This window comes from Sardina pilchardus, chromosome 17 (assembly GCF_963854185.1).
Source record: "Sardina pilchardus chromosome 17, fSarPil1.1, whole genome shotgun sequence".
Lineage (NCBI taxonomy): Eukaryota > Metazoa > Chordata > Actinopteri > Clupeiformes > Clupeidae > Sardina > Sardina pilchardus.
Window position 1 is genome coordinate 25524373 of NC_085010.1, and position 72089 is coordinate 25596461.

The window sequence follows — 72089 nt, forward strand, 5'->3', positions numbered from 1 at the left end:
AACAATTTTGCAACAATAAACAAAAACCACAATAAGTGCATCAATGACTGTAGTGCTCGACTCAGCTAGTTGAGTTCAGTTGAGTTCAATTTAGTTCCATTCAATACAGTGGCATTTCATTTGATTCAATTCAGTCCAACTTCATTCCATTCCAATTCAAGTCTCCTCAGGGATGCGAGATTAAGTTACGTTGCATAACGCAATTGTGTTTAGGAGAGGACATTTCCTCCCTGAAGTAACAGCGCGCACGTAAAAAAGCAGTCTTCGACGTCAGAGTTGTTAACGTCACGCTCCGCCGGTCTAGCCTCATCCCTGAAGTGTGGTACGGTAGCAGCGTTATCAAAGCAGCCTCTGTAGTAGACGCTCTGAATGCAGCGCCATTGAACTTCCGTCCCACCAGACTCGTACTTGACAGACTACACAGCCACTGGATAATGGGATATGAAAATGATTGCGATGAACTCAATGTCTTTATCCTGAGTATCTTCTAAGCACGAGTGCACACGGCGCATCTGTGTTCCTCGTGGGCCTTGAGTCGTGCTGTGCATATGTATAAAGTCAATGTAAAGTCGCATACTGTAGCACAGTGCTTTGCTTTTTATCTGCCCATACTTAATGTGTGCATTGATAAGGCCATGCTTTTAAGTAGCATGATCAATTTCCCCTTTGATGAGTAAGTACTGCTTACGCACACGGGTCCTAAAGCTCTGTTGAAATCAAAGGGCAAAAGCCACAGCATATACAGTTCAACTAATGCAAAACATGAGAGAATTTCATACTTTATTTCCAACAGTTATTACGTGTTTATGAACTTTCACCCAGTCACTGGCCGATGTTCCTCCTTTTCAGTTGATATCTTAATTTGATCATTATTCTGCAAGCTTAGTTGGTGGAGCACGTAATGAATAATGTAAGTATTTAAATTTCTGGGAGAAAATATTTGCAGCCACTGTAATGTAAATGAGATGGGATAGAATAATCTCCTAAATGTAAACGATGGTGGAATCAGATAACTTTTATCCAGACGACCTATATTTGATAGAATCTCTTGTCGGGGCGCCTTATACCAGAGATGGCCTGATGTTTATTAAGAACTCCAGGGCCATGGCTGACTTTAACATCTACAAGGTTAAATTGCACTCCATGTAAATTTAAGTGATAGACGAACCATGACCCAGGCAGATAACAGCTCGCCCCGGACATCCTGCATATATTTTTGGAAATATCTGTTTACATCTAAACGGGCTCTCGCACCCAGCTTCCCAGGGGCGTCTTTATGAAGGCCCCCAGGGCTGGCTGGATCTGCCTTTAGCGGTCGGCAAGGTGAAATGCGCTCCCCGATAAGAGCTCCTGGATGACTCAGCGAAGCCCCTTTTTGATTTACTGCACATGTGTGGGAGACGCAGGAGAGGTGAGAGAGAGAGAGAGAGAGAGAGAGAGAGTGTGTGAGAGAGAGAGAGAGAGAGAGAGAGAGAGAGAGAGAGAGAGGGAGGGAGGCGTCTGACGCCACCGAGCCCAGGCAGTGCCTCATCGCTTTCGGAGATTCTATCTCGACGATCCACTAATCAAATGGCGGCCCGCTTCGCGACACCTCCCTGACCTGTCGTTTGACTCGGGAGATTCGTTCAGTTCGGTTGATGTATCGTCGTGTCAGCGGCGCGTCTACGAGCCATCGCAAGGCTCGTTTTCGTTTGTCCGTCTTGAGTTTGTTCGTCGGAGTTTTCTCGTTTCCTTTCTCTCGAAAGAGGCCCCGAAAAACTCGTGCCTGAACCCATTTGTTCACGGGCCTCTTTCGCGAAACGACAGCAAGAGCTGACGCTCGAAAACGAAGGACTTAGCAAAAGGCCTCCCTCTCCGCCTCTCCGGTCGGACCAGATTAGCGCTCGTGTTCAATTAAGGGGCCAGTCAAACGCAATTAAAGGGGATCAAATGGAATGAAAACCGTAGCTCTCGGAACGCCGGTGTCGGGGGGGACGCGGTCAATTAGGCCACTGTTGGTTTTAGCCGCTCGCTCCACGGCGCGCGCTGTGTGTCCACACATGTCCAGGCGAGCCAAGCTGTCCGTCATCGAAAAAAAAACGACTGTGCTATCCCAGCGACCCCTTTCCCTCCCTTTTCCGCGGAAGTGATATAATACACCTGGCAGTTTCAAGGCACGCCACAGGCAGGCAGAGCAGGCAGGCAGGCAGGCAGGCGGCCCATTGGCTGTTGGACTTGCGGAATTACTCGTGACAGGTGTGAAGGAGGTCTAATGTGATGTAATGGGGTCATATCTCTAATCAGGGTCCATTTCAGCTCCAGTCTCTCTCTCTCTCTCTCTGTCTCTCTCTCTCTCTCTCTCTCTCTCTCTCTCTCTCTCTCTCTCTGTCTCTTCTCTCTTGGGTCTAGACGCCACAGTGCTTCTGCTGCTGCTGCTGCTGCTGCTGCAGCAGCCCGACTGAGAGTACATGCAATGTCATCACCTCTCAGTAACTATCTCCTCATGAGTGCTAACAGTTACGGAAGTGTGCGTGTGTGCGTGCGTGTGTGTGTGTGTGTGTGTGCGCGTGTGTGTCTGTCAAGAGGAGCCTTCATTAGTATGTTGTGATACTGCTGTCTGAAATTGGGAAGAGTAAGAGGCCTGCTTCATGCCAAGTGCTAAGTCACTGGTAGCTGGCTGATGTGACACACACACACACACACACACACACACACACACACACACACACACACAAACTCACACAGACACACACAGACACACACATACACACACACACAAACTCACACAGACACACACATACAGAGAGACACACAGAGAGAGACACACACACACACACACACACACACACACACACACGGGCGCCTGCTGAGGGGCCGAGGCCCAATTAAGATGAGCTCAGGATTAATGCAATGCCCACGCAAGTGCATAATGAGAAGGCAATTAAAAAGCCAATTAAGATGGCAAGTCCTAAACGCAACGGGGAGAGCACAGGGTCAGATGACTGGAGCCCAATTCCATCAGATCCGTGGCCGTCCAACACTCCAACACACAGCCCTCTCAGCACCCACAATTACACGAGGCCTTTATCTGGGCATACAGAAAAGGGAGACTTATCTACCCACGGCGGCCAATAAAGAGACGGAGAGAGAGTGTTTTAGTGTGTGTGTGTGTGTGTGTGTGTGTGTGTGTGTGGTGATGGGATGGGGAAATAATTCAAATCTGTCATTATGAGCTAAAGGCTTTTGTCCTTGTACCGTGAGAGCAGTGCTGGCTGCGGTAAGTGTGAGAGGGTTTTTTTTTTGTTGTCTGTCATGTTTTGAAATTCTGAGTGTGACATTTCTTTTTTCTCTTTCTCCTCTCTTTTCACTCCATCATTCTCTTTGTCTCTCTCTCCTCTCTGCTTTTTTTCTTCTCTCACCCTGTACTTCTTCTCCTTCTCTACTTTCTCTCTCCTTTACCACTCACTCTATCATTCTGTTTGCTATACTCCCTCTCACTCTATTTCTTTCTCTCTCTGTCTGTTTCTCTCTTTCTTTCTCTCTCTCTGTCTGTTTCTTTCTCTCTCCGTGTTTCTCTCTCTGTCTGTTTCTCTCTCTTTCTTTCTCTCTGTCTGTTTCTCTCACTCTCTTTCTTTCTCTCTTTCTCTCTGTTTCTCTCTCTTTCTTTCTCTCTCTGTCTGTTTCTCTCTCTCCCCGTGTTTCTCTCTCTTTCTTTCTCTCTGTCTGTTTCTCTCTCTTTCTTTCTCTCTGTCTGTTTCTCTCTCTCTCCGTGTTTCTCTCTCTCTGTTTCTCTCTTTCTTTCTTTCTCTCTCTCTCTGTCAGGTACGTTCTGCATCATCTCCCTGTGCACCTGCGTGGCTGGCATCAACTTCGAGCTGTCCCGCTACCCGCGCTACCTGTACGGCCTGCCGGATGACATCAGCCACGGCTACGGCTGGTCCATGTTCTGCGCCTGGGGCGGCCTGGGCCTGTCGCTCATCGCCGGCTTCTTCTGCACGCTGGCGCCCTCCGTCCAGCCCATCCCCCGCTCCACCTGCCCCAAGTCCCGACAGGAGAACGGCACCGTGTGCTAGAGGAGACACACCACACACACACAACACATACACACACACACACACACACACACACACACACACACACACACTTACTCACTCACACACACACACTCTTACATTCAAACTAGATAGTCGAGTTACTAAAACATGCCATTCCTCCATCTGCAAACCACGTCTCCAACATGGCCGCCAACCACAAACAAAAAAAAAAGAAAGATTTTTTTTTTTGTTATTATTATTATGTGTAAGTATACAATGAGTGTCATGATCTTTGAACAAATGAAATGTACTGAAAAGAAAAAGAGAAAAAAAAACGACAGACCAATATTAATCAATGAACTACGGTGGCTGTTCCTGTGCACAGAAACACTGGACTAAACGCTCGAGTTAGGAGCAAGACCCTGCTTCCCTCTATGGGCCAGCGTGATAGTGAAACGGAGCAAAAACAACCAATGGAACGTGGAGGACTCACTGGAGTGAACCGGCCTCGGTAACTCTGCGCTCCGTTGTCGCCAGATTGGTGTAAGAACTGAGGAGTACACCACTGTGTCAATAATTGATAACAGACAACCATTGGAGGGAGTTCCCCCAGCTTTTTCCTCAAGACTCGAGTTCTGTCGATGGCGACTGATGCAAAAAAACGTAGTAAACGGATGCCAAATGCAATGGAATATGGGAAATTCTTGAACTTTACAGACAATGAGTACAGGATTTTTTTTTGAACGTCTTGGATTAAGAAAAAAAAAAACTGAAATAAACTCTTGACTAGTCAAGAGCTGGATGAGCAACAAGAACTCTTGGGTGTAAGACCTCTGTAGCAGGTTGTGTTCTTGCACAGATATCTCCACCACTGTACAAACTTGTAAAGAATAGCCTAGGGGCAACATACATTTGAGGGGAATACATTTTTATTTGTTTGTTTGGTTCGTTGTATTCCCAGAAGACATTCCCATTCTTCCAGGATGTATATGATTCAGATAATGTTGTTTGTCCCCTTTTCACTTCATACATCTTTTACTTTTATTCCCTTTTATTTTGCTACATATCAAAAGCATCACCAACAGGGACAAATATGTTGAGTGTCAGATTTGCGTGTTTGTGAATTTCTTATGTTTTCTTTTTTACTCTTCTCATAGCTGTTTGTGCGTGTGTGTGAGAGTGTGCGTGTGTGTGTGTGTGTGTGTGTGTATGTATGTGTGTTTGTGTGTGGGAGGTTCGCATCTCCGTGGAAAACAGAAGACATACCATAAAAAGAAAAAAATCATCTGAAAACGTAACAGAAACTGGTGTCAGGACCTACCTTGGAGGGGAACGGCAAAGCAAAGTGTGATGTGTTTCACAGCTATGTGGTGGGAGAGAAGGAAGAACGAAGGGAAGAAAGAGGAGAAGAAAGAGAATAAGGAAGTGGGAAGGGGGAAGGGTGGTAAAGGATGAAAGGAAGAAGCAAAGGGAAAGAAAGAAAGCTGAAAGAAAAGCGAAGAGAGTAGATAGATAGATAAATAAATAAAGGGAATAAGAAAGACACGAAGATGAAATAAAGAACCAGAAAGACAAAGAGAACAGTTTGACAGAGAAAATAAAAAAACAGGCCTCACTCACAGACAACTCTTGTTCCATCAGTAGGGAGATCCCATCAGCTTATGAAAGAGCTCCGGTTCCGTTCAGAGACCCCCCTCATCTCATCTCTCTTTCTGACATGTGCAGGCTGCTCTTTTTCCTTTACCAGACGTGAGTCAATCTTACACAGTGGTGGGCTTTATTATTAGACATAAGACTGATGATTTTCATTCACACACACACAGAGAGAGAGACAGACAGACACACACACACACACACGTAAGCACCACACTGATCTTCCTTCTGCCTTTCTCTCCACTTCAGTGATTTAATTCTCCTTTGCTCCTGTGAATTTATATTGTGAAAATGGGGACAAAAGCTCTCACGGCGAGCCATTCAGTGAAGCACAAGCTTAATACAATCCTCTCACAGTCCTGCTTTCTGGCCACAACCCCACGCGTCACATCCTTTTATCAGAAATCTGCTCGTAACGTTCATCATCATGACCCAGAGTATTAAGCCCCTGAACCTTACACAGCGCAGCACAAAAGAAAAAAAAAAACGCGTCAGATGCTTTTATCAAAATGTGCCCCTCATCTGACAAAACGAAGCAAATCAGTGATTCGTGGCATTCGAGGATGAGATGGTTGTGTAACATCGCGGGCATTTCATCCAATCCTACGTCAGCGGAGGTGAAACGGAGAGGAAGTGTCATCGCTGCTTTGAGCAGTGGCCCCCCTCCCCCCAGGTGCCAACTACAGAGAGAATCACTTGGTGGATCACCAGAGCTTCTCTAACCCCCCCCCCCTCCCCCACCACCACCACCACCACCAAGTACAGCATATTTGTACCCCCCCTCCTCCCTAAAGTACTATGCACCATATTTTTTTGTGATATTCTGACGATAAACACAGCCCATATTTGATTTATTTCAGCATGCACTGTCATGCCATGTCTCTCTCTCTCTCTCCATTCACTGCTAGAGAAGAGGAGGAGGAGGAGGAGGAGGAAGGACTCTCTGCATGTGGGCTCTACTCTCAACATGCTCAGTGTGTGTCAGAGTAGCCTGGCAACAGCCGCTGACGACACACGGTCACAGGGAAAAAGCATTTCCAATGCAGATTTAAAAGGGTTTTTTAGAGTCGCTAATTTATGGGAATGTGACAACGCTACATTACAAATGTGGTGTGACTGCTAATGTGAAGGGATCCAGTGGGTGTGCTTCACCAAAGGCACTTGGACAGACTAATATGGATCCGTGAGAAGTTATTGGTAGCTCTTAATTTGCACTGTTGTGGTCCAGTTATTTGAAAGGAGAGTGGTGGGGTTACCCGGGAACGCAAGCTGATAATGCAATTGACCGTGAAATTACATTAACTTCACCAGACACACTTGAGGAGCTTCTAGTTATAGTTCTCTTCTGTTCCACACAATCTGTTCAGCAGGAACCCCAGTAGATAAGCAGACTTCTTTTTTTACACTCCTGCATAAGGCTCTAGAAGCTAAATCAATGCCAGGGGTGCTCTCCATTAAAAACATCCAACTGCCAGAATATGCCTCATCTTGATGTATTTTTGAACAAGTGTGAAGACTGTTAGCTCTTGGATGTATTCTGCCTTGGAGCACATGGGACCTTATGTAACGCGTGTCTTCCTTGACACACTTAATGGCACAGTACTGTATGTATGCCCATCCAAGGCCATTACACAATGCAGCTTGTGCGTAAAGGGGGTCAGTCACTGTTCACACCCTCACACACACACACACACACACACAAACAGACGTACGCACACACTGTTCGCTTTCATCCCTTCCAGGTATGAACCAAAACAGGGCCTACGTTTCACTGGGATTCAGTTGTGGGTGTGTGGGTGGCGTGTACCGGAGGTGCAATTGTGAGTAATAGAGGCGAACAATTCTGACTAATTCTGTTCCCCTCCGTTCCTTTACCCATTTCACGAGGCAGAGAATAATGTCTTTCGAGAAAGCACAGCCGTTAATGACTCAATCAAAGCACGAGAGTGATGGAGCGGGATGCACATATAGCATGGTGGTCTCGGAGCTACGCCGTGTGATTATTACAGATTGACTTGAGTGCGTGTGTGAGATAACGAGACAGAGATTCTGAGTATTACGCCACCTGACTCGCTCCTGAGTCGATTCCAATCAACGACAGACAGGCAGACGAAATGTTACGTGATGAAAGAGTCTGCGGTAGGATGATGGGACAGCTCTAGGGGGGGTCTGATGCTCCAGTGACCAGTGATCTTGTTGTTGCTGAAGTGTGAACATGGACCTTTGAATGATGGTTGACTGTTTCATCGCTTTGTCCCATTCTCATGGTGTAAATAGTATCCAAGGCAGACACACTACAGTGTTTTTAAGAGATGTTCAAAAAAAATGAAAGATGAGGAACTATCAAAGTCTTTTTCATCAGTAATGTGTATGTTGAGTAAACTTAAAAAAAAAAAAAGATTAAAAATTAAACATGACAAATGATGTTTTAAAAAAAATCTGGAAATGTTAAAAAACTGTGGAATGTAAAAAAGACAACATTATGAAATAAAATTCATTGGTGTGTTTACTTGTAGAGCCTGAGCTCTGGTCTGCATTTTCATGTTATCCACTCAGATGTTATCAATGCAAAAAATGAAATCCCAATTAATATAAATCGTCGATCTCAGAGAGCAAACAAACCAATGTTTTGTTGTCTGCAGTGATGCACTTTGAATGGTCATACTGTGAACTTTCTATCATGAGTCATATTTTCTTACCTTACATGACATGTTTTACTTCAGGTAAGGAGGGTAGGTTAACTGAGGCTGCCCTTCTGTTTGAAATTAAATAAATGTTCCAGGGTCCCTCGATCGGCCCTCAAAGTGGCCTACCCTTTCAGATATTAAACTTCACTCTCCAAACAGAACGTGGATGGAGTGCTGTGCGTGGGATTGTCACAGCCTGGACTGGCTGACACTGACAAACACACACACACACACACATTCACTTGTAGAAGGTAACTTCACACCGGTGACATTCAAGGTGAGTAAACAGGGCCCCTGTCTGCTGTTGCCATGGAAACGTACAAAAAAAAATCAATTGATATTCAATCGGCTGCCCAGCTGACTAAAACCAGGCTTGCAGTAGCCGGAAAACACACATACACACACACTCACATATGAAGAACGCATCAAAACCAACAGGATATTAATGTTTCTGATCCTGTCATGGAAAGATGAGAGGGTTTGGAGAGAGAGATATGGAGAGGAGAGGGAAGGTACTTCGGTTCCACACGATGGTCATAAGTGTGCAGTTGAAGAGAACAAAGAGCTTAATGGGCTTGTTTGAGGAGATAAAAAGCCTTCGTTCACTACTTAATGAATACTTAATGAAAGCGTTTAAGGGGGGGTGACAGAGCACTCCAGCGAGCACAGGCAGTGTTATTCCTGGACCCTCTCATTCAAGGCCTAGAGGAGGTCTGGAACACCTTGCGTTTACCCTCCCTCTGTTCACCTGCGACACATGGCGCGGAGACATTTAGCGACCTGCACCTGTGATGGTGCAGGTCGTCAACTCCACACAGCAAAGTTTGCTGAGGAGAGCCAGGACCAGCTGCTGTTTTTTTTTCTTTTCATCTCAGTTGCTTGAGACTAATGGGGAAAGTGTGGGCTGAATCACAAGCCCGGTGTGTGAGCACTAGCTGTGAAACACTAGGCAGTTAGCACTTTTGTCCTCAACAACAACAGAAAAAGGTTTTCGAATCCAGCAGGGCTGGCAGTGTTAAAAACCAAAAAAACACTTTCAGTCACAGTCGAGGCTGCCGTGGGAACAAGAACAAGGATGGAAACACTAGGGGGGAATGAATGAAGGGATGACCATGAATAGAGTTGAGTGATTTTGAAACATCAAAATCTGGTCAGCACAACCACTGACCCCCCGAGTGTGCACCATCTTTGCTCAACTCACCTCAAGAGGGAGGACTTGAGGTTAAACTCTGCAATTGGTTCCCGGGGGATCTTGCCAAGGGTGCAATTGCCTGTTCCAAAACATAGAATATTTTAAAGGATAAAATGGCTTAATAGAATAGAATAGAATAGAATATATACTTTTTTGATCCCGTGAGGGAAATTCGTTTCTCTGCATTTAACCCAATTTAACCGAATTAGTGAACACAGCACACACACAGTGAGGTGAATCACACACTAACCCAGAGCAGTGAGCTGCCTGCCCAACCAGCGGCGCTCGGGGAGCAGTGAGGGGTTAGGTGCCTTGCTCAAGGGCACTTCAGCCATGGTGGACTGGTCAGGTCGAACCGGCAACCCTCCGGTCACAAGCCCGAAGCCCTAACCAGTACACCACCATTTTTTATAGAATAGAAGAGATTGCCGAAGGTTCCACCGAGATAATAACCTTTGATACTGTAAGCTTTCAACAACCACATCGTTGACAGGTTGAAGACAGTTGTTACAAGCTGCTGCATCTACAAGCTACTTTAACATCAAACCCTGGATTTGGTGGAGGATTTAATTAAAGTTCCAAACCACAGACTGCCCTCAAAAGGGTCTATTAAGCAGAGCTCCACAGGATACACTCAATTCTCCTCCAACCGATGTTACTGAATCAATTAAAAAAAAAAAAAAAAAAAAAAAAGCAATAATGAATGGGTCATTTGATGTTTGGAGCTTGCTGGCCAATTAAGGCTGCAGAGTAGTAATTTATGCCAATGAGGGTATAGGCTCGTCCCTGCTGGGCACGTGTTGGGGCGACTTACGGAGGCGCAGTGCGAACGCATAAATCGTTCTCGACATTATCAGTGAGCTGTTGCCTTCTCTTCCCCGAGATAAACTTAATTGGCCCACACGGAACACATTTGAAGTCGACGCTTTTCAAGCGCTTTATCTGGCGGATGGGAGGAGGATGTGCCTGGGCGACGGGGGCTCACTGCTGAGATGTGAAGTCCCCGGTCGCAGACGCGGCAAGCGAGCGCTTGTTCGCGACTCGCTCGGTCCTCCTCCTCCTCTGCTGCTGCTTTTCGTGGTCGCAGCGGGCCTAACTGAGGGAGGGTGGAGGGCAGGACAGCCGGTTCTCAGACGATTGATTGCTTAAACGTAAATGAGGAGATGCCAGAGTTGTGGAGACTGATAGAGAACGAGATAATGACGGACACCCATTGGACACCAAAGTGTCCCTCACACGAATACAATTAGCACCAGATTGGAATCTGTTGATTTCTATGAAATGGACATTGCCATTATCTATCAGCTGTCAACATCCGCCGGGAAGTGAACTATGAATCAGGGAAGAAGAAATGTTAAGAAATAAACACTCAAATGCTTAAATGATGTTTTTCTCTTTTATTTAAGATTTAGTTTTTCTCTTTTTCTTTTCCTTCAAGACCTGTTGCGAGGCACAACTCCTTTAGCTCGTCGTCTCAATCTTTCATATTGTTTAGAATTTGTGTAAATCCATAGTTAACGGCACTGGATTCTGTTTGAAAAAAAATAACTGACTTATTCCTCTTGAATACTGTGGAATACTGAACAGTTGGCAAGAACCTACACAGAGAGAAAGGATCTAAGATCATTAAAAAGAAAAACTGAAGGTGGAACAGAAAGAGAGATATAGAGAAGGAGGGAGAGGAAAGAGAGTGAGGGAGGGAGGAAAGAGGGGAGAGAATAGGGTGAGGAGATAGCACCCGCCCTCCTCTGTCGGGATGCCCAGGGTTTCGCTTTTTTTTTTCTTGTTGTCTGCCATTTCAGCAGACACTGCCTCCAAGACTCCAAACCTGCCCAGGCTAATGAGACCACTGGAGTATACCAGCGCACACACACACACACACACCACAGAGAACGAGAGCATGATTGTGTTTAACCCAGTCCTAATCTTTCACCCGCTCTTCAAGAAAAATAAAATAAAGTTATTCATCATTGCAGTGCCCATGTGGCAAACACTTGTTTTGCGTTCAGTTTCATTGCCCCTCCCTCCCCTATTCTTATAAAACTATTTCCTCGGATACGCTAAATGGTCCACCTACCATTATTTATTTTTTGTTTGTTTATTTTTTTTGCCATCTTTGACTACATTCACCTTGCATTTCTCTTGGTTTCTGCTGCTATTCCAGGCTGGTCTCTATGTGGCCCAACCGAGTGGAAGGGGGCGCAGGGCTGAGGCCTGGCCAGAGCGGATTAGTGCTGTGTCCTTGTGCTTTGCCCATGCCAACCCCCTTTAGCCACCAAGGGGCCAGTTCTGATGGGCACCACACAGTGGTACCCCCTCATTCTACGTCTGTCCCCTGCCTTTTTTCATATAAAGGAGTGACACACCCCTGTATGCCAAGGTCCTTTTCTAAATTAAGGCAACCCCTGCTACACCCACCCACTCCTCCTGGGCTTTGCAAGACACTACCCTCTGATACAGAGGTCCATAGTGGTGTCACAATCAGGCGGAGGGGCGTGTTAACACAAAACACTCTCTCATCCAATCGTATCGCATCAGTGGGAGGGTCTTGGGGCTAAGGACATGCATCCATAGGCTACGCTTCCACACAGACCACGTGCGGGGCTTGACACAGGAGTTCAACCTCTTCAAAAGGCCAGACTAGCGTTCACGTCCATGCCCGTCTCATACAAGACGACAACATTCAGGACTCCTCTCCTGTTAGCAGTACATACATGTGTATAAGAGCCTAAACCCTCAAAGAAAGTGCTTTTGCTTTTTTTTTCTCAATCCTCTGCATAATTCCTTTTTGCGTCTTGATTTTTCTTTTTTTTTCTTTTTCTAATTTTTCTTCTCCGTTTTTCGTTACGACATAAAGACAATTAAAACTGATCATAATAAAACAAACAAGTGCTCATTCCATCACAAAACCAAAGATTGTGATTGCTGCAGAACTCAACTTGATTAAGGCATAAGAAGCTGGGCATTGAGCCCACGGGAGGTACCTATTGCTCTGGCCAGACAATAGACAAGTACTCTCTTTTGGCTTTTTTCAAGGCAGGCTCATCTTTCTTTTATCTGTTTAAACACTTACAAATCAGCTCTGAAAACATTATTTCCAGCCATCCTTAATTGCTTCTTTAATTTAAAAAAAAAAATCGTTTCCAGTTCTATCCTTATCAGTTTGAATCATACTCAAGGCGGTGTCTACATTCTGGTTAACAGCACAGTTGTTTAGCCGTGTTAAGCAGGTTAAAAATACGAACGCCGATTCCCTAAGGGGCTGTCGGTACGGAGAGCTAGGCCAGTTAGCTGTGTGCGATCAGATGTTGGTCAGACTGACTCGGGAGGGCTCACTGGAAGGCAGGTCGTAAGGCCGACAGGCCAACCCCGACAACAACAACAACAAACGAAAAAAGACAGAAGGGAGGCGGAGAGGAAGAAAAGAATAAAAAAAAGAAAGAAGAGATCGAGACACCAGAAGGAGGAAGAAAAGAAATATGAATATATAATCTTGTTATGATTACTTTTGTTAATAGTTGTCTGTACTGATTCGGTTTTTTCTGTGTGTGTATGTGTGTTGTTTTGTGTTCTCTGTAGGGCTAGAGTGGATGTGTAGGGTGGGGGGTTGGGGAGTTTCACTGTCCCTAGTGTCGGTCCATGCCAGCGCTCTGTAGCAGATCTGTGGCGGTTTGAGCTGTGGATCTGAAGGGGCTCTGGAAACCGGGGGGTGGCGAGTGGAACTGGCTGGGGGCGTTGGCTGAGGACGGGACCGCGTACGGCGCCCAGCCGGCTCTGTGGAGGGGCAGGGAGGCCCCGAAGGGCCCGTTGGTGTGGGGGGGCTGGAGGGGGCCAGCGGTGGTCGAGATGCCGCTGGAGGAGGAGGGAGCATCCATCTCGGTGAGCGCCTGCAGTGACTTGAGCCAGTGCGGCGGGTTATCGTCCTGGAGCGAGTCCATACTGTTGCCCGAAGATGCCGGGATTCCTGGATTAGAATGGAAAGCAGGGTGAGGGGGGGGGGGGGGGGGGGGAAGAGAGAGAGAGAGAGAGAGAGAGAGAGAGAGAGAGAGAGAGAAAAGACAGGAAGAGCAGTGAGTGATGGACAGAATGAGATGATGTAAAGAGGAAGAGTTGAGTTTGAGAGTTTGGGGACAGGGTGTGGGATGGGAGCAAAAGAGGGCAGAAAACACACAAAAAGAGAAAAACAGAGTTAGGCGACGCTCATTTAAAAACTCCAAATGACCCAATAAATGACCCACACTGTTTATGACTGGACACGATTCCCACTGATTTCCCAGAATGCCACACACAGACAGCAGCTGCCTCCAAACTTCTTGGGAGGAGGTGCCCTGAAGTCGGCCTTTGGGCTCAGGCACATTTAAACCATCCCGTGGGTCATGGTGGACTGGCGCTCATTATCGCCCAGGTGCACAGGTATAAATCACCACAGGAGAGGGGGCTAAGATGGAGGGGACTGTGTGTGTGTCTGTGTGTGTCTGTGTGTGTGTGTGTCGGGTGGAGTGTGTGCCGACTCTGCTGCCACACTTCGGAAAAGCTTAGTGTTCCGGGGCCCCGGAGCTCTCGCTGTGGGCCATTAATTCCGCCAACCCCTGATGGATGACTGATGTGGACGGGAGGCGTTGGGAGAAGCCAGACGAGGCGAGCGTGACTCCACTGCTGATCAGCAACGACGCCTCTACTCCCGAGTCTCCGCTCTCGCCCCAGTCTCTCCTCCTCGACTCCACATTCCCAAATAACACCGCAACTTGGGAATGTCTATTTATAATGCAACACCCATCTGTCTCCATGTTTGTCTGTCGGTCGGTCTGTCTGTCTATTTTGTTTGTTTGTCTGCCTCGTCCTTTGCATATCTCTGGACCCGCTTGTCTGACCCCACGGGTTCTTGAATTGAACACACGCCCAATTATTAAAAAGTTCTTAGTGTTGCGTCCATTTCGATTCATTAAAAAAACATTTGTGAGTTCGGCGGAGAGAGAAAGAAAACAGAGAGAGCGAGAGAGAGAGAGAGAGAGAAAGAGAGAGAGAGAGAGAGAGAGAGAGAGAGAGAGAGAGAGAGAGAGAGAGAGAGAGAGAATGCTTCATTACCAAACCCACCCCCACCCCCTTATTCACACCAATCATTTCTGAACTCCCAAATCCCAAATAACAGCCCAACCCAAATCTCCTCTCTACAGGCTTCAGGAACATCACACTACGGCATGGCAGCTGGTGCAGCAGGAATGTGACGGGCACTCAATTATACGGTCAATTATCCTCTCCAGCAGCGGGCCCTGGTGTCAACTGGACCCACTAGTGTTGAGCCGCTGAATATTTTCACCTGACCTGAACACATGTCCTCGCTCTCTGCCCTTTCAAAACGTTGCCTTTTTTTAAAAACCAGTGACATTAAGTGAAAAGGGCACTTAAAAGGAGGGGGGGGGGGGGGGGGGGGGGGGGGAGAAGGCATTTGGTGGAAGTGAGTAGTTGGAATGGCTGGCTGGATTTGACTTTTCTTCTTTATCTTTTTTAATTGCCATGTGATCAGTTCTGATGGAAAGTGTCCTAAACTAAATTACCGGAGAGAAGGATTGTGCTCCTAATGAGACTTTTTTAGAGCACTTGAAATATTCCATTTTAGTTTCCTTCCACACTGATTTTTAACCAGTGGTTTGGTCGACTTGTTTTATGTGCCAGTCCTTGGCCCTTAGTAAATTACAATGAAATGAACCACAAACACACCAAAACAACACTGCAACGTTAATCATGTCTAGCCAAACTCAGAAGGGCTGGCGGCACAACTGCTGTGACCTAGATATAGCTCATGCCACACACACACACACACACACACACACACACGCAAGCACACACACCATTTACCCATTAAAAAGTCAACCACTAGCCGAGCTGCTGGGATCTGCATGACAGGGGTTTGGGCCTTTTACCATGCACTGGACTTGAACCCCCCACACACACACACACACACAAACACACACACACAAATATGTTTGGCCACACACATTGATTGGCTCGGCTTGCTTAATTGGCCATCCTGGTGGTAAACTCCCAAAATCGAGCAGCCCCTGCGGCCACAGCCCGGCCCCTGCCTTCTCCGAGTCCCTCCCTCCGTCCGTCCGCCTGGCGTCCAGCATCAGTAGCCGCCACACGGCGCTCGCTGCCACATTAATGACCACGGCTCCAGCCAATCCTCACCCAAGGCCACGTCACGGTCTGGCCAACCCCCCCCCCCCACACACACGCTCTCCCATATTCCGACTCCTTTGCCATGCTCCTGGCCCTTCTCACAGTCTCACACACACACACACACACACACACACACACACACACACACCATCCACCCCCAAACTGTGTCCACTATTCCCGGGCTATTGCCCAATGCCTCCGGGCTTCTGACTGTGCAAATACATACAAATGAGAAACGACTGTGTCTCCATCCCTGCACACAAGTCAATGCAGGGCCTAATAGAGGTTAAGCCATAGCAAACAAATCAGTACCTTTGGTAAATATGTTCCCAGTGATTGCCCAACCCTTTCGACTATCAATATCATCTTCCTTTAGGCACCTAGCTTAGTCTGTCTACTGTAGCCCCCTCCTGTACAGAGCCATTTGTAAGTGTTAAGCTGTGTTATATTCTGTCTGTACAGAAACACTTTCAGTCCAATACAGGAATCATTTGTAATGTCATTTTTTGGTCTTTGCAGGAACTACATCAATCCTGTGCAGGAACCACTGGCACCCAAACCCACCATCTCTCCCGTAATGTTTTTTTTTTTGGACAGTGAAGGAACTATCTTAGTCCTGTGCAGGAACCATTTGCACCAAATTGCACGATTTCCCACCCACTCCCCAAAGTCTGTTGCCCATCATCAACATAATCTTCCTTTAGGCCACTGGGTCAGCACCTACAGTAGCACTCTCTCCTCCTCTCCCACTGGGTTGTGGTACCTGTGATGATGGCGGGGTCCATCCAGCTGGCTGTGCCATCCCAGCTTAGGCTGTGCGAGATGCCCGAGGTGCTGGACGGCGCCCCCGTGTGGTTGACGCTGGTGGAGGAGGAGGAGGAGGAAGAAGAGGAGGAGGAAGAGGAGGAAGAGGAGGAGGAGGAAGAGGAAGACGAGGAGTTGGGCAGACCGCCGAAGTTGATGTTGATGTTGGGCAGGAGTGCGCGCAGGCCATCCTGCCACTCTTTCACATTTATGCTCTCCACCGAGCCACTGCTCTCTGCAGGACGACACAGAGGAGGAGGAGGAGGAGGAGAGAGAGAGGGATAGTGAACGAGGGATGGAGGGAAGAGAGGAGAGAAAGAGAAAGGGGGTGGGGAGGAAAGAAAGAAAGATAGATTGAAGAAGGGATGGAAGAAAAAAAAGAGGAATAAAGAGAATGAGGATTCATCCAAATGTAGAGACCAATCCATCCACTGCCAGACATCTAGGCTCTCAGTTCCACTTGCAGTAAGTAATATGCATGACACTCGGAGCAAGTGAAGAGTTCTTCACCACATTATCCATTTCCTACTGGAAGCTCATACAAGTTTTCAAGTCCCACATAACCTATGTGACGGCAACTTTATCTTGGGTTTTATAATTAATACAATACACAAATCTGCATTTGCAATTGCACTTTGCTATTTAAATGGGTTACTTCTGGAAAGAATGTGCACATTAACTGACCGCAACTTAACTGATCAGGAGAGCAAAGACGACTTATCTTCAAAACACAGTTTTGCTATTAACTGCTTCACATGGACCTGCTAGTGAGCAAGACTGTGACAATATACAGTGCCTATAGAAAGTCATCATACCCTTTTGAAATAGTTACTTTTTTTGTCTTACAGCCTGAAATCAAAACCCATTTTTAAAAAAATCTTTTCCAGTTTTATTGACAAATTTAGCTGTACAACATCAAAATAATGAAAAAAAAGTAAACAGTTCTGAAATCTCAAATTCTGTAGGGAATGGCGATGGACTGCTCTCTTCAAGTCAATCCACATATTTTCTATAGTATTTAAGTCAGGGCTCTGACTTTGCCACTCAAGGATATTCACCATCCTATCCTTAAGCCACTGCTTTGTTCTTTTGGCAGTATGTTTAGGATTATTGTCGTGTTGGAAGGCGAATGACCTCCCCATCCTCAGCTGTCTAGGAGAGGGACGCAGGTTTTCCTTAAGAATGTGGGTGTATTTGGCAGCATCCATTTTCCCTTCTATCCTGACCAATTGCCCAGTTCCCGCTGAAAAGAAACATCCCCACAACATAATGTTGCCCCAACCATGCTTCACACTAGGTATGGTGTGTTTTGGGTGGTGTACTGTGTTGGTTTTCGCCAAACATTGCGCTTGGAGTTCAGTGCAAAAACACATCTGGAATATTCTGCTACCATGTGGAAAAAGCTTATATGGTCAGATGAGACTAAGATCGAACTTTTTGGAGACTAAGATTGAAGTTTTTGGACTGAGCTCCAGGCGCTAACCAAACACAGAATACACACCCAAACACACACAAAACACACCATACCTACTTTGAAGCATGGTGGGGGCAACATTATGTTTTGGGGATGTTTCACTTCAGCGGGGACTGGGCAATTGGTCAGGATAGAAGGGAAAATGGATGCTGCCAAGTACACCAAAATTCTTGAGGAAAACCTGCGTCCCTCTCCTAAACAGCTGAGGATGGGGAGGTCATTCGCCTTCCAACACGACAAAAATCCTAAACATACTGCCAAAAGAACAAAGCAGTGGCTTAAGGATAGGATGGTGAATATCCTTGAGTGGCAAAGTCAGAGCCCTGACTTAAATCCTATAGAAAATATGTGGATTGACTTGAAGAGAGCAGTCCATCGCCATTCCCTACAGAATTTGACTAAATTTTAACATTTCTGCACGGAAAATTGGGCAAATATTCCCCTATCTAGGTGTGCAAAGCTATAATAGAGACATATCCAAACAGATTGATGGCTGTAATGAAAGCAAAAGGAAGTTTTACAAAGTATTAAGTCAGGGGTATGATGACTTTTCCAACCCTGTTATTCTAGTTTTTAATTTTTTATTAATTTTCAGAACTGTTGACTTTTTTTTCATTATTTTGATGTTGTACAGCTACATTTGTAAATAAAACTGGAAAAGATTTTTTTTTAAAATGGGTTTTGATTTCAGGCTGTAAGACAAAAAAAGTAACTATTTCAAAAGGGTATGATAACTTTCTATAGGCACTGTAAGTATTTTGTGTTGAACTTTGGCAATTTTGTGTCAATGTATAATACATTACAAGACGCAGTGCATGACAAAACACCAAAACACAGTGCCACCTTTGCATATAATGGATATATTTTTGCTTTGACTATATACTGTATAGCTAGAAGAAAAATATATGTGTGTCTGTTTCTAATATTTTTATAACGTCTGTGTCTTTCCAATGGGGAGCTGATGTCTGGTTGTTAGATTCGAATCAAAACTAACACTTAACAATTATCAAAACCAAGGAATGCAAGGAATACTGTTTACTTATTTTCCTGTCCTCTATTCTCCCTCCTGACAGGCTGTGAGTGGTAAATATGAGAGGACTGAAGTTGAGTGAAAGTGAGATGGCAAGAGAATATGGGAGAGGGAGAGCGTTTCAAAAGGAAGAGCGCAAGCAAGCATGGTGACACGCGGTCCATCGAACGTCATTCTTGACTGCAGGACATAGAAACCTCTCCCACAAGACCCGCGAGCGGTTTTCTTTGTCCAAGAAAGACACAATCGCAAACACAGACACACACACACACACACACACACACACACACACACAACCAACTGCGCTGCCCAGGACAGGCATCCAGAGGGAGGCTATTGAGAGGATATGGGAGTAGGAAGGGGGGGGGGGGGGGGTGGAGGGGTGAGCCTCAGGCTGTTGACTTATGAACCACACTTCAGTTGTGAAGCGGCGGCCCTTTTCTCTCTGACGTGTCGCACCTGTCAGGTCGACAGCTGGCGAGCGCACCGGCCAACTCTCCCGAGCGCACGCCCCGTCCTCCGCCGCACCGCGCCAAGTCAAGCCGTGTTTCTCGCGGCAGCGGAGTGGAAGAGAGAGAAAAAAAAAGCCCGTTCTAGACAACTCCTCGGTTCCCAGATCGCCCCTACCTATGGCAGTCTCATGGGGGGGAGGCCATCACAGAACAGGGCTCCTGCAGTGCCAGTCCAAGGCCGTGGGGGCAGGGATTCAATAACAACCAGAAACCATCCACATCGCAAAAGTAAAACCCTTCAGCTCAGCTCTCAATACTTGGCCAAATTCAGAAAAATGCATCCTAACTTCAGAGTCTACATATGGACAAAAATAATCGGATTTATAAAACCATGATGCAGCACACAACTTTACGCAGGTGGTTGGTTTATGCATACCAAAGTACACCACCCACTTTCACATACATACCAAATCTGCGTTGAATGGTTTGTGTGTGTACACGCACCACCCCCTTTCACATACTCCTTCCACCATATTCAATTAAAACAGTCAACGCAAAATGGTTCATGATTATGCCAACATGTATAACAAGCATCTTATTGGAAAATCATTGATTGGAAAGATGGGGCGGTCATGTCAACTTGGAGAAGGGAGTCTGCAGAGTGTGAGATAATGTAGAACATGACAGTTGCACCCATGATGCACTCTACCCCAGTTATGGGCTCCAACATTTTGCATTCTGTTCACACAAGGCAAGCAACGGCTTTTTGAAAAGGTTTTCCTCTATAAATCTCGACATTTGCGTTGAAAGATGCGTATGCACATTTCAGCTCTTTTTACACAACGTTGCTATGCATAGCAGCCTTGATAAATGAGGGCCCTGGCCAAATACTTGACTGTAGGACAAATACCCCCCACCATCTTACAGTATACTGCAAATACTTGGCTATAGCCAGGTTCAGTTTACATGATTAATCTCTCCTTATATCTCAATCAGTTAATGTGGCAACCATGACGCCACAGCAATGAGAAAATGATACATGGTCTTCATTCTCTTGGTTGCAGAATGTTCATTAACATTTAGTGCAAAACATTCCGTAGCTTAATAGGACTAAAAAGCAGAAGCAGAACAAAGATTTGCTGCTTCAAGGACAACACAAATGGATCATCAAGAAGTAGCAATAAAAAAAAATATATGGCACCATCATGACTTGCGCTAATTAACTCAATCAACAAAGAAATATATTTCAATATCAATGAGTGTCTGCTGAGTGTATTTACTTTAGTTGTTCAATGGCCTTTTTTATTTCCATTTATTTCCTGTATTTGACGGGGGGAGTGTTGCCTCTGGCACCACACAATGGAGCAACAGGGCACAATAAAAGGCATAATGAGCGATGGGTATATATGGGCAAAGCAAGCATTCAATGTTCATCACAACTTTCCCCTTGATGCTTCTAGCCTGTACCATGTCTGCAGCTTTAACACGGGGGGGGGGGGGGGGTGGAAGGTGGTGGAGGGGGAGATTATTTCCTCTGGCATCAGAGATGGGCCTTGCCTCTGACTGGGTCTGGGGATGATGGACTCAGCCCTACTCCCTGGCAGTGGAGCTGGGGGGTCAGCCTGGTCTCCTGGGGTGGGTTTAATAAGCCGTTCCTGGGAGGAGGGCAACTCGGATACGAGTCCACTACCAGATCCAATCACGGGAGCATAGCTGGGTGCCATTTCGTATGATTGGTAGCAGAGTATCAAACAGGCCAAAGGTCATGCCAAAGGTGATGTACTGCCTTCATGAAACCTCCAACTGGCAACCGTGTAGATAAAAAAAAAAGTCCGTGCACTGTGTGCAAGGTTGGTAGTGTAGCCTGGTAGGTCCTACCAGACTCTCGTACATTTCATAATGTACAGAGAGTCTAGCCACTTTCCGTTGGCCAAGCATCAATTTCCTTGAAGGAGGGCACTCTGTTGAAGTTTAAAACTATTGGATCTGGGGGCGCTGTGGCACAGCAGGCTACAGCGTCCGTACCATTTACGGGTCCGAGTGCCCACGGGGACCCAGGTTCGAATCCGGCCTGCGGTCATATCCCGATCCCACCCCATCTCTCTCTCCCACTTGTTTCCTGTCTACCTCTTCACTGTCCTATACTAATAAAGGCAAAAAGGCCAAAAAATATACTTTAAAAAAAAAAAAAAAAAAAAAAAAAAAAAAAAAATATTGGATCTGCCCAGAGCCACTCTGGATCTGCCATAATCCATCGCTAACGTTTGGTCGTGACGTACAGTGAGTCATGCTCAAACTAGCGCACGACCCCAACATCATCGTTCTCAGCTACTCTGTCCGCTCGGAGAAAACCCGCGAATATACCGCAGACCCAGAAGACGTACTGAAGGGAAATGAAAATTGAGCGAAAGTACGTAAGAGGGCGGGAGCAGAGTGCACTCCAGTGCAAATACAGTGGACAACAGTGTCCCTTTCAAAAGTCAACATGCCTTGTTCTAGCGTACTAGACATCAGAGCTTACGCCAAGCTAGTGTCTGCTACTGGTAAATATTTTAAAAGCCTTGTCTTGTTCTCTTTGCACAGGACACAAAGCCACCATCATTCACAATTATTTTCAACCACAGCACAAGGAGGATATTGCCCAGGCATATTCTATGATGAGACAATAGCCTGACAGCCACAGGTTTGGGGGGTCTGGCTTAATCTGACGGAGGCCGGCAGTTCACCAACAGGGGTCTCTTCCATCGATGGTTGCCCACTCATTTAACGAGCGATCCCTCCTGTTCGGAGTGCACCAGCCTTGCTGACTCTAAATTGTTAATGAGACGTTTGCAGAAAGGGAATATAAAAGGACCCCACACACACACACACACACACACACACACATGCACAAAGACAAAGACAGACATGTGTGTGCGGCTGTGCGCACACACAGTGGAACACAGACAAACACACCAGCCCTCAACTACTGGAGAAAAACACACACTCACTATTTCCATCGGTTAACAGTGCTTGCTTGAGCTTTTCATGCAGTGTAGTGTATGCATAAGAAGAGAAGACCGTGCATGTGTGTGTGTGTGTGTGTGTGTGTGTGTGTGTGTATATTCGCGTAAATGCTTCAGAGAGACGGACAGAGAGACGGACAGTCAGACAGCCAGCCAGCCAGCCAGCCAGGGCGTTTGCCTCCTGGTCTATTTCTGCAGTCTGTGGTCTGACTGCTGGTGAATAATACATCTGGCCTCTCGCTCCTCCAGGTCCAAACCAGGAGCCCGGGAGCAGCCTGGCACACGCAGCCTTTCAATCAATCCTTCTGTATTCCCGCGATTGCATCAGCTCAGACGACCAAGGGGGAAGAGGAAGAAGGAAGAGGAAGATGGATATCAGAAATGTTTAAGAGTGAGAGTCTGGCATCAGGCTGGACTCTGAACGTCTAACCTCTGAAACATCAGGGGGATTCTGGGTAAAGGTGGAGAGGGGGGGCGGAGGGGCGGGCACACAGGAAATGAAGTATTTGACACGGCAATGGCGTCCGCTTCTGGTTTCGCTGCGCTGCTGCTGCCGCTGCTGAGGTCAACACACAAGGTTGAAAGTGAACGGGAGCGCATCCAGGCATTACTCATCCACCTGCTGCCGGGGCCGCAACGACAGACGGGCCAATAGGAAGGGGCCGGCATATCCTGCGCGGCCAATGGGGACGCCGGGGTTTGCTTCAATAGCCAGTGGAAAGGGCTTAAGAGCTGGTGTGGGAGACCCGTGAGAATGCGAAGAATCTCTCAGCAACAGCCAAACAGGTGGAGGAGCTAATCTGCACTGGGCTTTAGAGGAAAGAATCATTCACGTAAGGAAAGCTCCTGTACCTGACTTAGCGCCGAGAAGCGTTCTGCTCACCAAGTGTCTCCTGCTGTAACTGTGCATTCAGACCGAAACCGTCAAAAGCGTCAGGGGCGCCGAAAATCATTAATTTTCTATGGAGAATCAGCGTTACTGGCGTCAAAAGGGCGTTCTGGGGCGTGAGCGTGGCTTCATGGGCGTCACAGGCGTCAAAAAAAAGTTGAGCCTCAGTTAACTTTATGGTAATGAGCTATGACACGGTTCGGCGTCAACCAATCGGAATGTCGAACTCTCAGGATTGCTGCTTATGGTTTGTTCGAATGTTTCACTTCATGGCTTTGACGCTTTCACCGCTGAACTGGGTTGAGCGTCGCGCTATGAGCTTCACCAGCGATTTTGACGCTTTTGACGGTTTCGGTATGAATGCACAGTAACAGTTAGATTCCGTGATAATCGGCGTTGATTGGCCACACCCGACGTGACACAAGCGGCGCGTTCACGATGTTACAATGAAAACGTGATGCTGTGCACACACACACACACACACACACTCCAAAAAAAAAGGATCAGCCCTGTGTCTCTGCAACCACTGCTTGAACCCCACCGCACAGAAGGAGTAAAGACATGCAAAGGCAGAGTTGTGCCAAAACTAAGACACTGCCTTGGAGCAAGGCTGCGAGCAGAACAACGCTTTACTCAATTGAAAAGGGGAAAAAACATGAAAAGATCCACCCTAGAGGAAAGTATAAATTCGTCTTTGTTACATACACAGCCCTCCAAAGCTCTCTTTCTGTGTGTGTGTGTGTGTGTGAGTGTGTGTGTGTGTGTGTGTGTGTCGCGGACCATGAAGCCAAACTCTGTAGATGCCCTGGAGTGAACATCCGTCTGGTGAAGACCTGTTTTTATTGCTCTCACTCATAAATCTGGAAGGTTCCAGAAAGCCAGCCAAAAAAGCAGACTGCAGGGGGGTTATGACTTTGGTGAAATGTCAGCAGGTAGCCTTTTCCTCTTGTCTGAGGCATTTCTGATGTACCCTTCAGAAGTTATGACTAAGGTTAGATGATGGGATAGCTACAGCCTGCTCATCCGGATGGCAACACTTGGCATTCACCACAACCTAAAAAAGGGCACAGCGCCGCAGTAGCGGCGATGTCCTGAGGCTATCCACACTTAAACTTCCTCTTACAGTCAAGACCAGTTCACCCGGATGATGCACTGTGCAGAAAAGCAGCTTGTGCCCCATCCCTGTGCTATGGGCTAAGGGACTGAATATAAGGTGGTGCTGGAAATATGGTCCGATTCCCTCAAGACTTACGAGCCTACGAGGTTAAATTCCCATGTCTGCTTAGCACAGTGTTTTTCAACCTTTTTTGAGCCAAGGCACACTTTTTTCATTGAAAAAATCCTGAGGCACACCACCAGCCGAAAATGTTAAATAAAATGAAATTTTATGGAAAATTAAATTAAATAAAAATCTGTTGCCCGCATTAATGATATCAAGTCATTCTTGTCAAAGTGTCTTGAATAGGAATCAAATGAACACAAAGAAAATTATTTCTATTCACTCTTTTTTAGACCACTTAGGTGAAATTGGATAATTTCCCACGGCACACCTAACAATGTGTCACGGCACACTAGTGTGCCACGGCACAGTGGTTGAAAAACACTGGCTTAGCATATCAGATCTTGTACACGGTTTAGCCAAATGCCAGACCATACTCCTAAAAGGAATGTTTATTGAATGAAACTGCAAACCAGCAAATACTGTTTAAATTGTGATCTATCCAGTAAAATGCATGTCTATTAAGGAGTCTCTAGGTTTAATACGCTGAGAGGTTTGGAAAGAGACAGTGTGCTATTTGATTGCATGACACAGCTAAATTATTCCCTGTACATTTCCATCACATCATTTGAAAAGCACCCTGAATGTGATGTCACTTTTAAAATGAGTGCGAGTCTCTTCTGCCACCTGGTGGACACTTGTAGACTGCACAGCCTTACGCAAAATGCATGACTAATGATGAGGTTCTAACTCTTGAGTTCACACCTCTGATATCTGTAAATGGAGAGATAATTGGTCTGCCAAGTCATTTAAAAAGCATCTATTCCTGATCATGTTAACTCACTGCGGCTTTGTGGCGCTCTTCCCTTCGACAACAAGTGACCACGGAACAGTGGCCTCCATTTCCCAGAATGCAGTGCACTCACCTGTGATGCGGATGCCTCCCAGCCCTGTGCTGTGCGGCTGTAGCTGTTGCGACGGCAAGCTCAAGTCCAAGAAGCCACTGGCCAAGGAGGGAGGCACGATGGCAGAGTTGAGCGAGTTGGCTATGGTGGTGGTGGTGGTGGGGGTGGGCCCTGCGGCGCCGTGCTTCAAGTGCGCGGGGCTGTTACGCATGGGCATCGCCAGCCAGGGCAGACGGGAGACGGACGCGGCGGCCGGGGGCAGAGCGGCCGCAGCGGGACCGGAGCCCGGGTGCGAGGGGGACGTGGCGGTCTGTCCGGGGAAACTAAAGGAGCTGTAGATGGAGCGCTGCTGCTGCTGCTGCTGCTGCTGCTGGTGTTGTTGTTGTTGTTGTTGTTGTTGTTGTTGTTGTTGTTGTTGTTGTTGTTGCTGTTGTTGTTGTTGTTGTTGTTGTTGATGTTGTTGTTGGAGCTGCAGCTGAGCGAATCTTGTTGGGGGCTGATGAAGAGATTGTGGGGGCACACAGTTCAGGAGGAAGTGAGAGGCACCACCGGGCGGGCCTGGTAGAGGCCCCCCGAGTTTAGAGGCAGACGAGGGGGAGGCGGGGGGTAGGCCGGGGTGGTGGTGGTGGTGATGGTGGGGATGGTGGTGGTTCGGGTGGTGGTGGTGGTGGTGGTGATGGTGGTGGGGGAACAAGGGGCTGTGCGGGAGCCCGAAACCCGACGAGGAGGACACCAGCGCGGCCTTGTCCTGCACGGAGAGCTCCTTCTCGATGAGGTCGGCCAGGGCCTTGCGCGTGATGTCGAAGGGGTCGAAGCCCAGGTCGTCCTCCTGCTGCTGCTGCTGGGAGGACGAGCCGAAGCCGAAGGCCGCCTGCCAATCTGTGGAGGAGGACACCGGGATGGTGTCTAGAGACAAGGAGCAGGAGAGAGAGAGAGAGGATAGAAGAGGGAGAGAGAAAAGGAGAGGAGAGAGAGAGGATATAAGAGAGAGAGAGAGAGAGAGAGAAAAGGAGAGGATAGGAGAGAGAGAGAGGGAGGGAGAAAGGATAGAAGAGTGAGAGAGAGAGAGAGAGAGAAAAGGAGAGGATAGGAGAGAAGGAGAGAAGGAGAGAGAAGGGAGAGGAAGAGAGAGAACGAAAGAAAGGAAGAGTTTAACAGAGAGCGTAAGAAAAGACAAGCCAAGAGAAGGGAAAGGGAGGGAGGAGAAAGGTGAGAGAAATATAATTAGGATCCCACTCTCAGGAGAACACCTGCAGGTCAGAAGTACAAAGTCAGAGCTGCTTTAAAGAAGGTTGCTACTTGGCTGCTGTGAACAGACCTAACATTTCAGAAACTAATGTGAGGGCGCCAGTGTGAACTACTGCAATTACTTACGACAAGGACCACTATGCCTGGGCCTCGGCTAATGTGTATAGATGAGAGTAGAAGATACTAGATTTTTAGTATCGGGGATATTTTCTTTTGAATACTTCTACCGGATTCTACTGTGTATCCGTTGTATTAAGTGTACATGTTGGACTACAACTCAGTATATACAGTACTGTACGTGGCTTGGTAACTGTATTGTATTTCACTTATCTATTTTTAGTGTTGGGGGGGGGGGGTTACATAAACCCTGCATTACGTTGGGCTTTGGGGTCGTATGAGGACGGAATATATGGCAGTTACAGTCGCAACAATACAATTGCAGGGATTTAGAGATGATTAGACACATAGGGATATTGGGGATTAGCAGTGGTGTTGTGCTTTGCATTTGTTATTGAGGAAAGTCACGCATACAGATAGTTGGCTGAGCACGAGAACTGACTTTAAAAGCAGCACCAGTTCCAATTGTAGCAAATACCAATACGTCTGTGTGTGTGTGTGTGTGTGTGTGATGTCTCTCCTTCTTACACTGCTATGTAATCTCAATTTGTACATTCAAGGCGTTAATCCCAAACTGAAAGCACTAGCTACGGACCCTTTCAGATTGGCCATTCTAAGTGCTTTAAGTTCTAGATTTCAGAATAAACATCTTAGATACTTAAGAGCTACACCAGGGGTCTCCAATCTCTTTTCCTCTGAGAGCTACTTTGACAAAATGGAAATGGCCGAGAGCCTTTTTTCCTCCGACAGCTAATTTGACAAAAATGGATAAAAGCCGAAAGCTTTTATGTTAATAGTAGCATGCCATGTATTCGCATAGATGATCTCCACCCAAAACTGCTGAATAAGATTTGTATGCTTTTTTAAAAGTTCCTTTCAACTCATTTACCCTCTCTCTTTTAAGACCGTGAATTTGATTTCATAGGAATTTTAACATGTTTCCCCAGGTGACTGAGTTTATGATGAACATCTTCATCAAACGTTTTGGAGAGCTGCTTAGAAACAGGTGGGCAGCTAACTGTTGGAGACCAATGAACTACACTACTAAGTAGTTTATATGCATGTAAACTGACAATGAAATGCTCTGTCTGTCTGTCTTCCTGTCTTCCTGTCTACTTGTCTGCTTCTCTGTGTGATGGCTGGCTGTCGGTCTGCCTGTCGGTGTGTGTGTGTGTGTGTGTGTGTGTGTGTGTGTGTGTGTGTGTGATGGCTAACTGGAGGATGGGCTACCTGAGGCGAAGAGGCTCTGTGGTTCGGGGGCGGTGGGCCAGTCGCTGCCGCCGCTGTGCGGGGAGCTGGGGAACCCGGGCAGGCTGCTGGGCACGGGGTTGGGGTGCCGGAAGTTGCTGTTGTCCGAGAAGAGCGACTGCGACTCGGCCGCGGCGCCCTCGAAGGGCGAGCGAGCCGTCAGCCCGGGCACGCTGATGGGCGCCACCAGGCTGGGCTTGCACAGGCCAGGCGGGGGCGACGGCGAGTCACTGCTGGGGATCTGAGGACGGGAAACCGCACGGAAATTACAGACGACACAAAAAAAACACACACATGCATTTATCACCACGGCAGTTCTAAAGATCTGAACAGAACGGCTATTCTTAGCTATAAAAAAAGGACAAAAACACTGCAAGTTTTTTTTTCTGGTCCCTAATCCATATGTATGGCTGGTGTACATGATCGAAACACCTGTAATTGTGCTTCAAAGAGACACTTTGCTGGGTCGCTAACATCAAACCTGACATGAGAAGAACAAACTCACTCTGCATTTGTCAAACTTAGGAAGGCCGTGACACAGAAGGAGACTATGGGAGCCAAGCGTGGCAATTACATCCTGTGGAGGATTGCGAGCTCCTAAAAGTTAACTTTTGATGTGTGTTTGCAGACGTCCATGTGATCGTGTGCCGTGTTACCTGCTGGCTGGCGTCTCCGTTTCCTATGCTGATGGCTTCTGCAGATTTATCAGTGGGGCTGAAAAAGATGGACACAGGAACAGAGAGAGAGAGAGAGAAAGAGAGAAAGAAAGAGAGAGAGCGAGAAAGAGAGAGAGAGAGAGGGGGGGGTATGAGGTCAGTGCGAGTGTGACATCATCAGTTTGTGTGAGTCGAGCAAGCGCTAGGTTTCAGCCAACGCTGCACCGCATTGCACACTGCTGGCCAGGCTCAGGACGATGCTGTGGCTCTAACGAGCGTTTGACATTGGGAGGCGCTACGCAGAGCAGAAGGGGGGGGGGGGGGAATAGTGCTGCGCAGACTGGAAGATATTTGTGGTTCTATTCAATTTGATTTGTAGGGCACTATTTTTTTTTTTTGCAGCGCCACAGAGTAGTTTTGGAGAGAAGTGGAGCATGAACTGCCAGGGAGCACAGCACAGGCTGCCGGGGAGTGATGAAAGAAAACAGCTTGCACAGGAGACAGTGCAGAACCTCGGAGACAAGACAACTTCCACACACACACAGACACACACTTATTCCACCACTTGAATAGTCAGTTTTGCCTATCTTCATAGTTAAGTGTCCCTAGACACTATGAAACGTAATACTGTTAAGCACAAGGTGCTCCTCATATTGGTCTATGTGGTCAGACATCCTTGAGAAGATTTGGGAGACAGACTTGGGGTCAGCAGTAAATGAATACGCAACACATAATCGTAGGATAATTTCATATGGATATGTAATAAACTATGCAACACTTAAACTTGTAAAAACTATTACAAGGACCAATGGGATTTTACACAAAAGGTCTTTATTCCTGATTGGCTGAAGCGAGGCAGAGGAGGAGGACCATCAGTGGCGACGGCTGACGGGTTACCTGGAGGGATCACAGTTCGAGGAGAAGGGCGAGAGGGCGGGGACAGAGCCTAGGCCGAGGTCCGAGTCCACTCCGTCAGGCGTCATGTGGTCGGAGTCCGAGCCTCCGTCCAAGGGTGGGGTTTTGCGGTGTTCTGTCAGCCCATTGGCTGTCTTCCCTGACGGTTGTAACGACGGCCACGCATCTTTGTTGTTACTGTCGGGCCTGTGGAGAAAGAGAGAGAGAGAGAGAGAAAGAGAGAGAGAGAAAGGAAGGAAGAAAGAAAGAAAGAGAGAAAGAAAGAAAGAAAAGAGAGAGAGAGAGCGAGAGAGATCCACCAAAGTCAGCTTGACATTCACCCTCAGATCTTCAGACAAGTTTAGTGAGACTAGAAGCTCAGGCCACACACACACACACACACACACACACACAGGGTCATAGGTATGTACTGCTGAGTCAACCAAATTCCAAATTCTCAGGTGTATGGACAATATACCTTTGACCTCTACTACGAGTCTGTTTTCACTGCTCACGGGACACTGTGTAGAACAAATGTATATGTATGAACTGTGTATAACCAACGGCAGATGAATCTAAATACTCTCACCCTCACTTCTGCCTGATAAAGAAATAAAGACAATCATTCTCATTTTGATGTGATTCCCTCTTTGAAATACAAATGCACTTACATTTGGTAAACTTAAAAATGACTAATATGATCCTAAAAAAGGATGGTTATCTGAACTATTAAACTTCTTGTTCCCATTTCAGAGATATTCATGTAGCATATTATAAATATTCATTTTTGCCCTGTGGAATTTTCTTGCTAATTGGTTGAATTATCAGGCGAATAAATAAACCATATCTTTGACAGGGTTCACGATAATCAGCCTGTCATATTTTAGGTTTTATTATCTTCTTCTGTTTTATATTTAACCGAGACAATGTAACTACAATTTCCAGCTGGGGTTCATGAATTATCTATAACTTCCTGCAAAACCATTATCTACTTAACCTACATTGTAGTTACTTACATATCAAGACTGCCTTGGAGGCAAATTCTATTCCTTTTAATTAGGGACTCCAAAGGCACTGGCAATACACTGACCTCATCATTAAGAATGTTACAATCTAAGGAGATTGATCTCATTACGAGAAACTGAAAACAAATACCGGGGGCTAAAAATAGACGACAACAAAACCTTTACAACCTCCTTCTATCAGAGACTGGGTTCAGCGGCTCAACCCCCGGTTTCGCTCGAGCACAAGCGTATTAAGTAATGACCCAGAAACTAAAAGAAAGGCTAATTGTGTGCCCTGTCAATCTCACATAAACCGCCAATCTGTCAAATCTGACACAAACCAACCCTACTGGGATCAACAGCAAACACAGAGAGGCCTGCAAATTAGAGTGCTCTGTACCCAAACAGTTTGCAGTGCATGCACACTTGACATTCAGCACTTTATACCTGTATGTCAGTCACATCCTGTCTTTTCAATTATTCTACCCTGCTCTATTTATTCTATTTCTTTCGATCTTTTTAATCTTTAACTAAAAGATAAAAAAATAATCATCAATAATAGTTGGTAATCCCTCAGGATGGCATTACATAGGAAGAGTTTAAGCAATGGCAACATTTCATTATATCTCTATGTGCGTGACGAATATAAAAAGTCAGTGAATCCTTGTTGTGCTGTGTGTGTAGGGAGCTGGGAGCTGGGTGATGGTGTACCTCTGTGTGGAGTTGGACTTGCTCTTCGTCTTCTCGCCCAGGGAGCTCTGCAGGAAGTGGGGGTTCATTTTGTAGAGCTCCTGAAGGAGCTTCTGTTCGTATTCTTGATGCTTTCCCGCCTACGACACACACACACACACACACACACACACACACACACACACACACACACACACACACACACACACACACACACACACACACACACACACACACACACACACACACACACACACACACACACACACACACACACACACACACACACACACACACACACACACACACGTCAATGCCTAAACAATAACAAGAGCATTTCATGCAGACAGTGGAGAGGAATGTGGAGACTGCCCATACCTGCATCTCCTCTTTTGTGAAACTAGCCGCCTCGTCTCCCAACTCGTGTAGATACATGCAGTCTGGTTTGGGACACTGCATGCTCTTCAGAAAATAACTGCAGTATTTTGTTGTACCTAAAGAAGCCTGTTGGACAAACAAAAGGGTCAGGTTGATAAACTTTGCCTGCATTTACATTGTTAATGGAAACACTATTATGTTTTCAAGGTCCTCACATAAAAGTATGGCAAGGTTATGTGAAGTGGTTTGAGTTCCATTAACCACTGACCTTAAGAGTTCTGCCATCAACTACTACATTGTTGACACACTGTATAGCTCTAAGGGCGTCTTCTGAGCGAATATAAGTGACGTATGCACTGGCACTAGGACCCTGCAGAAAAATAAATCAATAAATCAGAGCTCAAAAACAACAAAGTACAATCAACCACAGTGACTAAATGCAACATTCATATCCATTATTCATAATTACATAACTAACACACACACACACGATCAATTAGTGTGCTGTAGTCCGTCTCTCACCTGTGAGCCTGCGTATGATGTGCTGTTGTTGATGACCACTTTGTGAATCTTCCCAAACTTCCCGAAATACTCTGGCCTCTTTAAAACCTGATGGAGGAGAACACGGAGAAAGGAGGTCAACTCACAGCGACGAGGCTCTCGAGCGTAGGATACATTTAACAGTGCTTTCAACGTTCTTTCAGATTTCCCCATCTTCTTAATTTCTTAATCTTAATGATTTCTTAATTCTTCATCCATTTCATTCCTTTACATTTCAAACACAGACCCCAGATGTTGCCATTTGACACACTGTACCAGACTTTGCTTCATATTAATCTCCGGCTTTCGTCTCGACTCTGTCTCAGACCCCAGGAGTGACAGACAGATACAAACAGCTCCAGATAGAGGAGTCAGGGACGGAAGGCCGATCTGCCCGTCATTTAGGGGGCACCGAGACGCTGATTAGCCGGTAAATATTCAAATGAGGGCAATTTGAGAGAGGCTGAGGGAGGTTAATTTGGTGGGCTGATGGAGGGAGTGGGTGTTTTTTTTTTTTTTTTTTTAATGGAGGGGCTGATTCTCCTGGCTCGCTTGAGAGTCACTGTAGGGGGCCAATCAGTGAGGAGACAAGGAAACAACCGGGGCTCTAATCCTAGGAAGTAAACACACACAGAAGTGAATGAGACGGTCCTCAAAATGGGTCCGTCTCAGTCTCAGACTGTTTAGACAGAAAAATGTAAATATAAATATAACAGGCTGGGAGCCTACTGTATGTATTTTCCACACCATACATGGAAGCATAATGTATAAACAATATTATTCAAAAAGCCTTCACAGGGTACACAAATATACAACATTACTAAAACGTTCAACTTCCACAGAGAAAACGCATTATGACAGTTTAAACAAAAACTATATTTTTATTGTTATGGCTGAATAGGTTGATTGTTCTATTTTTCATTTTTCCAGAGACGTGAGCAGCTATGACCATGTGAAAAACAAGATCAGTACAAAACAACAACAACAACAACAACAACAACAACAACAACACAGGAACAAGGCCACCGAGAGAGATTGCTTTCCAGGGAATGGATGACTGCAGGGATAGATGGATGGATGTATACACTGACAAGACAGCCAGAAAAGCAGACCTGTTGAGAGGACAGGCGTGGGCAGAAAAGAGGACCAACAGAAGTGTGTTTGTGTGTGTGTGTGTGTGTGTGTGTGTGTGTGTGTGTGTGTGTGTGTGTGTGTGTGTGTGTGTGTGTGTGTGTGTTTTCCGGGCGGAAGTTGTTCACACCAAGACACAGGTCAAGGCATTTCAAATGAGCAGTGACATTAACTTGAAACAGCATGTTTGTTTACTGCCGTTAGCTCAACATGATTTCACTTGACATCTGGCCTATGAGACAATCAGAGTTAGACTGACTCCAATCATCCATTACACGGGGGAGTGAAATGTGAGAATGTGAAAAGTGATTTGGGTGCATCTGGTGTTCAGATAAGTATATCTGTGTGTGTGTGTGTGTGCGTGTGTGTGTGTGTGTGTGTGTATTGTGCATTTGTCTATGAGTGTGTTGTGTGTATGCGGCTGTATGTGGTGTATTTGTGTATTAGTGTGGAGTGTATGTGTGTGTGTGTGTGTGTGTGTGTGTGTGTGTGTGTGTGTGTGTGTGTGTGAGTGTGTGTGTGTGTGTGTCTGTGCTCTGACTGTCTCATTCAGCGGAGCACAGGCAGGCTTTTGAGATTCTGGTCACTGGCGGGCTGTGACCAGACTGCGGACGGTTTCTTTGTGGTCTTTGTTTGACCACAGCACTTGCTGCACCCCCTCCCCCTTCATCGCCTCCTCCTCCTCCTCCTCCTCCTCCTCATCTTTTCACCCAGAGGAAGCACAGCAAAAACAAAAGTAGAAGAAGCAGAAGAAACATAAAGCTAGATAGGACAGGACTATGAGATATGAGATGAGTTGCAGATAGGGTGATAGGGGAGAAAAGGAACCACTCTCTCTCTGTACGCATCCATCCAACCACAGTGAGTGAATTTGGGTTTTAGGTTGCTTTCACACTACGTCCGTTTAACTGTATCGGACCCGAGTGCGGTTACTTCTACCATAGTTGGTCTCTGTTCACATTACCTGTTTGTCTGCGCACCCGGCTCCGTTTGCGTCATAAGTACTACTTCTAGACACGAACTTCCAGAATTCTGTTTACAAATATCACTTGGCAACACAGCAGAAGCCGGTGCAATGAAGAAGACAAAGGTAAAGATTCTTTATAATTGCTTAGCAACCTGCTCCAGCGTTCTAGCGAACCGGACCCCAGACCACCTTTTCAAGAGGACCCGGGTCCGGTCCCGGATGGCACCCGAGTTCGGTATGGTTGCGTTGACATTATCAAAAACAGCCGAACCATCGGACCAAACGAACCCGGGTCCGGTCCAGAGGACCTAGTGCGAAAGCGCACTTAATGTCATATCAGCACCTGTGGTGTATTGCACTGCAATGCAAAAATGCATTGCGAAATCTATTAAATAAAGTTACATAGATAAAATGAATGACAAAACAAGATGCTTCAAATGCATGTGATCTGATAAGGGTTTTGCGGTGCTGTCATCAAAAGCAGAGGATCCATCCAATCTAAGAAGTTCCACACCTTCATTATGAAACCTCTTGCGTGCAGCTGTACCTCTTAAGTCGCCAGGGTTCATAACCTAGTACATGTGAGGAGTTCAGATGCGAAACACTCTAAACGCCATCTCCGTCCAAGAGTGAGATAACAACGGTGAGTAAATGCTCTCCGTAAATACGTATGTGTTGATCTCAAAGAGCAATCCCAGAAGACAGGGTTAAGCTGTGACGACGAACGAGTCGTTGTAGCAGCTAACGGTCAGTCTTCCTGGCTCTGGGCATTGGAATTGAATCCAACTCAATTCCCAACGCTTTGTGCCCCTGCTGGACCTCTCTTCCGCCCTGGCTGGGTTTTCCACAAAGGCCCGAGAAGACGCGAGGTGAGCCAGGAAAAGGCTGTTTATGGGGGGGGGGGGGGGGGGAGAGCACGTGGCAATCCCACATTGGCACCCTCTCCAAACGTCTGGCAACGACTTGCAGCTCAACCCCCCCCCCCCCCCCCCCCCCCCGCCCCCTCCTCCTACCTGGATTGTCTAAACACCAGGGTCATTTTAGAATGGCCACGGGGTCAGTTGCCAGCAACATTCAGCAATACAGCAAATCACCAACGGCAAGACCTGTCATGTTGCCACTCAAGTGCCAAAGCAGTAAGCAAAAAAAAAAACTTACACTGGCAGGTTGCCACTAGACGTTCATATTTCACTGGATGCTGGCGGCACTGTATTTTGGATTACAGTGAGTGCCAGTGCACGCAGTGTATCTCGACACAGCTAAGCAGCTCCCAGGACGGCCGAGCTCGTTCTGGCAAACCGCAAAAATATATAAAGAGGTTGGACGCAGGTTGGGAGCTAGCCACACAAACAAGTCAAAAGGATGCATGGGATTTATTGTGAAACACTGTCCTGTAGACTTGTCTTGTATTGTAAACAGTGCTATTGTAAGACAGGATGGATGTCGAGTGAGGCAAGCAAGTTTGGCTGGACATCGGCGTGTTCAAACGTCTGCCTTCAGTCAACAAAGGCCTCACAACAAAGGCCTCTGGTCAGTCCTCTCGGCAGCCCCTCACTTGTCCAGAATTCAGGTTATTAATGCTAATTAGGACGGGGCAGGTTGTGGACATTTGGCAGAAAGCTCGCCCATTTAAACCCTGGGCACTTCCAAAAGGGGACAAAAGAGGATACTGGGCACAGGGATGCCAGGGGGACAGCATGCTGGTTTGTGTCCATGTGAAACCAGACACCAGACTCATATCATCAGACTCAATGATCAACAAAACAATGACTGATGGAGAAAAAGTGCTATTAAAATATCCTGTGCTAGCAAGCGTGCGTTTGTGTGTGTGTGTGTGTGTGTGTGTCAATTTTCCAGGGACCCATTTTGGAAGTATGACCATTCCCTCAAATTGGCCAAACACAACAGAAACCACTTGTTGTTTGCCTCTAAAAAGCCAATATCATTGAGAGCTACAGTAAAACCAAAACTACATTTTTTATGGGATGAACACAAAACTTTTTCACAAAACAGCAAGCACAAGCACAGCATGTCTTTTCAGGTCATTGTTGCATTGTGGGAAGCCTATACAAAAATAGCCAGTTGGGCATTAGTGTGACCCTATCCTAGACATGTACGTGATGCATGTTGTGTACATTGAAATATCTACATATATGCAAGAGTTTCAGGGCTTTGGAACTCAGTCATTGTTGTGTGTGATCGAGAGAGAGAGAGTGAGAATGTATGCATTGGTGTCGATTAAGTGTGAGGGAGTATAGGTGACTGACGAGAGAAACTGGGCGCGGTGTCTGCCTGTAGATGCATATGTTCCTTTGAGTGTGGTGTCAGTGTGTGCGTGAGTGTATGTGTGTGTGTGTCTTTGAGTGCGTCTGTGCATGCGTGCGTGCATGTACCTTTGTGTGTGTATGTGTGTGTGGTGTGTGTGTGTGTGTGTGCGTGTCTGTGCATGCGTGCGTGTCGCAGGTCTCACCTCGGGGTCGGCGAGCCGTTGCGACAGCCCCACCACGAAGAGCAGGTTGCGCTGGACGACGCGCACGCTGGCCAGGTGCTTGCGGTTCTCCGTGATCTTCTGCTTCTTCTCGTTCTGCTTCTGCTTCTTCTCGTTCTTGATCCGCTGCAGCTCCTCCTGGGACAGCGGCTTGTACACGGCCGGGTCCTCTGGGTACGGCTAGGGAGCGCAGAACAGAGAGAACAGAGAGAACACAGAGAGAGAGAGAGAGAGAGGGAGAGAGAGAGGGAGAGAGGGAGAGAGATCGATCAAAAGATTGCACGTCGCTGAGACAGAGGAAAATCAAGCCAGACACAAAGAGAGACAGAGACAGAGGCAGACAAGAGAAGACAAGAGAGGCTTTGAAATGAAGTGACTCGAGTGAGGGAGAGTGAAATCAAGTGACAAGTGAGAGAGTGATAGGTAGCAAAAGAGCTTCGCACCATACACGGATATGCAATGTGCTGACAATGGCAATGGCGAGACAAATGTTTTAGCGCTGTAGAGACGGTGATGCACACATCCCTGAGAAAGTTGGAACAGGTGCACGGGTCATTACGTAGCAAGTCAGACAGAATCCAGGAAAATGGGTGCCACAATGTCTCAGATGTTGCACAGTAGTTTGTCGACATAATGTTTAGGCTCCAAAACGAATACCTGTATCACTACTTGTTTTATTCAATTCCAAGGTTTTCAAATGTTCTATTTCCTTGGAATTTTACATTAAAAAAAATGCCTCGTAGTGAGAGACATGATTGGACCTTACTATCAAAAGTATCATTCCTAGCCTGCCCTAGTCTAACCGTGTAGGGGTGCGTTTCCCAAACAACTATGGAGGGTAGCTTTTAACTAACATGGTACGATGCATCGTTCAACTAACCGATGGAAGACAAACACATTCTCAGTGTGTCTGGACCATGACAAGTTTGTCTGCATGCCCACTGATTTTTATATAGGCGTACAAAAAGGAGTACAAAAAAGATTATTGAGTATTTTATGTTGAGGGTGTTATAAACTTTTATACCCACATGACAACAATCAGTATTTTGTTGGCAAAAACAACAATACTTCATTATATGTGGAGAACTCAAATATTGGCAAACATTAATAGTCATGAACATCAGGCAATGAAAGACACAGGATTTGAACAGAAATATTTTACAGGCCTTGATTTTGGGACCAATTCATGATGTAGACAAGGTCGGAACAACATCTGAGACATGTCTGAGGCAACAACAATCTTATCTGATGTGACACGTAATGACCTGCATGGGACTCCTTTAATTGCTTGTCTGTTAATGTTAATATATCAACATAGGCCTACTCCTCTCGAGCAACTCACTGAGATCAGACATCACATGGTGTGAACAGCATGAAGCCGCAATTCAACACATCCCTCGTAGAAGTCAGCGTCAGACTTCAAAACAAACATATTTCACAAAAGTGGCACCACCAACGCTCACTAAATGGGACACCCTGTCTGCTCTGCGCCTGTGCGGGCTACTAACTGAGTCTGGGGGAACATCAGCGAGGAGTTGTCCCAAGATTGATCCAACGGCGCTTTTTCTCTGAAGTTCAGAGAGACCGCTGACAATATCGACTTGTCTGAGTGTAACACGGGAGAGGACATCTTCTGAAACTCTTCTTGCTCGCCCGCTTATTATGCGTACAACTTTCCCAGTACTGCCTCTCTGTTAGCGAAACCAAAGCCAAGGCCTTCCCTGGCAAGATTAAATGAATGCTGGGTAGCGAGAGCGACTCTGAAGTAGACGCTCTGATGGAAATCAAAGGCACACACCTGAGCTCAACTGGGCTAGACTGCACACAGCACTGCGGAGATTCTCACAAGGCAGTGCATGGGGGGAATTTAAGACACAGAGGCAGGCACACACACACACACACACACACACACACACTGAACCAATTGGTTCTCGAGTGGTTCTCATTTACATAAAGTTAAGGATTCACCAACTTTGTTCGCTTTCCTCTGAGAATTCACTCTCATTTCACCCAATCAGAGTGAATGTCACCCCCATTCAACCTGAATGAGAACAAAGCGAAATTTGCTGCAATGGAAACCCATCGTTTAAAAAAGTGGAGACAAGCCACTCTTTTAGAACCTAAACAGAGAGTTCGCTCCTTGTGTCTCTGTACGGCTTATCATCAGAGGAAGGACATTGTACACTGGCCACTGACAATCAGCTAGCCTAATACTGAAAGCTGTTCAACTTCCTTCAACATGATTCTGTGGGCATGCCATTATAGCCAGATGGTGACTGAGGACTAGCAGGTACTTTCCAACAGTCAGTGTAACACTAAACTGAAGTGAGGACTGTCGCCAGCATCTGCATTAGTCGATCGTCTCCGTCCTCAACATTACATCTCTCTATCCAGGGCTCCCGCACCTGCCAAGCGCCAATGGCGAGTAGATTTGTGTATTGGCGGCTGAATTATGGCAGGTACTGCGCCACTTTGGTGCGTGGAACACTTCTGCTTAATTGGCTACTTCAGTATGTCACGTTAAACTGGCTTGCCATATGAACACCGCTTTACGTCAATGTCCTGTTTGCCCTGTCGGGAAATCTCTTAAACTTATTTTCAGATATCAATGTTGACAGGTACGGTCAGGATTTACTTTCCGATAATGTCCGACGGAAAATACATCATCCTGCTTGTTATACAGCTACGTGCCAAAGCGAGAAAAGGAAACTTCACAAGTCTTCGTTCTGCTGAGAAAACAAAAAGCTCAACACACAAATAGAACTTTAAAGTTTCAGATGACGCAAGTTGCACGGCTTGCTTACTTTCGCTTTCAATGAAGTTCCATTGCGATAGCAAACAAACTACTCACAGAATTATATAAATGATGTGATTCATGGCTCAAAACCCTTTGCCATTGTCATAATATTTTTGCAGTGGTCATTATAGGCTACAAATTTATTGGACCTCCAAACACTGGGAAGGCCCATTCATGGAACTTTCTGCAGCACTATTAAGCGGCAAATAATGATACTTTCAAAGTAGTTAGTAAAAGCATTGTTTCGTTTTGGCCACCAAAATATATTGAATTTTTTTGCATCTACCAGCCACTTTGGTTAGTAAAGCGAAAAAAAATAATTTCCAACCCCTATCTCTATCTACATCTACATCTGAAGACCCAAAGTCCAGCAGGCTCTTTCCAGCGGTCAGGCTTCCTCCAGCTGAGGTTCTGCTCAAGGCTTTCTCTTGTTACACATTGCAGGAAATGCTCATGCAAATTGACAAATAGACCATATTCAGACAACTGAAAGATCGGCAATTTGTTGGTTGGCGTCCTGAAGCGTTTTTGTTGCTCAATTGGTATAGCTGGTAGAGCAAAACACCAAGGGCATGGTCATGAATACCAGCTCTTGGCCACAGCCACTGATGAAGATGTGCATTTATACAATACTGAGTGTTGCTTGTGAATAAATCAATGCAAAGTAAATGTCAGGTGGAGGGTTCGTACCTTTCTGCAGGCGGGGCAGAGGCCATTCTCGTCTGTGCGGATACGGTGCCAGCAGAAGCGACAGATCTGGTAGCCGCAGGTGCACGGGAAGAAGTTGACGTCGTCGATCTCCAGGGGCTCCATGCACAGGGGGCACTCCATGGGGTCGTCCTTCAGCTCAGGGCTGCGGGACATCCTACGGCAGGGGAGATGCAGCGGCGGCGGCGGCAGCAGCGGCGGAGGCGGCGATGGTGGTGGTGGAGAGGAGGAGCAGGAGCCCTCGAGGAGGAGGAGCGAGAGGCAGCAGGGAATAGGGGGAGGGACGCCGATGCTGATACGGTCCTTCGTTCTTACGGCGGGTGTGGGGCCGGAGCTCAGGGGCTGAGGAAGAGGAAGGAGAGGAAGAGGAAGATACAGTGAGCTGTAACACAATCTAGCGGTACATGGACTCAAAAAAAAAAAACTCAAAGCACGGTGCAGGTATTTTTCAACCGTCTTCCTTTTCCACATGTTCAGACAAACCATAGAAATATCTTGTAATTTCCTAGGACAACATGTGGGGCAACGGATAAGACGGAGATAAGTCAAGGTCCCCTGACAACATTGTTCACAGTTCACTCAGACTGAAATAAACAGGTTGATAAAAATGTTATTCCTGGCAAGCCAAACAACCCATTTACTGAATTGGCTATAAACTGTAGCTTAAGGAAATGTCTAATGGATTAGCCAATTTGGACACTACAAAGGAAGATTTAGCCTAATGCACTCAAGATAAGCTCAACTAGACAGTAGGATAACATGGTCTGAAGTGACAGGAAAGGAGAAAGGAAAAATGGAAATCCTCCAGCCATCTAGTGAGGTGCAAACAGGCTGTAGGATTCCACCACAACATTTTCAATTAAGCTCCCTTTAATGCTTGTAACTGAAGAGTGTGGTGTGTGTATGTGTGTGTCTTCTTGATATCAGTGTTTGGAGAGAGAGAGATAGATAGAGAGAGAAGGAGAGCATGAGAGAGAAAGAGAGAAAGAGAGAAAGAGAGAGACAGAGAGAGACAGAGAGAGAGAGAGAGATCAGTGGCGATAGGGAAGTGGAGAGCGAGAGAGAGAGAGAGAGAGGGGAGGCGTTATCGACCCATCGGCCAAGATGACAGCTAGCCCTGGCGGTTAAGCAGCAGGAGCGTAATAAGCAGTCATAGTGGACGAGCACAGAGACCATCTCAGAGCCTCCCTGCTTATTGCCCAGTCAGTCATCTGGCCTGGCCAAAGGCAACAACAAACACTTTTCAAGCTACCGGCACAGGGGCCCTGCTACGAGACATTAACGGCATGCATCTGTCCCAGCCACACACACACACACACACACACACACACACACACACACACACACACACACACACACACACACACACACACACACACACACACACACACACACACACACACACACACACACACACACACACACACACACACACACACACACACACACACACACAGTAGATGTCTTTCAGGCCCACGCTCCGCTGCTGGCAAAGCTATTCAGAGAACTGGGAAGCAGAGCAGGGTTGTCTCTCCACCAAAAACTACACGTCACGCGTCGCTGCAAAGTTTCCATGATAGCCTTCCCTCCACAAATCACAGGTAAAATGAGTCTATGTGGCTGTGCTGCACACATGCTGTCTGGTTTGTGTGCTACAACAGTGAGAGGCAGTGTGTGCCTCTAACCTGCTAAACTGTTTCGGAGCCAAAGAACTGGAGAGCTACCGAGTGGGAACCAGCACCAGGGCGGACACTTGAAAGCTTCTTTGCAAAACCATCCTCACCACAGAAGGGAAATAAATAACCCATGTAGAGATGTAACACTCATGAAAATGTAACACAACGATTACAGTGACCAAAATGATCGTGGTTATCGTATTATCACAGTATTTTTCAAATGTACTCAACATGTTTCTAAGCCTACCACCAATGATGGACAGAGCTGATAATTGGCAAGTCCTGCATGCACAATAGCGACAAAACGGAGTCAACAGAATAGCACAGCGTCTTGTCATAAAAGTGGTGTGGCTCCTTTAATAGCCAAAGACTCCCTTTTTGTGCTCGGTGTGTTGTCAGTGCAGAGGGAGAGAGAAAAAACATACACAGAAACTTATAGCAGTTAGGTGGGCTGGCGACTGAGGTCAAATTACTGAATTGTTGATCACTAAATCAAGCTGCAACTCTTTTGATTGAAGCTATATCTTGTGCATGCCTCCTACTCACAAATAGCCTACCATAACGAAGAGCCAGGGCGATTTAACATTTTCAGCTCTGAACAAAACCATTCACAAATTATATCAATAAAAGCAGAATATGCAGAATATTCAATGCGTCCTTCCTGGTGGGGATGAAAGAAAGAGGCAAGAGAAACAAGAAAATCATAAGAGTTAAAAACTAGCTTGTCAGCTTTTGACAATTTCTATATTTTACAACATATCACAAATGAATGGCCGCCACAAGTTACAAGCCACAACCCCATCATCATGCCACAAGCGTTTATCACAACAAACCTCCAATATGCAGTAGGCAGCTGTATGAGTGATAAAAAAGTTGAAAGGCTCAAAAGTGTTGTCATTTATCCTACACATTTGGAAGATTCAACAGAGAACCATTCCTGAGAGGGCAGGCCTGTGAAAATGCCCTCAGCAGATTCACAAATCAAGCAAGGTTTATTTGTGTTTGCAGTCAGCATGAAATATGCGTAGCAGTGGCAACTGATTTCAAACACATAACAAGCCCATATTGCATACTGTGCCAGCGCGCCTACTTTGGGGACTCTGGATGCTGGAAAGAATTCCATACACATTTTTTATACCATGGTAATCCAACACAGTAATACAAATAGTATGTGTTAAATTACAATCAAAACGGTAATTGTTACTGTCAAAAATTGCATCGTAATTTACCATTACATGGTAACCAGTGCATGAGACTTTAAGGACTTGTGTTTACAGTTTTTAGCAGATGCTTTTGTCCAAAGTGACTTGCGATGACATCAATAAACATTACATTAACATTAAAAATAACATATAAAGTCATTTAACCTGAATAACATTTCAATATTAGTAATAGACTACATACAAATTTCACAAAATAACAGCAATAACCATAAACATACAAACCACAAACCGTTGAGAATTAAATGACGAGGTAAACGGATGAGTGTTTGAAGTTTAAGTGTTTAAGCGTTAACACTTTCCTTTGCTATTCTACTCTAAACATCACACACCACTAAAATAAACATGACGGAATTAGTCATCATCGTAGTTCTGCAGAAATGTTATTTATCATGTCGGGAACTCGCTCCCATCACTTCCACCAAAACGGAAGACATGAGTCACGGCAAAGGCACCAGACAACAACTTCCAAGAACTTTCCAGGTGCAGAGAGAGGGTGCTAGCAGAGTCTCATAGAGCATCAGCTAGATCACCGACTAAACATTTCCTTCAGTGTACCATCAGCACTGCGTCGTTAAGCTACAGAAATTCACCAACCAGTGAAAAAGGGTGATCTGTCATAGAGCAGGGAGTCAGGGACTGCAGGTCTGTGGTGTCGACACACTTCTGTGGTCACTGACGACATGTAAGTGCACCATATCAAAATTCAACACAACTACATCCGCTTCCAGGTACACAAATAACTGAACTTCCTCCAGTCAGAGCAGCGTCTGTGTGTGTGTGTGTGTGTGTGTGTGTGTGTGTGTGTGTGGACAGTAGCAGGTTGTGCTGCACAGCCTGGCCTTACAAACAATGGCTCAGGCAAACAGGCCTGCCGCTGCCGGCCTTCTGATCAACAAACAAAGGCAAAGAGCTGCGGAGGGGAGGGGAGGGGAGGAGAGGAGAGGAGGAGGGGGGGGGGGGGGGGGAGGGTTAGTTGGCTGGCAGTGAGTCATCCTGCTCAGGCCTCCTTCGCCACCAGTGTGCACAGCAGGCAGTGTGCGACTGACCCCAGATCAGTCCGCCTCCACATGGCTCGGTACCCAGGAGGGTGTCCTGAGGACGCTGGACAGAGACTGTAGGTGTTGAAGTAAAACCTCTCAGGGCCTGGTTGGGCTGGCTTGGCTACCGTCTTGTTTTGAATGTTGTGAGCTACGCCGCTGGTGATCGCACACTGCTTTCAGATGCACGTCTGTGTGTGTGCGTGTGTGTGTGTGTGTGTGCTTGCTCATCTCTGCACGCATACATTATGCACACAGTTTGAGGGTCTAAAGCAGACAAGAGTGGGAGACTGTGCTCAGAACTCTCAGAAGTCCAAATAAACACAGCAGGAGAGAAGGCACTCTAAGAGAGATAGAGAGAAAGAGAGAGAGAGAGGGAGAGGGAGAGCAAAAGAGAGCACAAGGGAGAGAGAGAAAGGGAGAGAGAGAGCAAGAGCACAGCAGGAAAGAAGGCACTCTAAAAGAGAGAAAGAGAGAGAGAGCACAAGAGAGAGAGAGAGAGAGCGAGCGAGCGAGCAAGAGAGCAGGAGAGAGAGAGCAAAAGAGGGAGCAAAAGAGAGAGAGGGAGAGAGGGAGAGAGAGAAGGAGGCGATGGAGGGGGGATGCAGAGAAAGAGATAGAGGAGGAGGACAAGAAGGGACACAGAGCCAGAAGCACAGCAGAGCACAGTGGAGGCGAGTGGAGTAAGGGTTAGGGGCAACAGAGGTAGGAAGGGCAGGGGCGAAAGGGGGGGTGATGGACTACCTCGCTAAAAATACCCAGCGCTGGTCAGCGACGGTGGGGGCCGGAGGGCGGAGCAAGCGTGTGAGATCTCTCTTTAAAAGGGGAAGTGGAAACGGCAAGCGGGGGGTCAACCCCCTCGACAAACCCTCGCACCTCCCACTAAACCCCCCCTCCCCAGACCGCTCTACATGTACGGTCATCTTCCCACCTCAACGGCAGCCCCGGCAGCCCCAGAGCAGGGGGGGGGGGGGCCCACGAGGTCCAGCCCTGGCAGTGCAGTGCAGTGCAGCGTGGCCTCCGTCGGCCAGATCAAATTAGTAACAGGGCAGGGGGGTGGTTATCCAGAGGCCAGGGTTTTTTTTTAGGGCTGTAACAATCACACGCCTGGATATTAGCGGAGCAGTGTGATGGTGTGTGATGGTGTGTGTGTGATGGTGTGTGTGTGGAGGTTGGGGAGGTCCTCTGCCACAAACAGGTAAAAGACATACAGGTTAGAGGTTAACTGCAACCAAAAAGGCAACCACTATTTCGTCAGTAACCTACTGAGCTGCAAGCACAATACCTACCTACCTAATACGAGGGGCCGATCCAGAACAATGACTGCAACAACAACTATGACAGCCTCATCTTAGCAAGCCAACAAGGTAGCTGAAGAGGGAGGCCCTGAAGACGTTGAACAGACCCCTGAGCTTGTTTACGTGGCGGAGTAGTCGCTTGCGCCACTAGGAGAAATGTAGCACAACGCAGAGAGAGAGGGGGGGCAATAAAAGGCCCCCTGGTTGAACTTTGGACGTACGCGCGAGACCAGGGAAGTTTACAATGCCGAGAATAAAAGCGGCCATGTTCCCACTGTAAGGCCGACCCCGCAGCACTGCCCACAGGGTCAGGAAGTGGGGTGACCTCTCTGCTCTAGCTGAGCTGAACGAGGAAACTGAGAACCATGGGAAGGTCTGTTATGAATTAAAATGGCATTCATGAGCAAAGACGCACATCCCAATAACAGTACCAATCTGGCATAGTTAGCGTGCGAGGCTCTTAAAGGGACAACAGATTGAGGACACACGCCTCAATTAAGACAATGAAGCTAATATAAGCAAGCTTTTCTGCTTTTTACGGAAATCTCCTGTGTCCACTGAATGAGAAAATGTTATCAAAGAGAAATTCATGGACATAATCAACAAATCCCCGTAGATCTGCAGTTCTTGAAATACTCAGACCAGCCTCCCTGACACCAACAACCAAGATGTTCACTTCAAAGACCCTTAAATCACCTTTCCTGTCCATTCTGATGTTTGGTTTGACCATGTCTACATGCCTAAATAAATGCATTGAGTTTCTGCCATGTAACAATGAGCAGTTAAAGGGATATTCCGCCATTTTTGGAAATACGCTCATTTTCCACCTCCCCTCAAGCAAAACAATCGATATTTACCTTGTTCCCGTTCATCCAGCCATTCTGTGAGTCTGGCGATACAACTTTTAGCTTCAGCCTAGCATAGATCATTGAATTGGATTAGACCATTAGCTTCTCGCCTGCTAGCTTCATGTTTAAAAGTGACTAAGATTTCTGGTAATTTTCTCATTTAAAACGTGTCTCCTCTCAAGTTAGAAAGTGCAATAAGACCAACTGAAAATGAAACCTGGCGTTTTTCTAGGCTGATTTGACATGGAACTACACTCTCATCTGGCGTAATAATCAAGGCAACTTGCACACTACTGGCACTACTACTGCTTGTTGTCTATGGGGACTATTTTCAGATGCTGGGTACGATATCACTGCGCCTAGGCCTGTCACGATAACAAATTTTGCTGGACGATAAATTGTCCCAGAAATTATTGCGATAAACGATAATATTGCCGTTCTGAGATCATTTTTATCTAATATAATGATAATGGCATAATAATGCAGGTACACCTTTTCAAAGATCAATAACTTGTATTTCTAAAGAATAAGGAACTGGAATGGGAAGACATTTTTAAATATCCACAATAAATGAACAAAACAACCAAAAACAATAAATACAATGGACTCTCAGTCTCTACTAACACTCTGTTTAAGGGCCAGCAAATTAAAACGTGACATGCAACAGGGGGCGTGTAGAGTGACAGTTGCTAAGCCTTATGCACGGAACTAAATGTCATCATAGCTGATCAATTAGGCCTACACAGTCAGCTAAACATTTGAAACTTGCGCAAAACGGCATGAACCCAGCATCTGCACGTCACATAAAACACAAATTGAAGCCATAAGTTGGTCCGTGGATAATCCTACTGCAAAGCCTTTTCACAGGTATGCTACGTTTATGACATATAACGTTGATTACGAACACATTTCACCACAGCTGACAATTAGCTTACGACATTTTAACCGGAGCTGCCGGCTGTTTTGGCTGATTCTTGAGCTCTCAGCAGACTTTGCGGAGTGTGTCTTTATCAGATGATGAAAGAACGTAGCTTATAAGCATGATTTTCTGAACTGCATTATCACTATTTTTACCCCCATACCTGTCAAGCTACAACAGAAAGCCTCTTCAGTGTGCTTAGGCCAATCGCCAAAGCCTCGTCTAGCCTGTTAATCAAATGAATGTAAGAAAGTAAAGTTGTCCGTCATGTTATTGAAAGATACATGTCTGACAAGTGACTGACATGAGGGTTCACTCCTCGTTAGGCTGCGCTAAAGGAACCGAGAGGGGTCGCCGTGGTTATCCTCTCTTTCGTGGAGAGAGAGAGAGAGACGAGAAAAACAATCAAGCATGAAAATGGAAATTATCGCGGCCGGAAAAGTTATCGAGCTCATTTTTTTTATCGTGCGATTTATTGATTTATTGAATATCGCGACAGGCCTAACTGCGCCTATGGTACGTTTGCAAGTTGCCTCGATTATTACGCCAGATGAGAGTGTAGTTCCATGTCAAATCAGCCTAGAAAAACGCCAGGTTTCATTTTCAGTTGGTCTTATTGCACTTTCTAACTTGAGAGGAGACACGTTTTAAATGAGAAAATTACCAGAAATCTTAGTCACTTTTAAACATGAAGCTAGCAGGCGAGAAGCTAATGGTCTAATCCAATTCAATGATCTATGCTAGGCTGAAGCTAAAAGTTGTATCGCCAGACTCACAGAATGGCTGGATGAACGAGAACAAGGTAAATATCGATTGTTTTGCTCGAGGGGAGGTGGAAAATGAGCGTATTTCCAAAAATGGCGGAATATCCCTTTAAACATGACATGTTCCCTAGTAAAGTGGCAACACTTGTCTGGCTCGGTATGGTTCTGGAATCTTGGTTTGTCTCAAAGTAATCATCCTTTGAGGGTTCCGCCATGCCATGTTTACTCATCATTTTAGTTGCTCGCTACCCGCTTAGCCGCTGGCCACATCGGTTTTATTGATGGAAGTTACAACGGGGCTATTCAGGTGCAGCATGCAATTATGGTATGTTCCTTCCTGAGTTCCTTTATGTAACCCTCACCGATACTACTCTATAATGCTGTTACAGTGCTGTACTGTAAACAGCGATAACACACTGAGACACAGATAACATACATCTAGTTTGACCAGCACATAAAGTATATTCTTACATCTCAGACTGAAGTGGCAAAAACAAATAAAAATATGCAGGCCAATATAAGCAGTATGGGGAAGTCTCCTCTAATATGTATTAACTGAGACACTAACCACACACACGTACACACACAAGAAGCAGACATGGGGTAACCCGAGGACACAGCTTTAGGCATGAGTGACGAGTGTGTGAGAGTGGACACAGAGGTTCCAGCACATCTGCTTGAGCACCGACACTCCGGGTGTGCTTGGCAACGGCGGCACTTTCCTCGTATACATTAACTCTCGGCGCTGCTGCTGCTGCTGCTGCCGAGAGGAGGTCACCTGGGGGAGGCAAACACAGGCCCTGAAAAGGCCTACTGTCCTGGAGCCGGGGGGTCAGCACATAAGGGCCACGTCTGTGTTTGTTGTGTGCGGAAGGGGCCAGTTTCCAGTAGAAGCCTGGCATGCTTTCCCACACTCTTCCTCTGGAGGGAGGGGGTTGTGTGGTGTGTGGTGTGTGTGTTTGGGGGGGGGGGGGGGTTGTGCAAAACTACACTATGTGTACTTAAGCAAAACACAGTACGCACAGTCGCACACACTTCAACAAAAATAGAGCTGCTGCTGCTGTTGCTGGTGATGATCACAAATGTTCAAGATGGTGCATGCAGTCAGTGTTTATGAATAACCATAACAACAAACATTCATGAACAACAGCGAACAACATTCATGTATGACATGCCAGGTGCAATAAAGGCTCAAAATGATCACCAGCCACCACCAGCCAAATGCTGGTAAAACATGCAAGTGATTGGTAGATTTCAGACCCAAAATAAGGTGGTATTTAGTGGTTGGTGACTTTCATGTTTTAAAAAGTTAACTTTAAACCCTTAGATGCAATACTGCTCTATTAATTTAACAGCAGTGAACCATGAAGCTTCCTGTAAAATTACCCCACTCATCATGTATGTGTAAATTTGAATGTATGAGCCATTATTGTGTGAATGACTGACCAAGTGTGTTGTTATGTATGGGTGAAAGCCCAAACAAGTGACCAGCTTTGAGAATCAGCTGTGAGAAATATCTTCCGGAATTTTCATATCTGCTGATGCCGATAATACAATACCGATGTCCTACCAACAATATTGTGCATCCCTACAAAAAAGCATCTCACTCCACATACACTCGCTCCACAAAAAACAAAGTCAGCAAGCACAGGGGTGACCTCATAGAAGGCTTCTCTCACTGTACACTTTGCCTGGCTGGCCTATTTAGTCCATTGCCAGCATTCTACATAGGGGACAATCCTGTTGTCATGCTTCAAAGAGCTAGAACTAGCATAAAAGTGATGATGGGGCCTTACCGCTGAATACAAATACAAATGAACCAAAACACAAAATACACACACAACACAACACATTGGTAAAGGACTAAGTTTCACTATCAGTTCATTGTCAGTGGAAACAGCTGAACAGGGCCCAAAGCCAACCAAAACTGGTTGCCACTTTCAACTGCAGGGCTCTACATCAACAAATTGTTGCAACAGTTGCAATTATGCTGACGGTGCCCCATCAGCCGCATCATACATGACGTGCAAATCAGACCAATTTTCATCGGCATAACAGGAGGTAACAATGTGCACTAGTTTTAAGGAGTATCCACTCACTGGCATTTGACAATTTCCAAATTGTCAAACAGTTCCCCATCCACATCCATTGATATGACCTGGGAAAAGCACCTTCTCCATGTGATGTGGTACTGACAAGCAACTTTTATGATGGACGGCAGAGACCCACACGCAGAAGAAGAACTCTATGCTCCCTGTCTGAATCCCACCCTGTGCTCGGCACCCTGATCAGCCAACAGGAGTCTCTGTAGCAGCCATTCCCAATCAAAAAGCTTTTTCTAAAAATATAAATAAAAAACAGACTTTAAAGTTACAGTAAGCAAAAAGGTGCCACATTTGGGAGGTGTGACCTATGGGGTTCAGGTTCTCAAATTGGGCTCTGTAGAACATTTTGAGATATATTGATATGTTGTGGTGCAAGGTTTTTGCATGCATTTTGCCACAGCTTGAGATATAATGTGAAGAGATTCCGTGATAGTCGTGTCAGTCCTGACGATTTGTGAAGATGTTGTCATACTTCCTGCCAATCTATTTACTGTGAGGTCTTTTTTTTACACTCTGGTAGTTCTGAATCATACTGCATAGTTCAATTTAGCCTAGATGGTGTTTTCTTGTATTGTGCCAAGTCCAATAAAGTGTAAGATTCTGCTCTCCAGCACCTGTTCTCCCATGACAGAATATTGACCATCTGGTATAAGTACTTTTCAGGGGGGGAAACCCTGCTAAGACGGTCATTCTCAGCCAGGGATCTATTCTCACAGCTGGGGGAAAGGGCTTGACCCATTTCCCACATGTACAGTACACAAAGCAGGTCACTTTGGAGCTTCCCCACACGAAAGAGACGCAAAAAGCTACCCTCTGTCCCTCTGACTGAGACAATGCACACAGTTCAGCAAGGGCCACCACAGTCTATGCATGTGACCTGTGTTTGACAGTGAAGTGCAACTATTCAAAAAATCTGCCACTAGCAAAACTTCGTCCGTGGAAGCTTCATGTTTCAGCAACGGCTGCAACACAAGTTCACTCAAGTTAACTCATGCTAGTCATTTCTGCGGTTTGTCAGTCCATATACACACACAAGCCAACATCTGCTCCATTTCCTAGACAGAGAGAGGCCAATTTGTCTCTGGCCCACTTCACACTGCATTCCACAGAGGGACCATGCCTGCATCCAGTTGTAAACAACTCGTTGATCTCCTTTAGGTCAGAGGATGACTGACAAACAAACAACAAAAAACAAAGACCGACCATGCATGCGTCTGACCTCACACATCGGCTCCTCACGTCCACTTGCCACTCAAAAAAAAACTTAGCTGCCACCATTGCAGTGGTTAGCTAAGAGGAAGTGGACAGTGTTGTGTGTGTGTGTGTGTGTGTGTGGGGGGGGGGGGGGGGGGGTGGGGGGGTGGGGTGAGATGAGGTGATGCTGATTCACAAGGTCTCACTGCTGCATGCACCATGACGGAGCACTCACAAGGCTGCTTTCGGTCAGATATGCCCACACCAGAGGCCTACACATCCCGTCAAGCCTGCGCTGCTGCTGCCTACACTGTGTTGAAGTGTTCTGATGGGATAGGCACAGGGGGGAAAAAAATCTAACAGCTTTGGCCAGGACAGGAATAAAGATGCCAACGAACTGAAAGCCAAAAGAGACTCTCGCTCTGTGTTAGTCGTGCCTCCAAAGCAGTGAAAGTCCTGGAGGAACAGGGGAAACATAGGGCAGATTTAAGGCGTGCTTGTAGACGGGAGCGAGGAAGCTTATTCACACATGGTGGTGTGCCCTACGTGCTGTCCACGTACACAACAAATAAGGCTGCCTGCTTAAGCTGATGCTAGGTAAACAAAGGGCTGCAAAAGGTAGACTGGCTAACACACGCTCGAGAGGAAAACAGGTTATTTGGAGGAGGAGACTAACTTAACCCCATGGCCCTTAATAGTGAGTGCTTTGCTGGAGGAATAAAAGGTCACCAACACCGCTCCGCCTGGTGGAAAGCAAGAATAAGGTCTAAGCAGATCTAATGCCTCATACACTCTTAGCAAGCTTGGCACAGCCGTGCTCTATACAAGCTCAACAAAGGCGACACAGTTCTACATCCCACACTTGATAAGCAATTAAACCTACTTTCATAGTGGATCTCGCTTTGTATGTTGCTGTAGATAACATAACACCCTTGAATTTATGGTACTGGTATCAAGTCATGTAAAGGGGACACAAACATACCAGTCATCCATATACTTGTCTATGCAGTTTTTAGCCATCACCTTTAGCCTTTTGGCAGTTTCCTACTTGTTAGCTTTAGACAAAGTGTGTGATGTCTCTAGAGAGTTATGACACTCACTCAGACCAATACCAGCACCACTTCCAAAAGCTGAAACAAAAAGCTGGTGTAGGTGTGTAGAAGGCCATGGATAAGAGTAAATCACCCCACAGAAGTTTGCTAATGACATTATTTACAAATTTGGGGTTGAGTCTTGGGAAAGGTTTACCATTCTACTAAAAAAAAAAACCATTAACAAGCCAATAGAGCACCAAATATCTATACAATAGGCAACGTGTCATTTCAGCAAAACCAGTCACAGCAGAATGGTCTGCCCCCGTGGGGACAGTATCAGGTAATCGGCACTGACCCTTGGCAAAGGCTACACAACTACATCATCCCTGCCATGGCATGGGGCTAAGCTAGAGTGCCTAGGACACAGCAGCACCTCTGCCTAGGACGCCCGGCACCTTCACAGCCTCCAAGTGTCATTGGGCAAGATTGTTTAGAGAGGTGTGACCCTCACACAGCATCATCTGACTGTAAGGTGCAGAGAAGACGGAACCAGAACCAGAGCTAGAACTAGAACCAGCCCCACACAAACACACACCTGCTCAATAAGGTGAAATTCTAAGAGCAGGAATGCAGGATGGTCACTTGGCCACGCCAGTGGCTAGCCTCATTAAACGGAAGGTAGGCTTACTACCCACCTGATTGTGAAAACTTCTGGCAACACAGCAGGAAAAGGCCAAGAGTTCAGAGGTGTTATCTTATCTACTTTCTGCAAAGTGACTGGGAAAGTTCCGTAATAGACGTGTGTACAAATATTGCTTCCAGGAAATATTTCATGTCGATGTTTACTAAACTGCTATGGATAGGCCTAACGTCTGGTGTTGGGAACACAATGCGTAACTGTCAGTGCCATTTAGTCTCTACCATAGACAGTAAAGGTCCCTAATGAAAAATCCGCCAATTCTACCCAGTTAACGATAGATGCATGCGCTCATTTAACGTAACTCTTGTTAACTGTAGCATCGCCCACCCTTAGAGATATACTGCAGTATGCCGACTGCCCTATGAATACATTTGCGGCGCAGTTATATTCCTTTAATTACACAGCCACTATCCTATGACTTGGCTGGCTACCTAGGGGGCTAGGAACTTCCCTTGCGAACCAGATCGTCATATACATTATGCCACCTGATTCACAACTCCATCTAAAGCAGATGTTTGTTTCGCCCGTCATACACATTTACACAACTGAACCATTAATAACCTCAACTAGCGTCAATGTCGTTAAGTTTGCGACAGTTGAAGACACCCGAATTAGCCACGACATAAAAAATAAACTGGCTAGCATTAGCAAAAGGTAATGTTGAATCTAGCTTGGCGGATATCTCGTTAATTAACTGGAAATTCCATTAGGCTGATACCTACCTGCTCGGAAAAACAACAGTTTACGGACTTTGAGAAATTAGGATGAAGTCAGTGACTTGCGTTAGCTCATACTGGCTAACCTAACAGAACTTGATCGTTCGCTGGCAGGGTAGCAGTAGCAACCAGGTAGCAACTGGCCAGGATATCATAGCTGCTAACGAACTAGCTAGCTAGACATGGGTGTGGAGTATGTAGGGCAAGTTAGACAGATAAACAAATCACTCTTGTCACTTCATGACATCAATATGATCTTCCCTGGGCACAGTTTGCAAAGATTTGTGTCAAAGTCCCGCATGTTATAGTCACAGACATAACATATGTTTTCCACTCTGTCAAAAGCCGGTCAAGTGACACGAAAAATGTTAACGTTACTGCCCGCTGGCGAGCGGGGTAATGCTAACTCGTTTACGGACGTTAATATTAGCATAACGTTAGCTAATCGGCTAGCTAGCTAGCTAGCTAGCTCGTTGGACGCGATGACAGAGTAGCCTAATCAGATATACAGACAAACAAACCTGGAAAAAAGTTACCGTGTCGTAACACAGTAAGTGCATGTGTCATTCAAACTACTTTAGTGCAGAAAATAATTACAAACGCTTTATATGTTGAAGAAGAGCAGGTGGCCAACACCGTCGTTTTAGTCGTACTTGATAGGCTACGCGGCCTACAAAGCCCCGGCAAGCCTGTAGCTCTCCCTCGTATCGACACCGAGACTTGACATTTTAGTCCACCTTTAATGCACAACTCTGGCATATTTACAAGCCACGATGAAAATACATAATACTTTGCTGAAACGATGTGGTTTACACAGATTAAGATAGTTAACCCAGCTTACTTTAACTATTCTTGTGTGAGCTTTCTGGACAGTTTATGGTGAGAGTTTGTGGGATAACGTTACTCACCCTGTCTATTTGCTGGGATTCTTCTCCAAGGGATATTCACAGAGCAAATTGGGCAGGGATTGATTATCTTACTGGACTCTCTGATCTTTATGACAGCAGACACCTTGAAATCTTTCGGCGTTTGTTTTCAGTATCTGCTCTGAAGGGGAAAACGCCTGTATATTCTTTCAGCCTCTGTGTGTACAGCAGCAGCAGTACCCTCTGACCACCATCTTACATTGAACTGTGTGGAGGGAGGGGAAAGGAACGATTCACAACCACTGGGCATGCTCTGTTTGCACACTCAACATTTTGACGGGTAATGTAGTAGCGTAGACATTTCGGTATTCCTGATGTAGGCTAGCTTAAAACATTTTTCACACACAGCTGTAAACGACAGCTTCTGTAAACAACATTAGGTTAAGTTATTTTTACACTATGTTGACCAGTAGGCTACTCATCAACCCCAGGTAGCCTTATTAACGTAGCCCTTTGGACCACAATATTTTGACAACTCATTTTCTGGCTACGATTTTAGATTTTCTAGATTCTAGGTCCCATGACGCGTTCGCAAGGTCGGGAAATCCTTTTTAAAAATATGAAAAGTGAACCTATGAGTGAAAGTTACCTAATGGTGAGGTAGGCCTACTTGAAAAGATGTTGGGCGAGGGGTTCATCAAGGAACTACTTTGCCTTTCGACCAACAGCCTAGAATCTTTATAAGACACTGTAAACAGACAAACAAAACAAAATATATTTAATATAGGCTATTGCCAAGCTCCATTAGAGAAACGAAGTGCGAGGAGATGGGCTATCCACAACAGAACAGAAAATACACTTTTATTTGTTTATTTTTTATTTGTTTATTTATTTTTTATCACAAAGGGATAGGCTAATTCCTTCACCAAAAATGGAAAGATATATATATAAAAAAAACAATGGATTTCAGATATTTTACAAATATTCATAATTTCTTAAATATAACAGTAGATGGAGACATTTCCATCCATTTCTCTCGGGATGGTCAGAAAAAAAATACATGTAGCCTATGAAAAAGGCTGATCAAACAACCTAACATTTTTCGAAAAGCATCTCCTCAAAACATTTTAATAATTATTAATTAGCTTAATTATCATCATCATCGTCATCTTATATGGGCTAAACATTTATGTAATTCAAATGCCTTAACCTTGGTTTGCTAACAAGGAGCATGTATCCATAATGTTTGTTGCTACATTTTTCAGTGCCATTCCCTTGTCCCCAGTTTGTAACATGGATCTCAGACTCTTCCAGAACAGCTGTTTTTTGCGTTCATCCGTAGGCCACTCTAGGTATGTCTGTTGCATGAGGAGGGTCCGCAGTTTCAAGAACTTTCTGGGCAGAGAGTCAGGTGGGATAGGCTCTAGCAGAATGAACACCACCGAGTCCTGGTCCACGCTAATAGCTCTGTGCTGGGCAAAGAAGAGCTCGTAGTTGCACCATTCACTCTGAACAAAGTTCTGAGAGAGCACAAATATGCTCTTATAGCTGGCCTCCACACAGTTGATGATGTTGTCCACGATCCATTGCCCCGGTTCAAAGTCACGCTCGTGAATGCAAAGTGACAGGCCTGCACCTTCCAGGGTTGGCACCAGCTGTGTATCCACCCAGTCTGAGTCGTGCTGGCTGTAGGAGATGAAAGCGTGGTAGTCGAAGGAGCACTTCAACAGCCTGTCCTCTCCCTTATGAGCTCTGCGTTTAGCCCTGATCCAAAACCACAGCATTTTGGTGTACCAAACACCATCGCACGCATTAAATGTGATGGCAGAAACGGCAACGATGATGGTTAATACCGACAGTGCCGTAGCCGCCTGGAGACTTGGGCGACAGGACAGTGGTCCAAAATGGAGATTTACCAGCGAATCATCAGCATAGGATGGAGGGGTACTGCAAGTGTAGTCCTGGGGCCAGTCTTGTAGTAGAGACTTGTTCACGGCCGTGACGAACCAGAAAGAATCACAGGTGCAGCTGAACGGATTTTTCCCTGCAACCAGTGTCTCCAATTTGGGCAATCCATCCAACACACCCTCACTAATATAGGCAATTGAATTCTGGTCAATGAACAGGGCGTGCAGCAGTGGTGCTCTGAGGTTCAGTGGGATGACTTGAATGCTGTTGGAACTCAAAATCAAGTGTGTCAGACGGGGTAATTTTGACAGAATGTTTTGGTTTATGAAGGTAATTCCAGTCTTTGAGAGGTCGATCCTTTTGAAATAAGGTGAGAGGTAGTTGAAGATGTCATTGCCCAGGTTGTTGTGGCTGAGACTCAGCTCAGTTAGATTAGGGGACCATGAGCACTGTCTAGTTAGGCGGATGGAGTTGAAGCTCAGGTCCAGGGATTCCAGGAGTTTGATCTGACTTGTTTGCTGAGAGATCGAAGCCAGGTCGATGAAACGGTTATGACTTAATGAGAGGTGTCTGAGGGATGGAAAGATGATTGTTGGTGTGCAAAGCCACCAAAAGCCAGTCTCTTCCAGCAGATTGTCTGACAGATCCAAAGTCTGTAATGATGGCATGGCAGACATCAAATTACAGGGGAGAATGTTCATTCCAGTACCTGAGAACTTCAGATATGACAACTCTGTAACATGTTCCATGCTTATGTTAAATACGGGGTACTTATATTGATAGTGCTTGACACCATCAAATGTAATCGATTTGATTTGTAATGTGGCATTCTGGTCTGGGAATTGAAATCCATCAGGAGTGTCCTCATTGTAAACAATATTGATAAAAGTTAGATCTTCAATTGGAGAATGCCAAGCATTTAGCAATAATTTGGTAATGAATGTGGTATTTATCCAGGTTTCTTTTATGGTTAAATTTCTCAGACCATGAAAGGTTTTCAAGGCAATAAAAGGATCAACAACTACATTGCAATCATGAGGAACAAGCTTTACTAAATTCAGCTTCTGTGTTTTTGTTTGGTTAAGGTCAACAAGAATTTGTTCAAAAATGTCAAAATTCCGGCAAAAGGAGACATTCAGAGTAAATTCTTTTAGATACTTCAACTGAGCTAAAGTTCCAGGTTCATATTCTTGCAATTGAATGCCCTCACCTAAAATGATCTGTTTTAAATGTATGTCCTCCAAAACACTAAAGTCTCCGAGTTTCAGTGAAGTAGCATTTTGACTTCCAAGAACAAGGATCTCAAGATTATTGAATTTGGAAAAACTATCTGGAAGAGCATAGCTGAAGTAGTTGTTGCTGGAGAGGTCTATGATCCGAAATGTGTTGAGATTCATGTTTGGGATGACTTTCAGAAGGTTATAGGAGATGTTGAGCACCTTGATTTTGTTGTTGGTGAAGGCATCCGGAGAAATGAACTTCAGATTACAATGTGTTGCTTTCAAGAGACAAAGGTTGGTCAAATTGGTTAGTTGTCCATCCTCAATTCTAGCAATGTTGTTATAAGACACGTCCAAGTACTCAATTTTGTTTGGAAGGTTTGGTGGAATTGCAGTAAGATTTTTGTCTGTTAGGTACCGTGTATGATCTCTCAATGTCACACACATATTCTCTGCCGTGTCTGCAGCCTTTGTCCCAGGGAGTAAAATCACAACTGACAATATGCCAATAATCCAAATTGTAAGGGACATGCTGAAAAAAAGGATGAAGCATCGTCATTATTATTATTATTATTGTTATTATTAAGATTAAAGATGTAGTAAAATATTGCAAACTCAAATTCATATTCATCTGTCATCTACATGTATGATCTGTACTCACTTGTGTGCTTCCTTGCTCATGCGTCTGTCTCCCCAGAGGACCATGTTGTATCTGCTACAGTCTTTTATTTACACAACCTCATATCTTTGTGTAAAAGCTCTTGGTTCTTCTGAAAAGGAAAGTACAGGAAATGTTTTTCGGAAGTTCCCTTAGCTCCAATACTTTACTTCTCTTATTTTAAAATGGCATGCTTTTGTGTTCTATGGTCACGTTAATTTTTGTTTCAGTTTGTGGAACAATTAGATATTTATTTGGCATTTGTGTGTGTGTGTGTGTGTGTGTGTGTGTGTGTGTGTGTGTGTGTGTGTGTGTGTGTGTGTGTGTGTGTGTGTGTGTGTGTGAGAGAGAGTACTGTATTGATGGATTGTAAAATCAAGCACTCCTGGGAAAGAACGTCCTGGCCCCCCACCCTGCAAGCAGCAAGTGACTCCAGCTTGCTTGTGGGATCTAACACACCTTGGTATTTATAAGCAGCCTACACCAGCAGCGGGTATCAGACTTCGCTTCAAAATCATGTCAACATGAGTTAGTACTCTCCGGCTCTGCTGCTCCCAATCGAATGCCCTCATACAGGCATATGCTACCACACGACCGCTGCACTCCTCAGCCGAGCGACGTCTAGTTCTTCCAGCACGCTCAGGCCAATCCAAACTTTTCTCATCTGTCATCCCTCGTTGGTGGAATGCACTACCTGTTCCTACTAGAGTAGAGACAGCCCTTGCCATCTTCAAAAAATGTCTGAAAACCCAGCTCTTCAGAGAACATCTCCTCTCATACAGTAGCACTACAACAGACAATTGCACTCATTGATGCACTTACTACACTCATTGATGCACTTATTGTGGTTTTATAAATTGTTGTTAGAATTGCTATTATAAGCTTTAAATTTAAGTTTTCACCATTTCATGTAATGTAATGTACACTCAAAAAAAGAATCAAGGCTAAAACATTGACTTTAACTAATTTAATTACATGACAATTTTCCACGTAATTATATTACATAAGTTGAATGTAAAGGGTAAAGCTTAATAGTATGTTTTTTATCAGGTTGAATAAATGTGAATGAATCAAATAAATTGTATTTGAATGAACACTTAATGTTAAGGTGAAGTTTTACGTAACCCTTATGTGCTTGCATGTAAAGTTAAGGTGAAATTTCACATAAACCTTAGGTGTTTATGTGTAATTATTGAGTAAAGTTAAGGTGAAATTTCACATAAACCGTAGGTGTTTGTGTAATTATTGAGTAAAGTTAAGCTGAAATTTCACATAACCCTTAGGTGTTTATATGTAATTATTGAGTAAAGTTAAGCTGAAATTTCACATAAACCATAAGCTTTCCATCTCTTGTAATAACACATTACACAGTTAATTTAGTTCAGAAACTTTATTGCCATATTCATTAAAAACATGACCAATACCAACAAGCTGAACTGACTGATTAGGACCATTTGGGCTCAGACACACACAGGCTAAGGCACACAGTGCACGCACACGCAGGCTTAGACTTAGACCCCCCACCCACTCTAATGGAGCAAGCAAGTAAAGAAAAGAAAGGCTGACCGACTCAAAACTGAACATATGACCTTCAAAATGTTACCACAATGGTAACAGATCCCTCCCCCCCCCCCTCACTACAAAATAATAATACAAAAAAACTATGGACCCCTTTCTTATCCTGTCAGCAGTTATGAATGAAGAAATTAGCACATTTTGTTTCAATAGAGGGATGCCCAAATGTTAGAAAAGGCAGCAAATTCAGGATTCAAGCTGGGCAAAGGATGGCGTTCGCAGTGGGATTGAAATGTGAGACAGTTTGTTCAAGTTCATCGTTCACCCAAGTTCATCAGCACCTTTTGGAAGAACTCAAATGTATACTGGAGTTTTTGGAGATAGGTCAGGTTGAGTGCATAAATGAGTCCAAAGCACATGACCCACCCAAATGCAACACTTCTCAGCTCGCTGAGAAGCTCCACACCTTTGACAACTCCAACATCCTCTGGCTCATCCTCTTCATCAGCACCTTCTCTGCGAATCATGAATATTCCAAAAGAAGTCTGCCCAATGTCTCTCTTTGCCTCTTCACTGTCGACATCCTAAAAATGGGGGAACATTTTAAAATCTCATTGTAAAATGCTACTACTGACCAAATATTCCTTGATGAACATGCTGCTGTCCTCAAAACAAAGCATTGTGCAACAACGTTTTTCCACTGTAAAATGCTACTACTGACCAAACATTCCTTGATGGATGTGCTGCTGTCCTCATTGAGGTAGACACACAACCTTCTGATGACACAGTCCCTCTTCAGTTCAATGTTATCACTCTGCAAAAGGAGGCATATTATAGAACACATTTTAACACATCTTTCAGTCTCTCATCTCAGTGATTACTGTTTGACAGATGACTGCTCCAAATAAGACAGCATACCGATGCAAAAAGTATTGTTCTTCTTGAGCTGTGAGATCAGGGCCCGTATTCACAAAGCATTTTATCTTACCACTAAGAGTATTTCTAAATTGCACTGAACAATTTTAGCTAGGAGTTTTCTCTTAAAAGATTTTCACAAAGCCTCTCAGAGCTATACTTAGTAAGGAGAATGGACAACTCCTAAGATAAGAGCTCCGTTGCTATGGTTGACATCATTACTCATGCACAAGCTTGACTGAAGTGACCACTTTGATTAGTTGATTATTGTAACGCAGGGATGATGGCAAAAGCCTCCCCTACGATGACGAGTGACAGGTGACCGGTCATAGATGGGGAGATTGTGTGCACTATGTAAGGATGGAAGATGATTAATAAATAGGCCTAGCCTAAATCAGGGGTGTGATTGGCAAAGAACAAAAAAAGGAAAATATACCCAGCCCTATCAAATGTGTCGATGGTGTCTAGTCCTGTACAATATAGTGAACCATAGGCCTATTGATATTGATGCTGATTTAAGAGGTTGCTTGAAGGTTATTGCAGACTGTGCCTTTAAATAGGCAACTTTATCAGCACAATGCTACAGTAAGCCATTTCCACTAAAAACTTTGGTTCAATATCATGTGCAAGACTGATGTTTACCAAGCACGCCACAGTGTTAACTAAACAATTTAGTAGACCTAGGGTAGACATGTTTTGTGGTTAAAACGATAAAATCTAGTAGGCTAGTCTGCCACAGCTTCAAGCACAGTAGCCTAGACTACTGTGAGTTTACACGCACAGAAATTAAGTTAATACTTCTTTTAAGCTGTCCCAGACTTAGGTGCTACTTTTAGGGTTAAAATGCTTTGTGAATTACTAGTCAAGTAATAGGAGTCTTAAAGTTATGAGTGACACACCCAATATTTCTAAGAGTTTCTCCTAAATTCGCCAATTAGGAGCTACTTTACACTTGCCTTAGCTGTCCAGCCACTCGTCCTCGGTTCTTGAAAATGTTCAATAAGTTGTCTGTATCGATCAAGTTGTGACAGACACTTGGCTTGAAGAGTTGAGATGGCAATGAGCGTGAATTCTGCATTTATCTATCAGAAACATTGAAAGAAAAAAAAATACATGAGATGTACACAACTGATTTAAGGAGTGGAATAGACATTTCTAAGTGACTCCACACTTGACAGGTAGGGCAGTATTGAATAGAAGATAAACATTAATACTCACCTCACTCACAGTAAATAAAACAGGCCATCTGTTCACAACTTTGACATCTGTAGGAGAAGGTCTTCTGCATTTTGTTCTTGATTGTTGTTTTGTTGTTTTTGTTTTTCACTTCGGTCAAGAGAGCCACCCTTTCCTCCAGAAGGCCATTTGCTCTGAATTCTTCATTTGCTACCTCTAGCTGAATCTCAGCAACAAAAGACAAGGGGGGGACAATGAAGATAGGAGGCAAAGAGGTTCTTGACTGTAGAGCTGCATCTAAAATTACTATGTAGAGATGCACCGATCGATCGGCTGGTGACCGGAATCGGCCGATTTTCACGTGATCGGCCATGACCGGCGACCGGCCGGTCAGTCTGAGACATGCCGATTTTATGCCGGTCAAATGCACTCGCACGTATTTGTAACATCACAATGAGTTTGCAAAGTTTGATGAAGCTAGCAAAGGCCAACAGTCATCAGCGAATACTGAGTTTTTCTATGCAGCGAATGCTGCTTTGCCATATTGCGTGGAAGCTGTCACTTCAGGATACAGCGCTCATCAAAGCCCGTCCTTGCCGCTAATTGCGTGCCCACAGCTGAACCACAAGCGCTATAAATATAAATAAGCAGCGATATAGCCTTTATACTCCACTTAAGGCGAGACACGGCAGGAATAAACATAGTTTTGCTTCGGTTTGCCAACTTATCATGTATTCTTTCACACTACAACAACTAAGTCCGATTTTCATTACCTTTTGTCCGATCACGCCTGTATATTTCTTCTAAATTCGCCAAAAGTTAGCATTCTAACGTGTCATAAACTACCGCGACTGTGATACAAATATCATGCGTGGTGTCGTTAGAAAGCTGTGTTTCTCCTGCATGACGTTATGCCATCCAAATATGGACACTTCCTTAGTATCCACAAGCAATCGCGAAAGTTCAAAGAAGAGTGTGGACTGAGAATGTAGGCCTATGTCATTTGCTGGGTTTCAAGGCTTCTCAAAATTAGTTGTTTTTTTTTTGTCATTTTCCAACATCTCAGTCTATGTAGCACACACCAAGCTTTATCAGTAGCCTATTCTGAAGATATTTACAGTTGGATATTGGATGTGAGAAAAAAAAAAAATTTGTGTTCCTACAGTGCATTTCTATTAGTAGGCCTATGTGTGAAATGAATGTCCCACACTGGGAATACTGCAGCTGAAGAAGACTTGAAGAAGAATCTGTCTATTCACATTTTCCTACCAGCCATTGATAAGTTGATTACATTTCTATATTAACATGTTGTATTAAAGAACATATAGGCTAGAAAATAACTCTTTGTTTGTGCTGTAAAGTGGTTTGAAGAAATTAAATCGGAATCGGCTAAAATCGGTATCGGCAGGTAAAATTCTATGAAAAATCGGAATCGGCCAAAAAATTGCAATCGGTGCATCTCTATTACTATGTCTAAACTGCTAAGTGAGTGTTCAAAAGACACGCTTACGTTGGATGGAGAGCTGCAGGGATTTGCTAAAGAGCTTCTTGGAGTCTCGGAGCGGAGAGAAGTACTGGGTGATGTTATGGGTGTGCCTGGAATGCTGGAGCCAATTTCTTCGGACATCTTTCCATTTAAGTATTCTAGGGAAGAAATACAGAAAAAACTAAAGTTAGAAAAAGTACAGTAGAGCGTAGCATTACATTAGAACTTTGGATAATGGATATATTCACTTAAACTGAGTATTTATGCATTTCAGTTTGTCTTGTTGCATTCAGCAAAAAACTCAACCACAACATAATTCTTCCTGGGAACTGTGAATCTTAAACATAGAAATTAAAACAAATTAAACAACACAGAACAACAATTTGATTGATTGTGCACACTCTGAAGATACCCAAGGTTAGTGCTCATGGAATATGTACTTATCAATGTGCATTTTAAACCTTAGTCATTTTGGTCTGTAGGCTAACTAGATCATCTTTTTTAATTTCTAAGTTGAGTAGGCTATATCAGTGTGAGGCTAATTGATGTGAATGAACGACAAAATGCTTTCATACCGTGATTTCAGTTACAAGAGGGGCTTCGATTTCAGGCAGTTGATGTGTATTTTTTAACTAGCTGCAGCCTAAAATTATAAGTGCGCTGCAGTTCAACACGTCTTTTTGCCTCTTGGCTTATATGCTGTTTGTGACATTAGGGGTGTGGCTGCATCATCGATTCTACCTTTGAGTTTAAAGTGTGAGATGCAATTTCAATCGATTTCGGGACACCCTTAATATTTTATCAATGTCTTCACATGTACTCACCTACATTTGAGAGGTTGCTCTCGAAACAGGACGTTTTTTCCCTTATGATGTTATACCTGAAAGCAAAGAATAACTGTTTTCAAACATACCTTCACATTCACAAACTCAATTTGCTCTCCCTCCCCTCGAGCCCCGCCCCCACCACACCGAAGCACTGCGGCTGCACTGTTGATCACATGATCGTCACCCCACATGAGCTGCATGTGGAGGTGTGTCAAAGACTAAACAGACCAAAAGTTAACCAATATAGTAACAATACAACTGCTTATGTCGAAAAACCTTCCTTGCATTTACATTTCATATTACATGAGGGATGCAATGGTCATCTAATTCATTCTGTGGTGCAGGCAACTCTAATCATTATTTCACATGGATAATTAATAAAAATGCATAACATGACGCTTGAATTCCTCAAGTAGCCTATAGTATAACTTATATGAGAATCGATGCCTCGCCTCGAATTCGGTGAGGGCCGCAGCTCTGTAACATTAAACTTTTCTTGGTTATGCAAGTAGAGCTAACTTTAAGGGCAACTGGTAGCTAATGCTAAGTCAGCACCACGCCATAAGGTAGCATTGACATTAAGCCGACAACGTATCAGTAAAACAATGCAGTCCACCTGCCTTGTAACCGAACAACGCACTTTTTAGAACCATCGGACGAGGCTAAGTTAAAAGTTATTTTTGCCAGAGCTGCAAACTTTTTTAAGTAACATACCACATGGTTAACTAGCAGGCGGCATAATGATTCCATGCCATGTGCTATCCCCGGACTAAACTGTTTTGTAAAACATTAAAACAATGTATTATATTCTCAAAAAATATCAAATGGCATATAGATTGTTGCCACAAAAGCTGGAAAACGATTGAAACACTTACCAAGTCTGCTTTTTCAGTTGTAATCCAGTTGGCGAATGGTGAATTATTTGCGTATGCATTTCTAAGCAGGTGGAATCCAAAAGGAGTTGCTACGGGGTTTACCAATGCTAATCAGGGGCTTGTCTGGGCTTGTTCTGGTTCTATGTGGGTCCATTTCTTTAACTCCGAATGAAAGTCAGTGCACAGCGCCACCTACTTTGCTGGAGTGTCACGCACATAACTGCCCTAGCTGATCTAATCAAATAAGGTTTACCTGATTTGTTTACATTCAGTTCACATTGAACACATTCACATTGCGTTTATGTTTTTTGCTTGAATAAACTTATGACTTAATGCATTTCAGTTACATTTCACTTAAAACTATTTCTTAATGTTTATTAGGACCAATAATCATTTTTTTGAGTGTACTCAAAAATGAAGACAGATTCAAGACTAGAATTATTCATTTTGGCTCAGTGGTATTTCAGAAGGACCCAATAGTTTCCTTTTTTGTTCTGTCAGGGTGTGTCGTGTGTGAGTTCCTCATTTCATTAGTACCTCAAGATTACCTCAAAAAACACATATTAAGAAATACTGATGATGTATTTTCTCAAGAAGTAGCCTAAGACATCGGAATGTTGGAAAGTCATTGGCTGGAAAGTCATACACGTAAATGCCAGCTTGGACTTGCTTGGCAAAAACGGCAAAATGCCCTATTTTTCAATCTTTCAACATGCAATGACTTGGCCCTTTGCACCCTTCCACCAGGTTTCATGAAAATAGGCAGATTTTTTTGCAAAACAAACAAACAAGCAGACAGACAATTTAGACAGAAATGTAGAATATATTTTGCCCAAAAATATTCAAAACTAGACCCAAGTTAACAACTTTATCAACAGTCAATGTTAGATGTCCATTTTTGACACTTGAAATATGTTTCAATATTTTTTTTCTATATATGCATATTTCTAATTTTGTTCTTTATGCCCATACAAGCCCACAGCAAAAATATTTTTGAAATATATGTAAATATATTTCATAAATGTAAACATATTTTAAAAATGTATTTCAATATATGTTATATTTTTTCTGTATGGGGTACTCTTTTTTTTTACCAGCTCGGGAAATTCCTAGCTCATCACTACCCCTGTTCAAACTTGGCCAGGGGACTACACAGTCACCAGTGCACTGCACAGACTTAAAGATACATACTTGGCCTTGATAATAAACTATGACACAAAATATGTTTTTATCTAGCAGGGAGAGAGTGAGAGATATCCATGGGAGAATATGAATGTTCCTTTAGTGTTGGCAAGGGGCTCTACATGGCACTGGAGTAGGCTATAGGCCTCTCTGGGAGATGTCAAAATGATTGCAGAGGTATTTTTATTCCATGGGATAGGGAGGGGATTGTGAAGCTGATAAAGAGGCTGAGATTGACAAGTGACAAATACATGATTGTCAGGTGTGAGGATGGGGATCTCAGCAGGTTTGTGTGTGTGTGTGTGTCTCCCTCTCTCCTGAGTCCTGTTTGGATGTGAATTTTCAATAATTCGTGCCACTGTATTCACTGTATTCTTATCATCAGTATAGTTTTTTTTTTTTTTTTAAACCTCTTTATTCAGTACTAAATTGGTGATCAACACGCCATAGAGGCATTAGGAGGGGAAGTACTCTCGGAGGATTTGGAGCTTCAAGGGTTACCCTTGCTCTGCCAGCACTTACTTAAGTTGTTTTATTATCAGAACTACACATGAAATTGCCAGGGGTGGCAGTGTCAGGCAATGTTCCATGGAGGAATATAGCAGACAAGGGGTAACATTATTCCTTTATGAGAGCATTTAAACTCGTCACAAGCAAGCATTAGTGGTATGAATTCAATGAAGGCGGGCTGGGATAGCTATAGTGGATATCAATGATCAGTGGGATAACTTGCACCCTTTTTGGTTGATTGAAAACCATTGCATTCTGGACTTTCTATAGCAGTTTCATAAGCCGGAAGGCCCATGAGGAGGGCTTGGCATAGTCAATGTGGGAGATAACCCTGATCTGTGCTAAGAGCAGGCTTGCATGTTGTTTTAGTCTGATTTTTCTTATACAGAATAATGCAACAATCATGACACCCAAGTGTCTTGCAGCTTTGGTTGAAACAAGAGAGGAGTCCATTTTGATGTTGATGTGACACAGTATATGGTTTGTTTGGCTGGAAGACCTAGTTCCCCAAGTGAGAGACAGTCGATCCACATCACGGTGCCATCTGGTGCAGATAGGGCCATGGGTATCGTCTGTGTAGCAGTTGTAGCCAAATCAGCCTTCTTCCCTACTCAGATTTCAATTTTTTTTTTATTGCCTCTTGGTTAAGTGTATGGTGAACTATGCACATTTTTGTAGTTTAATTTGCCTTAACTGATCAGTTTTGGAGTCACTGGAATGGTTATTTGACTTATTTTGCGTTGAATGATGGCTGTTTCGCTTCCCCCTAGCACCTGTGAGCGGAAAAACCATGCTTGCAAATTTGTGCCACCAGGCCGGTGGCATGACAAACAGAAAGTTTTGCAGCCTCACGATCATGCTCATGACAGGCCAGACTGACCGACTGAGTAGTGTTGTAAAATATACGCTAAAGCTGTAGGGGAAGCTCTGCAGAGAAACCTGCAGAAAACAGCAAAGAAATCACCAAACCTGCATGCTATAGTCCTTTTTAATTCCTGTCTTGAGCCCTGCACGTCCATGAAACATTATATTGTTCGCTTGTTTCACATCAACCAAATAATGTAAGAAAAGAGAAGTTGGAGGATGATGGTCAGACAAAAGAAGAACACTGGGATTCTTATTGTTATTGTAATTCCCTTTCTATCAACACAGTTCCATCCCACACCGGATTATATGACTCTATATCAGCTGAGGTCAAATTGTTTTAAATAAGCTTTAAGTGTAAAATCAGAGAAAAATAATGGCTAAAGTTTAGTTTGGAACGTGTGTGATATAGTATAATATAATTTGCTGTTTTTTTTCCTTGTATAACATTTTAGTGTGTTCTTGCAAAATTAAACAAAATGGACAAAGTTCAGTACATAGTTTATATAGCATATAGCCTCAGCACTAATATTAAGCAAGGTATTAAGTCCAGAAGCACAATTACAATGCAAAATAGACTCCCAGACAAGATCATTTTAAACAGCAACAAGTTTGAGAAGTTCATCATTCTACATTACACATCTGCCAAATGTACAAAAAGCATGTAGAATTCCAAATGATTTGATCACAGTAGTCACATATCATGTTCTGTAGTCTGCCAGACTTCCAATGTCCTTCTGCTGAAAGTGTCAGGCAATTCTTAAGGTTTTGAAGAATCTACCTGTATGGGAAAATCAATAAGTTGATTGTCAATATGAAACAACCAATCCACAAGCCACAGATATTTGATAAAAAAAACTATAAATATCTGACCAAAACAAATATTGTTCACATAACATTATTCACACAACCTGTCATAAAAGCAATCATCTGTGCAGGAAATTAATTGATCAAATCCAGCATGACATAGAACGCAACATTGCATGCCTCCTCTTCAGCAAACAAGAATCTATAGGCTACTAAGTGAGATGGTGGGTCTACCTGTGTGGCGGGACAGACCCTTCAGTCGACACTTCCTCTTGGACAAACTGCATGTGTAGAGTCCTAGACAACCAGAGCAATCCTGTGCTGTAGCGCAGCCTCGGGACTGGATGTCATTACAGGCATGCTGATGCAGATCGAATCAGTAACGTTAGAAACCAGCTCTACAGTGAGCAGCAGTGTATTTAGTAAAATATGATTATCTATAGTAAATATTTATAGTCCAATTTAATTTATGTTAAAATCTCGATTAGTATTGGATACAGATGTGGTTCAATGACTAGGCTAGCTATTAAATAACAATTAGACATGAATTGAATGAACAAGAACATTTTTCCCACCGTGTCAGAGTTGAAATGGCCACTGTGCTGCTGACCGTCTCGGACTTGGCCACTTGTTCCAAAACTCCCAAACTGGCCTTGGCCACTTGTTCCAAAACTCCCAAACTGGCCGTGGCTGAGGCGGTCCAAAGCCCCGTCGCTCATGTCTACAGCACTGATGGTCTGCTCAGCACGAGGAGCTCTGGAGTTCACATGCCGACCCATCCGTGTCAGGAAGCCTGTTTCACCCGTCCAGTGCATCGAACTTGCTCTGTTGCCCTTCTTGCCACCCATACTGGCCTGGGTGCAGCAGAGCAAATGGGTTAAAAACATTAGGAGCAAACTGCAGTGCTTCATCCCTAATAGAAACATATATTTCCAGGCAAGAGATCAACATGGATAGACCCTTAGCAAATAATGATTGTCGATCATCAGAGTTGTTTATATACCTCACCAACACCAACCCAGTAACCTCCTCATGGAATATATCACTAAAACAAATAAAAAGGGGATGGTTGCAGTAATCATGCTTTATAGGTCCCCAAATAAAGGAGCTGAATAAAGGAGTTGAACGGAAAGTATGAAGTCCCTCCTCAAACATTAAACATTGTGTACAACAATGACCAAAGGAATTGAAGAGTGATGTTTTCAAACGCACTTAGTGACACGAGACATTGATCTTCTTTTTTTTCCCTTCAATAATCTTTCGGTACACAGAAGATTCTGGAATATTCCATCACACAACAAAGGCCTATACCGACCACCAACTTTCAGATCTCTCTTGTTTCCAAGGACAGTGATTTCTATTTGGTATCCAAGCATGACACTAACTGTTCAGTCTCTAAGAACTAAAGAGTGGATATACTGGGGAGATTGAGAGGTCACATACTGTAATAAAATCCATCTCTCTGAAAACAAATGAAGATTTCAGATGCAAAAGCCTCTAAATGCCATCCCCGTCAAAAATGAAATGATGATGGAAAGTGAATGCTTTCAGTAGCCTATACATGAATCAAATAATTTTGCTTCAAAACCTGCTAAATACCTCTCTTCCTGGTCTGAAATATTGATGTGTAAACAAAACCCTAGAAGTTTGATTAAAAAAAGCTCATTTTAAGGAAAAGTGCTCAGACGGATTTAGAGGGTTTTGATCTGAACTCTTCAAAAATATCTTCTCTATTGGCCATCACTTCAAGTGTTTGTACAATGTGCAGTCACCAGCAGTACATTTCTCCTTCACTTTATGTGAGCTGCTATTGAACTCATGCTGTTGTACTTTTACATTGCACTGACATGCTGGCAGCAAAATGTGTTTTCATTGTCTTTTGAATGAAAGACATTGCACATGCTGAAATCTGAAAAGGCAAGGATCATGGTGTTTTCAAAACCTTTTGTCAATATAACTCTTGCTGACACAAACAACGATCACTATCCTTCTACCTCATACTTTAATTTTACAAAGGAAAATTAATGCCAAATTAGTGCAATTTATCAGATTTTCTTGTGTTTGTGCACAGCTGTATAGAGGGAAAATAAACTATAGGGTCAGTAAAACAGCTGGAACTCATCCAGCTTACAAAACACCTGCATGCATCTGTCCACAGCTTTAGGCCTCTTCAGAGCAGTTAATGTATCCCCTTGGTTTACTCACCTTGGAGAGCAATCCCACAAAAGCCATGCTTTGGGCTTCTCGTTTTGTTTTCAACTACTTGACATGATTTGTTTTGTCTAGCTTTCAGTGTGGCAGGTCCCAATGTAAGATATGAAACCTTGTATAGCACCAAAAGGATAAAAACAGTGTGGTGAACACAAGGGCCTGGTTACCAGGAAGAAATCCAGAGAGTATTTCGCTGAGAGCAAGACTGATGAAAGGATGAACAATGACGCTCTCTGTGTTTACTTCTCGCTCTGATCCAAAACCAAGCAACCAACTGCAAGGACACTCTCATTGCTTTGTAGTGTGCACAGTGACATGGGAACTTACATCATAAAAAGATTAATGTTTTCCTGTTTAAAGGTACTGATTTTAATAAATAAACAAATAGATAAAGAAATAAATATTTGAATGCTACACATTTAGAGGAGATTGATGCACGTGTTCTTCTGTAAGTTATTCATCGGTTCCTATAAAACTGAAAAGTTTTTACATCAAATGCTGAAATTATATTTGCAAACTAACTGTCAGTTGTGCTTATGGTACAAATTGAGTGTGTTAGCTAAATTAATTCCTTTTTTATATATAGATAACTATAAATCAGAAGATTATGGAGTATTCACATGCGTGCATTCTGAAGAAATCTTCATGCTAAAACAAGTTCTATCCCTCATTGTGACAATGTGACTTATACATAGCCTACAATATCTCTTGTGTACATGGCGGTCAGTCACAGCTGACCAATGCAAGCATGACATTACAAAATGTGCCACCTCACTGTTGCAAAAATATGCTTGATTTGTGGTTAGTGCAGTGTAGTCGAAATCCGCAAATGTGGAAGTTCCCACGGTAGATGAAATGCAACCAGAAATGACATCAGGCCGGGTATGAATAAATAAAAGTATTTCAGGCTCTTAGTATTTTGTCCTTAAATCCTATAGTGATATGTGTCTTAAACTGTAGTTCACTAAGTCATTATGGTAGGCAACATGGATTATTTCAGCACTAAATTTAGCCTATTAATTTAGTGAAGATGAGATGAGATAGGGATAGATAAATGTAGTTAATTGAGTGAAGATGAGATGAGATAGAGATTGATAAATGTAGTTAATTTAGTGAAGGTGAGATGAGTTTTGCACCAAAGTAACAATCAATAGCTTCTCTGTTATAGCTCAGAGTAGAGTAGTGG

At 44.6% G+C, this 72089-nt stretch overlaps 3 protein-coding genes across 6 annotated transcripts in view; 1 reads left to right on the forward strand and 2 right to left on the reverse strand.

Moving 5' to 3' along the window:
• tmem178bb (transmembrane protein 178Bb) overlaps positions 1-4057 on the forward strand; it is a 98963-nt gene extending 94906 nt beyond the window's left edge. For both annotated transcript variants that reach the window (XM_062517652.1, XM_062517651.1), the window contains one exon: positions 3802-4057. In XM_062517652.1, coding sequence (XP_062373636.1) covers positions 3802-4052 — 251 coding nt within the window. In that variant the 3' untranslated portion in view covers positions 4053-4057. The remainder of the gene's footprint in view (positions 1-3801) is intronic.
• A 6870-nt stretch (positions 4058-10927) lies between these two features.
• cnot4b (CCR4-NOT transcription complex, subunit 4b) lies at positions 10928-55009 on the reverse strand. Of its 3 annotated transcripts, none has more exons than XM_062517655.1 (13): positions 54792-55009; positions 40352-40711; positions 36847-37044; positions 32261-32347; positions 32007-32108; positions 31739-31864; positions 31382-31500; positions 29670-29864; positions 28773-28830; positions 28099-28357; positions 25525-26409; positions 16489-16764; positions 10928-13509 (listed from the first exon to the last, which is right to left on the reverse strand). In XM_062517655.1, exons 2-13 carry the CDS (start codon positions 40523-40525, stop codon positions 13172-13174), a joined length of 2817 nt encoding a protein of 938 aa, XP_062373639.1. In that variant the 5' UTR covers positions 40526-40711; positions 54792-55009; the 3' UTR covers positions 10928-13171. The 3 variants fall into 3 exon arrangements, with proteins under 3 accessions (XP_062373639.1, XP_062373638.1, XP_062373640.1); XM_062517654.1 differs by having other exon boundaries at positions 29670-29873; XM_062517656.1 differs by lacking the exon at positions 16489-16764 and having other exon boundaries at positions 29670-29873.
• Positions 55010-55637: 628 nt separating this feature from the next.
• On the reverse strand, positions 55638-58577 carry LOC134062102 (toll-like receptor 1). The gene is made up of 2 exons (XM_062517989.1): positions 58539-58577; positions 55638-58409 (listed from the first exon to the last, which is right to left on the reverse strand). The coding sequence occupies exons 1-2, from the start codon at positions 58556-58558 to the stop codon at positions 55955-55957; spliced, it is 2475 nt and encodes an 824-aa protein (XP_062373973.1). The 5' UTR covers positions 58559-58577; the 3' UTR covers positions 55638-55954.
• Positions 58578-72089: the final 13512 nt, after the last annotated feature.

Coding starts and splice junctions, on each gene's coding strand:
- cnot4b (XM_062517654.1), bottom strand. CDS start 40,525: ATGTCCCGCAGCCCTGAGCTGAAGGACGACCCCATGGAGTGCCCCCTG. Junction 28,831..29,669: donor TCGAACTGTGATCCCTCCAG/GTAACCCGTCAG, acceptor CATCTTTTTCAG/CCCCACTGATAAATCTGCAG. Junction 13,510..16,488: donor GGACCCCGCCATCATCACAG/GTACCACAACCC, acceptor ATTCTAATCCAG/GAATCCCGGCATCTTCGGGC.
- LOC134062102 (XM_062517989.1), bottom strand. CDS start 58,558: ATGAGCAAGGAAGCACACAA. Junction 58,410..58,538: donor ATGAGCAAGGAAGCACACAA/GTGAGTACAGAT, acceptor CCTTTTTTTCAG/CATGTCCCTTACAATTTGGA.